The sequence below is a fragment of the Aegilops tauschii genome, chromosome 2 (assembly GCF_002575655.3).
Source record: "Aegilops tauschii subsp. strangulata cultivar AL8/78 chromosome 2, Aet v6.0, whole genome shotgun sequence".
NCBI classification, from domain to species: domain Eukaryota; kingdom Viridiplantae; phylum Streptophyta; class Magnoliopsida; order Poales; family Poaceae; genus Aegilops; species Aegilops tauschii.
The window spans coordinates 613887878-613959966 of record NC_053036.3 but is presented as its reverse complement, the minus strand read 5'-3'; the positions used below and the strand labels follow the sequence as shown (position 1 = coordinate 613959966).

General features: G+C 45.2%; 1 pseudogene; it reads right to left on the bottom strand.

Moving 5' to 3' along the window:
* Window positions 1–40313: 40313 nt before the first annotated feature.
* LOC109764313 (uncharacterized) lies at window positions 40314–51495 on the bottom strand (annotated as a pseudogene).
* Window positions 51496–72089: the final 20594 nt, after the last annotated feature.

Here is a 72089-nt window from a genome sequence, read left to right as displayed (position 1 = left end):
TTGTTCAAGCGAATTTATTCTTATATTGACCCTTACAAGTTTGATTTTATTTTTAGGTTGTACTTATATTATTATTTTTTATTTTGAAAAAGAAATGAAAGAAAAAAATAAGTTACCACAAAACTTAAAGAAAGTGTTAGTGCATTTCTAAATGTTTAACATGTTTTTGGAAAATGTTTGATTGGTACTAAAAAATTCTAAACACTGGAAAATGTTTCAAAACATGTTCTACATGTATTTCAGAAAATGTTTGACATGTATTAAAAATATTGTTTAAAATAATTATTATATTTCACGTTTAACATGTTTTATTACATTTTTAGAATTTATCAAGACACAATAATTTTAAATACATGTTGAATATTTGAAACACAATAATTATTCCAATAATTGTGTATTGTAAGAATACAATGAAAATACAGAATAACTGCGTGTGCTTGTGGTCCTAAATGAAGATAAATAATTTTTGATATAGTGAATCATTTCAAAAGCGCGTTTTCTATTTTTTTAATACACGTGAAACATTTTGAAAAATATGTGTGTCGGATTCAGGGCTCCGGGACCCTATGGTTCGAACTCTGGGGTGCACTTGCTCTTGATGCCCTACGCTTTCCTACAACAAGCCACGACGGAACTACGACGGGAGCGAGCTAGCGGGAGCGGCTGGAGACACGGCAGTTACCCGGGTTTGGGTCACCTTGTGGTGTAAAACCCTACTCCTGCTTGGTTTGCGGATTGCTATGGTGGTGGAGACAAGAGTACAAGTGCTGGAGAGTGAGAATGGTCGACCCCCTCTAGCGCAGCTCGCTGCCCATCTTTTATACAAGCGTTGGTCCTCTTCCCCCGAAAACATTGGCAGGAAGGATTGCCACACAACAACAATTTGAAGGGGGGTAGGGGCGCAGTCTATCCTGACAAAAGATGGTCTTCGCCTGCAAAGCCTTCGTCCATGACGCGCCGGTGGGCTCAGTGCTGACCTCCGTCCCGCGCGCCCGTCGTCTTGGTCTTCCTGCACCGATCAGGCAACCTTTGGGGATTGGTTTGGGAACCGGCACGCTGGCCTTGCTCCCATAGCACCAAAGAGGAAAACGTTTTCATCCGCGCCTGCTGGCACGACCTCTGGCGCGGCCATGCGACCAGCCGATCAACTTTTGACTTGTTTGCCCCTGCAAGGGGGCCTCGGGAGGCTGCCTCGGGAGACCGCGTCGCGAGGGGGCCTTGCGAGGCTTCAGTGGGGTCGGCTAGTCTCCTGAGGACGCCTGCTGTTGGGGGCTTCGCAAGGCAAGGACCTCACGAGGGGTCTTGCTTGTGACGTCTGTTGGGGGATGTCGGTGTCAAAACCGGCGGATCTCGGGTAGGGGGTCCCGAACTGTGCGTCTAAGGCGGATGGTAACAGGAAGCGAGGGACACAATGTTTACCCAGGTTCGGGCCCTCTCGATGGAGGTAATACCCTACTTCCTGCTTGATTGATCTTGATGATATGAGTATTACAAGAGTTGATCTACCACGAGATCGTAGAGGCTAAACCTTAGCTAGAAGCTACCCTATGGTATGATTGTTGTTGTCCTACGGACTAACCCCTCCAGTTTATATAGACACCGGAGGGGGCTAGGATTACACAGAGTCAGTTAGAAGGGAGGAGATCTACAAATCCGTATTGCCAAGCTTGCCATCCACGCCAAGGAGAGTCCCATCCGGACACGGGACGAAGTCTTCAATCTTGTATCTTCATAGTCCAACAATCCGGCCAAAGGATATAGTCTGGCTATCCGAGGACCCCCTACGCCAGGACTCCCTCAGTAGCCCCTGAACCAGGCTTCAATGACGATGAGTCCGGCGCGCAGATTGTCTTCGGCATTGCAAGGCGGGTTCCTCCTCCGAATACTCCATTGAAGATTTTGAACAAGGATAGTGTCCGGCTCTGCAAACCAAATTCCACATACCACCGTAGAGAGAATAATATTCCCACAAACCTAATCTGCTAACGCATTTTGCCGCATGAAATCACACCACGGCCCGGTCATTATTCGAACCGTTTTTCACAACCAGCCGCTGCACATATCGCGAGGCGGTTTCCTTGGCACGTCTTGTCGAAGCAGAGATCGTGTCCCCTTATCACGGGATTCTCATCAATGCGGGTGTGGGTAACCCAACCACGCCATCAATTACAGCGCTTGGGGAATAAGCGATTTTACCAGGTGAGTGGGGAGGCGCATCGCCTCTTCCGCCCTTATAAAGGGACAAGGATTCACTCTTTTCACCCACGCCTTCTTCCTCCTTGCTCATCCACTCTTGCGCACTCGAGCTCCACCGCCCAAGTTCGCGTTTTCCTCCTCAAACCACTCCAAGCATGTCCGGAGCGGGAGGCAAGTGGATGGTCTCCTCCGTCACGGAGGAGAACATCACAAAGCTACGCGGAGCCGGATATCTAGCCGCAGATATCGCACACCGGCTTGCAGATGCGGGGCAGATCATCCCTATGCTAGAGCCCCATGAGAGGGTAGTTTTCCTTACCCACTTCGTCCGCGGACTGGGATTTCCCCTCCACCCGTTTGTCCGCGGGCTCATGTTCTACTACGGGCTGTATTTCCACGATCTGGCCCCCAATTTCATCCTCAACATCTCGGCGTTTATCGTCGTGTGCGAGGCCTTCCTCCGCATCAGGCCCCACTTCGGCCTATGGCTAAAGACGTTCAATGTTAAACCGAAGGTGGTGGTCGGTCAGCAAGCAGGGTGCGGAGGCGCCATGGTGGGCAAAATGCCTAACGTCACCTGGCTCGAAGGCTCCTATATGGAGACCATAAAAGGGTGGCAATCGGGGTGGTTCTACCACCGAGCCGTGCGACACCAACTGGGCGGCGGTCCCCGAATTCCGATCCGGAATCCCCACGTGGCTCACCTCCTGGAAAGAGAAGGGCCTGTCCTGGGGTTCCCCGGTAGAGCTGACCGGACTCCAGAAATGCATCAGAAACATGATGAGCAAGAAAATCAAGCTCGTCAACGTGTTCCAGGTCATGCTCTTCCGCCGGATCCTCCCGTGTCAACGACGGGCATTCAATTTGTGGGAGTTCGACCCGGCCGAGAACCAGACGCTGCGAGAGCTCTTCGACACGACGCACAAGGACGTCTGGAAGGTGCTGTTCAAGGGCGCCGAGGTACCTCCTCCCCTTACTGAGGACCACGGACTCAGCGCAAAGCGTCCTGCCAATCCGGTGAGTTTTTCATATCTCATAGGATGTTTATTTTCCCCAGTTTAATCATGTGCGGGATCTAAGTCTCCATGCTATTTAACAGGACTGGGTAGAGACAGCGGAGCAGATCGATTGCCCAGCCCCCTGCCTGAAGATCCTGCAGATGCTCTCCTAACGGAGATGCTGGTTCCGGCGCCTTACGAGGTGCCGGTAAAGAAGGCCAAGAAGAAGGCCACGGGGACCCGAAAGGGTCTCCGGCGCAGGGTTATATCGGACTCATCGTCCGAAAACTCCAAGGCGCACTCCTCCCACAAAAACGAGGAGGAGGAAGAGGAAAGTTCTCCCCCCCAGCCGGGGGGGGGGGGGGACAAGAAAAGGAAGGACGCCCTAACCGGGGAGGCCGAAGGGTCCAAGAAGGGAAGGACCCTCCTCCCGGACTGCTCCACGACGGCCGCCTACAGCGACGGCGAGTGGTTGCCCAGGGAAAAGCCCCTGGCGAAGTCGTAAGTATCCGGATTCCATAGTAATTCATGGTATGTTTTATTGCACTGCTTCTCATCACGCCAAACATCATTATGCAGTCCATCCCGAGCCCATATCGACGTATCTTCGTCGGATGGTTCTTTGGACCCGTCGGATATGAATAGTGATTCACTTCCGACCGCCTCCACCCCTCGCCCTACGAACAACGTCGAGGTGTTGTCTCAAAGGACACCGAGCTGAGGGGAGGTAGTCCTGGAGGCGCCTCAAGGCGACGTTCCGGACCCTGGGCGCAAGGGGAGCAAGACTCCCATGGGCTCCGAATTCGGCCCCCAGCCGAACACTTCGCCGGAACCTCCAGTGGTTCCGGACTCTGTCAGGCGACCCCCCGTTAAGAGGGGCAAGCCGCCTGTGCCGGTGGCCTCTGTCCATCTAGAGGCATCGGACAACTTTGCTGGAAGCGCTTCCATTGACGAAGAACACCGCACTATCAAGAGTGTGGTGGTCAAGAAGGTTCAGTCTGCCAAGAGCGGACTGACTGAAGCCTGTGCCAGCCTCCTAACAGGCTTTGAGGTAAGTGACCAGATTATAAGAGAATGTTACCTCATAGAAACTTGCCCCTGATGCTCTGTTCGGTGTTTGTGAAGAAAGGCCGAATAGAGGATCAAATAATAACCGCAGGAGTCTAATCGAAATATGTCTATGTGCATATGCAGGCTTCACTGCTAGCCGCTGCCACACGTACTGCGGAGGTCGCCGCACTGAAGCGGGACGTTGAGCGGTCCAAGGAAGAGCTCGGCCTTGCCAAAAGGCAGCTCGAAGAGAACAAAGGTAAGTTATACCCCGTCTGTATGTTGATAAGAAAAAACAAGGGTGATTGCTTAGATCATAGGATCGTCATGAATTTTGCCAGGGGCCACGACCGAAGTGGCGACCCTGAAGAAGGCGCTGACCGAGGCTGAGCACAAGGCGGCCAAGGAGCGCATTGAGCGGGGAAAACAAGAGGCCCGGGTGGGCGAGGTGCAGCAAGAGCTCCAGGCTCTCGTCAAGAAACACGAGTCCTTGGAGCTTGACTCTAAGACGCGAGAGTCCGAGCTTGTGAAGGCCCTCGAAAGTGCACAACATGCCAAGGCCGAAGCCCAAAAGGCCCTCCAGGAAATTGAGGCAGTTAAGAAGATAGCGGCGGGTAAGGCATTCATTATGCAAAGCAAGCATGTGAAAGAAAATTTCCTTTTACTTACCCGAGTTCGGAGCTCTCCAGGAGCGTTCGCAGATCTGCCCCGCAGTGTGTCAGATGCCGCGGAGTTCTACCGGGCCGAGGAGGGGAGCTTGACGAAGAAGTTATTCTGGTCTTAGTATACTGGGACCGAACATCCCATGCCATTGAGCGACCAGCTGAAGCAACTGGTCGAGCTCCACAAGGCAGCCGAACAGGCCATGAAGGGTCTTATAGTCCGGATGTGGCCTGGCGATCCCCTGCCCGATAGCTACTTTGTCCTGGTGAGGCGGCTTGTGAATGCCTGCCCACGGCTTGAAGTCATAAAGCGGTCCGTCTGCATCGAGGGCGCGCGCAGGGCTTTTGCCCGAGCAAAGGTGCACTGGGCGAAGCTGGACGCCGAGAAGCTGGTGAAGGAGGGGCCGCCAGAAGGCAAGGAGCATTGCCACCCCAAGATGTATTATAACAGTGTCATGAAGGGTTCTCGCCTTGTGGCGGAGGAATGTACTAAGGATGTAATATTCGGATGAATGTACTCATGCGATCCTCTAATATGAAACGAGTTCATTTGTGCTATGCAACGCTTGTGAATTTAAAATATTACCTTCTGTGCGGCCATTTATAAAATCTGAGAGTTGGCCAGTCGTCGGCTTCTGCCCCCATGTAACTAATACTGAGGTGTTCGGGATAAACCTGAGCACTCTTTATCCCAATTTTGGGTCCTTCGAGGGAGGTGTTCAGCACAATGAACCAGGCAATCGGACTATAAGGCTTTATCACTCTCACTTAGCCATAAAAGTCTACAATTTTAAATTTTGGCGAAGCCCCTAGTATTCGGAAGGCTGAATTTGGGGCGCTATATACGCCTAAGTCGGGCAAGGCCGACTCCTCGCCCAAAGCGAAAAAAGTCTTTAAGGACTTGAGACCTCTCGAACAGCGACCAGCTCTCGCCTTATCATGACAGTCAGTTTTCGGCTTTCTCTACTGAGGTGCTCGTCCGGAAGAACCGGGACACAATTGCAGTAGTTCTCCCAGCGCTACCTTAGCCGATATTGCGGAATGTAAGGTACCAAAACATGGGAGCCGGGCAAACCCAACTATTGACCCATGACATGATTCGGAGCTGATGCATATAATGCTATAAGTTCGGGGTGCCGCACTGTCGAAAGTGTTCGGACTTCTCACGCCGTATTATGGGGTATACTGAAGCCCCTGGCGTACTGGTCATACCAGAATGTATGGGTGCAAGTTGTCGTAAATAAACATACAAGAAAAAAGAAGGGTAATGTAATAATAGACTAATGCTATGCATTGTTATTTAAATAATACGTCGAAGTGTACTGATACAAGTAGTGCAATAAGCAAAAAATATGACTATTTGACTTGTCCTATCCAAGGATAAGCTGTGTATGGGTATTAAAAAATGGGTACTTCGATTGTTATCAGAGACCACCTGGGGATTCCCTTGTACGTCTTAGCTTCTTGCCTCCTTGGTTGTTCCTTCCCGTAATGTGTCCAGCAATCAGACTGCCGGAAAGGGCTTCCAGAGAGTAAGGTCCTGAAAGAGAGGAAATGATAAAGGTATACAGCCCCTGGGGCGGTTGAGCCGCATTGTGGGACGTGCCCTGGTCGTGTCCCCGCCTATGCCCATGGTATTTTTAGTGCGTAATTATGTACGCGCGGCATAGATTTCGTTGCTTGATTGGGCCTAGGACGGGGGCCGAATTGCTAGGCAAGCTCTGAACGTGCCAGGCGATCCTGTTGCAGGTTACTCCGGACTCGCTTGAAGGTGTCCGGGGGCTTTATCGCTGAATTGGCGGATTGCCTTGAAAGGCTGCTTTGTGCCTCAGCTGCGAGGGCCGCAGTGTGCTCCTCCGTGCGGAGCGAGCGTTCTGTGTTTCCATTGACTGTTATAACCCCACGAGGTCTTGGCATTTTGAGCTTGAGGTATGCATAATTCGGTACCGCATTAAATCTCGCAAATGCGGTTCGCCCGAGCTGTGCGTGATAGCAACTGCAGAACGGGACGATATCGAAGATTAACTCCTCGCTTCGGAAGTTGTCCAGAGATCCGAAGACCACTTCCAGTGTGATTAAGCCCGTGCAATGGGCCTCCACACCTGGGATGACACCTTTAAAGGTGGTTTTAGTGGGTTTGATCCTCGAGGGGTCTATACCCATTTTGCGCACTGTATCCTGATAGAGCAGGTTCAGGCTGCTGCCGTCGTCCATTAGGACTCGAGTGAGGTGAAATCCGTCGATGATGGGGTCAAGGACCAGTGCGGCAGATCCGCCATGACGGATACTAGTGGGGTGGTCCCTGCGATCGAAGGTGATCGGACAAGAGGACCATGGGTTGAACTTTGGGGCGACTGGCTCCATCGCATACACGTCCCTTAGTGCATGTTTCCGTTCCCTCTTGGGAATGTGGGTTGCGTATATCATGTTCACCGTTTTCACTTGTGGAGGGAACCTCTTCTGTCCTCCTGTGTTCGGCGGTCGGGGCTCCTCCTCGTCGTTGCTATGCAGCCCCTTGTCCCTGTTTTCGGCATTCAACTTGCCGGCCTGCTTGAACACCCAGCATTCTCTGTTGGTGTGATTGGATGGCTTATCGGGGGTGCCGTGAATTTGACACGAGCGATCGAGTATGCGGTCCAAACTGGACGGGCCCGGATTGCTTCTTTTGAACGGTTTCTTCCGCTGACCGGATTTAGAGCCGCTGAATCTGGCATTGACTGCCGTGTCCTCGGCGTTGTCGCCGTTGTTGCGGCGCTTGTGTCTGTTATGACGCGGTCTGCCGTTAGTATCCTTTGTATCTGAAGTGCCATGACTTCTTGATGTGTTGTTGCTGCGAGCCAGCCAGCTGTCTTCGCCCGCGCAAAAGCGGGTCATGAGTGTCGTGAGGGCTGGCATAGACTTCGGCTTCTCCTGGCCGAGGTGCCGGGCGAGCCACTCGTCACGGATGTTATGCTTAAATGCCACTAAGGCCTCTGCATCCGGACAGTCGACAATTTGGTTTTTCTTAGTTAGGAACCGGGTCCAGAATTGCCTGGCCGATTCCCCTGGCTGCTGAGTTATATGGCTCAAGTCATCAGCATCCGGTGGTCGCACATAAGTGCCCTGGAAGTTGTCAAGGAATGCATCTTCCAAATCCTCCCAACTGCCAACGGAGTCTGCTGGCAAGCTATTCAGCCAATGCCGAGCTGGTCCTTTGAGTTTTAGTGGGAGGTACTTGGTGGCATGTAAATCATCACCACGAGCCATGTGGATGTGGAGGAGGAAATCCTCGATCCATACCGCGGGGTCTGTTGTACCATCATATGATTCAATATTTACGGGTTTAAAACCCTCTGGGAATTCGTGATCCATTACTTCATCAGTGAAGCATAGGGGGTGTGCGGTGCCTCTGTGCCGGGCTATATCATGACGCAGTTCATATGAGTCTTGTCTGCTATATTCGGCCCGGCTGGATTTGCTTTTAGTGTATGCGGCGCGACGGTCATTGTCCCGCGTTGGTGCGCGCCCCCGTGATCCGTAGATCGATCTTGCATGTTTTTCCTTGTTTTCCAATACGTCCCGCAGGTCCTGCGTGTTGCCCCGGGCCTTGGTATTTTTGTTTGAGTGGCGGCAGGGTGCGGGCTGGACTTCGGGCTGATATGCCTCTCTGTCTCAGCCACGAGGTAGCCGATCTGCCGCATCATACGCTGGTGGTGTATGTTTTAATGCTTCCTCCTCGAGTCGAGGTAGCAACCTGCGCTTTGAGTAACTCTTGGTTGGGCGCTCGAGTTCGTATTCCTCGGCTGCTAGGACTTCAGTCCATCTATCCGCTAGCAGATCTTGATCAGCTCGAAGCTGTTGTTGCTTTTTTTCAGGCTGTTTCCTGTGGCTATAAGCCGGCGCTTGAAGCGTTCCTGCTCGACGGGATCCTTAGGCACGACAAATTCTTCGTTGCCGAGGCTCACTTCGTCTTCGGAGAGAGGCATGTAATTGTCATACTCTGATTCTCTGTTTGTTGCCTGTTCCGGAGGGCTAGCTTGTTCATACTCCCGCTCGAGGTTTGGCTGGAGGGGATTATCATCGTCTTCGGCACTATCCGGAGCCTTATTGTCTCTTGTGCCGGTATCGCTGCTTTTACTGTGGTGAGACTTAGAGCGGCGCCGCTGACGTCGGTGCTTGGGTTGCTTCTTGGAGGGATTATCCTCCGTTGTTTTGTCGCCATCCCCTTCTTTGGGGGTGTCCATCATGTATATGTCATACGATGAGGTGGCCGTCCAGCGCCCTATGGGCGGTGGTTCTTGTTCGTCTCCTGCATCATCGTCCATACCGTCGATGTCTTCGAAGCCGAAGTCGAGCATGTCGGTTAAATCGTCGACAGTGGCTACTAAGTGGGTGGTGGGCGGGGCGCGAATTTCTTCGTCGTCCGCATCCCATTCTAGCCGGACATAGTTCGGCCAAGGGTCTCCCGACAGAGAGAGAGACTTCAAAGAGTTTAGTACGTCGCCAAAAGGCGAGTGCTGAAAGATATCCGCGGAGGTTAACTCCATGGTCGGTGCCCAATCGGATTTGATGGGCACAGACACAAGCGGCTCGGAGTCCGTGGCCGAGGACGAATCCAACGGTTCGGCAACACGGGTCTCGTAGGAGGTAAGGTCAGTATTCGGCGCTATCGCCACTGAGTGTGCGGCCTCCGTGGCGGTGTCCATCCACCCGTCCACAAAGGGCGCAATTTGTTCCGGATTGAGGGCCGGAGTAGTTGCAGGTGTGATCTCCCGAACACAGTCCGACGGCAGAGCTAAATCATGCTCGTCGTGATTGTGCGGCGCACCTGACATGGGCTCGAATCCGTCGAAGATCAAGTCTCCGCGGATGTCGGCAGTATAGTTCAAGTTTCCAAACCTGACCTGATGGCCAGGGGCGTAGCTATCGATCTGCTCCAGATGGCCAAGCGAGTTAGCCCGCAGTACGAAGCCGCCGAATACGAAGATCTGTCCGGCGAGGAAAACCTCACCCTGGATCGCATCGTTGCCGATGATCGAAGGAGCCATCGAGCCTTACGGTGACGACATAGTGGAACTCTCAATGAAAGCACCAATGTCGGTGTCAAAACCGGCGGATCTCGGGTAGGGGGTCCCGAACTGTGCGTCTAAGGCGGATGGTAACAGGAGGCGAGGGACACAATGTTTACCCAGGTTCAGGCCCTCTCGATGGAGGTAATACCCTACTTCCCGCTTGATTGATCTTGATGATATGAGTATTACAAGAGTTGATCTACCACGAGATCGTAGAGGTTAAACCCTAGAATCTAGCCTATGGTATGATTGTCGTTGTCCTACGGACTAACCCCTCCGGTTTATATAGACACCGGAGGGCGCTAGGGTTACACAGATTCGGTTACAAGGGAGGAGATCTACATATCCGTATTGCCAAGCTTGCCTTCCACGCCAAGGAGAGTCCCATCCGGACACGGGACGAAGTCTTCAATCTTGTATCTTCATAGTCCAACAGTCCGACCAAAGGATATAGTCCGGCTATCCGAGGACCCCCTAATCCAGGACTCCCTCAGGGGACAGCTGTTGGATCCTTGGAGGTGCGCCGCGCCCTGGCCTGAAGGCAGACGGGCCTGGGTACCCCCGGTCCCATCGGCCAGACAGTAGCCCTCGGGCCCGCGGCGCGCACGCCTCCACCCTTTATGGGGGGGGCGAAACGACGCGGGCCCTAACCGCCTGCGGGCCAGTCGTGATGCATGGCGCACGATGGAGCGGGGCACACCCCCACTTCTCCCACGATGCCTCGACAACCGCCCAGGCTGACATAAATCCTGCCTGCACACGACGTGAGGCCATCATTGCCTTTCTTGTCCCGCATGTGCCTCCTTTCGCCTTCCTTCTCGCGCGCGACTCCTCGCGAGCCAACCCCAGCTGCAGCGTCTCTCTCGATACCCGCTTGCAATCCCGCGACACGCGCCCGCCGGCAAGAAAGGGACGGTGACGGCTTCGGCCTTCAGCTCGCCCATCGTGGGGGGGGGGGGGCACTCCTGCGTTCCTCCATCGTCGACGCGGAGGACTTGGATCCGGTGCTCCCGCTGGTGGCCGGCGACCGGAATGAATTGCAGGTGACCAGTATCTGGCCGGGCTCGCAAGCACGGAGCGGCTTGGTGGCGTCCGTCTACCCCTTCTTCCTCCACATCGTTTATGTCGGGTTGGTCCCGCCGTTCTCGGAATTATTCTACGCTATCCTTTCCCATTATCGGATCCACGCCCTTCATCTCCAACCCAACTCCATCCTCCTTCTAGCCGTGTTTGCCTTCTACTGTGAGGCCTTCGTGGACATGAGACCCTCGGTAGCACTCTTCCACCACTTTTTTAGCCTGCGGTTCACAGCCGCAGATCAACGCTCCACATGCGTCTCCTTCCTGGCCGTCAAGGCGATTGAGGATGGCATCATTCACTTGAAGGCCGGGAAGAAGGTGGAAGGATACCGGCAGCACTGGGTCTTCATGTACGCATGCCAGACCAACCCACTCCTGATGATCCCGACGGACCCAGCCGAACAAAACCCCGGGTGGGGGCACGAGAAGCTCACTGACCCCAGGATGGAGCCGGTCTAAGCGGATTGCCGCGCACCGGACCGCGAAGTTGTCGGGGCCGATGGTCCTCAAGGAGTACCTTCAGAGGTGCATTGCACCACTCCAGCATCACTCATGGCCCATGTGGGAGCCAGCACGAAGGACACGATGAGGCTGTGTGCCGGCGCCCTGAAGCTTGAGGAGTTGGACGGGGCCCTGGCAGCCCTGCTTGCTAGTTCCGCCGAGGACCCCCTGAGGAGGCGCTCCCCCTATACTCTATCAGGAGAGGGCGGAGCTGGTTGCGGTGATGCCTCTTTTTCACCGGTGAGGGCTCGTGCCTACAGGCCATGTTGGGCCTCACGAGAACCCCCTCTCGATGGTGCTGGACTCCCGCGGCAGCGATAGCATGGAGGACTCGGAGAGGGCTACGGAGGACGCCCTCGACCAGGCGCCCCCGCGCTCCTGCGCTCGCTCATTTGTGACCTTGGGGATGATGACGTCGATAGTGAGCCCACGGCAGGGCCCCCTCAGTCTTTCAGGGCAATTGACGGGGCCGGGTCAAGGACCTCGGCGCCAGGGCAGCCGAGTCCCCAGTAGCCGGGACCCTCCGGAGGGCGGGTGCCCCTAGACCTCTAAGGATGGTGACAGGATGGCTGAGCTCACCGGTGAACTTCCCGAGGGCCTGGATGACAGGGTCGGGGAGAAGCTCGAGGATGGCGGCGGCGCGCTACGGGCCGCAGAGAGGAAGAGTAAATGGGCTGCCAGAGACGAGTAAGTTCACGTGGTCGCTTCCGCCTTCTGTTTGTACCCCCTTAGCGAGTCCGAACAGATCCCCATTTGCGCAGACGGGACAAGAACAACTCGAAGAAGAAGAGGAAGAAAGCGGGGGTGAAAGCAGCCCTAGTCCGAAGAGGGGGTCGACGCCCGCCGGGAACCCCGAGGGGCGTGTGGAGGCCACCCGCCGCCCCATCACCGAGGCGGGGCGGCGGCGCGTTGAAGAGAGGTCGCCGCGAGCGGGCATGATCTCTGAGGCCACGGCGAGCCAGCCCCTGGTGCCCCCTACCGGAGCGAGGGTGTGCCGCCCGCTGGGTCCGCTTCTGAAGGAGAGGCGACGGCAGGGGAAGCCGTAAGTTATAAGTTAATATTATTTTAAATTGACCTAAGTTAGAAGTTTGTCACTTCGTTAGACTCATTTATTTATGTCGACATGCCTCTGCCTCTGTATTCCAACCAACATTGCAAATTAACTGCAAACCGCATAAAAGGAAATATTTGCAGTTACATATCTCAAATTCAGTTCAGATCAATATTATTACTAGCGGGACAAATGTGCTTCCGCATGCAAACACCATGTACTATCACAAGCTGTTCCATTTTTCATGTGAATTATTGAATTTGTGCAGTTTGAGCCGTCTGAATACTAATTCACTGTCATGTTTGCACAGATTGGACGGTGCCGTAGCCAGAGCAGCGTTCCCATCCTATCCTTGGGGCTCCATGTTTTGTGTGTGATTCCGGCAGCAGGCAGCGTGGACTTGGGCGCTGATGCCATCTTCTTGTCTTGCCTACAGGACGAGACAGTATAACTAATCCATGGTTGACGAACTCACTTGTTGATCGATGCTCGTGACTTGTGTCCGCAGGTGTTGTTCCTTTGATGAGCTCTAGCCGTATCTAGATTTAGAACCTGGTCAGTGTAGTGTGCGGTCGTGTTCTGTCTTTAGTTTTTTCCTGTCTTTAGTTAGGTGGGATTGTATTGATCGATGCATGGGGCAGGAAGAAAGGTATAGGTTCATATAGACTAGGTGTTCGGGCGCGCCTATGGCGCGCCTCTTGAGGGGGAGCTGGGCGGTGCCTGGTAGTAGTCGACCCTTTAACACTCTTTTCTGTTCTAATTAGCGTGTGGGGTGATTGCTTTAGTTAAGAAATTGAGAATAGCAGCAGAAATATATATGCAGAGAAGCCCCATTATGGATCTGAACATGAACCATGTGACTGAGAGCGGTGTAGTTTACATAAGCAATGACATAGGTTTAGCATCTTCAAAAGCATGCGATAAGAGGGCCCAAAAGCAAACCACCGGATCATCACGGGATAGAGCATAATTAGGAGTACTTAGTGCTAGATTATATTGACACAGGGGTTGCAGTGTCTTCGATGGTGCATTAGGGGCGGTGCACGGTGAGAACCAAGCAGCGCTTTGAAGTGATCCTGAAACGAAAAGCGCAGACGTCTCCTTCGCGAATGTTGGCACGACGACAAAACTCAGAACAGTCGTCACCCGAGCCCGTCCGCCTCCCCCCCCCCCACTCTCTCCGGCATCACCATGGTTCCGCGGAAGATCACGACGTACGCTATGCTGACGCCAGAGCGCCGAAGGCAGATCCCGGAGGAGCGAGGAGCGCCGCCTGCATCGCTGCTGAGCTGCCTCCAGACTCGCCGGAGCCGAAGGAGGAGGAGGAGCAGCAGCCGGACGAGGAGGAGGAGGAGGAGCTACCGGAGCCGATGGAGGTGGCAGATCCGGAGGAGGAGGCGGAGCAGCCTGCCAAACACATTAACCTACACAGAAGGATCGTCCGCTCGGCCTGTCCACGTAAGAAGGCGCTCGGCCTGTCCGCGTAATCACCCTGGCACTGTCCGTCCTGGCAGTGGCGAGTTACACTGACATAGACAACAGCGATCGAGCTCTGATTGGTTCGTTGTTGTGAGTTTCCATTGGTCATGCGATCTGACTCTCCGTCGCTGCAGGTGGGCCGTGAGGTTTGGCTGGGCCATATGTTAGGGATCAAGAAAAGAGGAGAAAAACACGCAACCACCCTCTTCTTCCTCGCTCTTGCGGCACCGCTCCACCGCTCCGCTTCCCCCCTTTTGTGTGAAACCCTAGCAATGGCGGCGGCTGATTGATGGAGGTACTGACGGCGGCCTCAAGCAATGACACGAGGAGCTTTAGCCACCAAATAAAATATGCAAGAAAATTAGATCGACACATTTTATGATTAACAGGAAAGCAACATTGGTTGGGACAAAATGAAATACGCACAACTCCAATTATGTACCATAAGTTTAAGGGAAACAATAGAATTTAGGAAATCCTAAATGGTCTAAAAATCAGTACCAATTTTTTGGATACCAAGAAAAAGAATAGTTACGAATGTACTAATCCTTCCGTTTTTCTGAATGTAGGTTATTCAGCAATCAACATCCATTCCTAATCTAGTGTTTGCTCAAAGAAAGTAGGGAAGCAACCTACCTTCAAGTAGGTGCACCAGATCTGTTGTGCCCATAGAACAAAAAGAATCTCATCGGCTAGACGGCATACGGAAAATTTGCGCATGCTACCATAGCCTGATTGCAACATCAGATGACATGTGATCTCATGGTCAGGCTGATTACTTTTCAGAGCGACATGCATAAAACAAAAACAAAAACAGGAACACATAATTTGTGACCTAAAAAATCATATAGTCTTAAGAAATTTTTGACGATTTACTCCACAATCAAACACCAATATGGCATGTCATCACAACTCCTATCCCAAAGTTTTAATACACTTGACAGATCAATATAGTAGAAAACAAAATTCGCACTATATTGATCATCCAAGGCGGAGAATGAAAAAAATACATGGACACTAAAAACTGAAGCGCTGTTAGTTTCCTCCAGCAAGAGTGAGAAAGCTTTTGGTGCGCCACCTGAGTCGGTTCTTCTGCGGTGGCAGGTAGGTGAGCGCTATTGTCTATTGCTTTTGTTGTCGATGCCAGCATGTAGATGTCACACTTGCACACCCAGATGATACAGGTTGACATTGAATTAGCTCACACCAAATTCAGGTCTGAATCTTGTATGTGAAGAACATAACCTACTGCCAGAACATAAGCAATCGATAATCTAATTATATAACTTAGTCTAAGATTATAAGAGTGATGGAGCTGTGATGTTATTGTTGGCATAATTTCAGTGTACATGAACATTTTGTACATGCTTTCGTAGCTAAATCTGCAGTCGAAGGACTTGGTTGAAGACCAATATCCTACAGTACTGCAAACTTCATAATTTCAAAAATGCAAGTGCATGCAAATAGAAAACATGGCATGACAACAAAGTTCTTTGTCCAACCCTTGTTCTGGCTTATTATGATCCTCCTGGAAGTCAAGGAACTCTAAATAGCAGACATGAGCACACAAAGCAAAGGCCATACACTTGAAGATTCTCGTTGAAAGATATGATCCAATTTGGGAACCACACATGTAGCATTTAAACGGCATGCATAACATCAACCCCTGAAATAAGATGACAGGCTGAGCAATGAAAATCTCTTGCATTAGTAAATAGGATAATCTGCACACTCACAAATGATATATGACATCACAATTTATGTACACAATATGTTCATCTGGAGCAAGTAAATTAGGCACATAAATGCTACTCCCTCCGTTCCGTAATATAAGATCGTTTTGTAAGCTGTTTTAGCTTGTAAAATGATCTTAGATTATCAGACATAGGGTGTACATCAGAATTCGTAATTTACAGATGGCCATGCAAACATAGTTATAGCAAGCATAAATTAGCCACAAAGTAAACTACTACCATGTTTAAAAGCTTGAACTCATCATTGGGCTTCACAAGAATAGAGGCAATTTCAATCACCCATGAATCAGTCAAAACTGCCTTCCGTAGAGAAAAAAACATATTGTTTTCTTGGGTTCAAGAACTTCTGTACCATTAAAACTTAGCACTTGACTTACCTACAAGATACATTTGATTTAACAACAAACTACATTTGATCAAATGTAAACACAAGCTGACCTGATGTCTGCTTTGTTTTCTGGAGAAAGTACAAAAATGCAAGCTGTCAAAAATATGAACCTCGACACTGGAACGATTACTAATTAATCATGGATACAATGTTCATTTATATATCGAATCTCAAAACAATTAATTCCTGAAATCTAAACATATTTCAATTAAATTTATATTTAAATAGTCCACGCCCACGCACCACCCCTTCCTCCCAAATGATACAAAATATGCGACCAAGATATAAGCACTGAGGGAGTGGGAGGGGTATGTACCTGAAGTGGCAGGTGCGGGAGGCGGTGGTTGTTCACAGCGGCAAGGCTCAGCGATAAGGGAGAAGACGACGATGATCAGGAGCGTGCACATGACACCGTGCACCGCTAGTCGACAAGACCGTTGTCTTCGATATCTCATGGACATCACTGTGCTGTCACTGCCCTATGCTGACTGTCACTTCCCTAAGGTTGTCGATGGACCTCCTCCCAGAGGTCGTTCTCCAGGAATCTGAAGATCCGCCTGAATGGTGGCCGCTTTGTGATGTTGGTGCTAGTGAAAGTGTCATGTCTGTCAAGATTTGTAAAGAATGCACGCAAGAAATCAAGGTCAGGTACAACTAATAGGACCAGCAAACACAAATGAGGGCAGCAAAGCAGTAGATGTGGCGGTGTACACGAAAAACATTACACATGTGACCAAAGAAATCGATAGCCATATGCTTGCATGAATAACTGAAGGAGCACAAAGATTACATTTCAGCCAAATAAAGGATTAAGGCACTCGTGCAGAAATCAACCACATATTTCAGCGCGGTCGTACCAAGAAACCAAAATTGAATACAACTCTATGGAAAAAACATCTATCACCGGACAAAACTCTAATATCTACATATGCACCTCACCTAAAAGTGGAAATAACATTTCTTTCATAGCGTTAAGAATGTCTTGTGAAATCAACTTTGCAAGTTAAATATAGCCAATAGATTGTCATAATATATTTCAAGTATGTATAATATAAGTTGAGTCATCTATTTTGGAACGGAGGGAGTGCAAAACAAGCTCCAGGCATATATAATATAAGTTGAGAAAACGAAAAAAAAGAAACAATCAAAGATATATTTGTATTAACCATGAGTAATATCCAAAAGATGCTTAAGATCCCTATGCAGCTGCATTATGAAACAAACATGCATCAGTACTTACCTAATGTCATAAGTTGTCAACAAATACAAACTCAGACTCAAATGGAATGTCTTTGGCAATGAGGCGCATACAGTAGCTGAACCATGGCCATATTTTTTGGTGTGGACCCATTCCAGAGCATGTACATGCACAACTCTGAGCTAAACCACATATATGATCCAGCATAGATACATGATGACTCTCCAAGAATATCAACTTCAGAGAAAATATAAAGCATGGGAGAGTTGAAGGTGTACAGTTGAGACCAGACCAGTCCATCTTCCTTTAATTTCTGTGAGGGTTCCATATTTTAAGGCAATGGCACATGTTTTATTAGGTAAAAAATGGGTAGCCAGGACCAGTATAATCAAGAAAAATAACAATCAATACATTAGCAATTTGCTGGTACTTAAAGGCCGAACATGAGTATGGCATATGACATACATATAGGGGAATAACATGGTGTCATAAGGAAAGGAGGTAGGGAGGCCATACCATGTCAGAAAAATGGTTGGAAGAGATATAATCTGCACACTCACAAATGATATATGACATCACAATTTATGTACACAATATGTTCATCTGGAGCAAGTAAATTGGGCACATAAATGCTACTCCCTCCGTTCCATAATATAAGATCGTTTTGTAAGAAGTTTTAGCTTGTAAAATGATCTTAGATTATCAGACAGAGGGGGTACATCAGAATTCGTAATTTACAAATGGCCATGCAAACATAGTTATAGCAAGCATAAATTAGCCACAAAGTAAACTACTACCATGTTTAAAAGCTTGAACTCATCATTGGGCCTCACAAGAATAGAGGCAATTTCAATCACCCATGAATCAGTCAAAAGTGCCTTCCGTAGAGAAAAAAACATATTGTTTTCTTGGGGTCAAGAACTTCTGTACCATTAAAACTTAGCACTTGACTTAGCTACAAGATACATTTGATTTAACAACAAACTACATTTGATCAAATGTAAACACAAGCTGACCTGATGTCTGCATTGTTTTCTGGAGAAAGTACAAAAATGCAAGCTGTCAAAAATATGAACCTCGACACTGGAACGATTACTAATTAATCATGGATACAATGTTCATTTATATATCGAATCTCAAAACAATTAATTCCTGAAATCTAAACATATTTCAATTAAATTTATATTTAAATAGTCCACGCCCACGCACCACCCCTTCCTCCCAAATGATACAAAATATGCGACCAAGATATAAGCACTGAGGGAGTGGGAGGGGTATGTACCTGAAGTGGCAGGTGCGGGAGGCGGTGGTTGTTCACAGCGGCAAGGCTCAGCGATAAGGGAGAAGACGACGATGATCAGGAGCGTGCACATGACACCGTGCACCGCTAGTCGACAGGACCGTTGTCTTCCATATCTCATGGACATCACTGTGCTGTCACTGCCCTATGCTGACTGTCACTTCCCTAAGGTTGTCGATGGACCTCCTCCCAGAGGTCGTTCTCCAGGAATCTGAAGATCGGCCTGAATGGTGGCCGCTTGGTGATGTTGGTGCTAGTGAAAGTGTCATGTCTGTCAAGATTTGTAAAGAATGCACGCAAGAAATCTAGGTCAGGTACAACTAATAGGACCAGCAAACACAAATGAGGGCAGCAAAGCAGTAGATGTGGCGGTGTACACGAAAAACATTACACATGTGACCAAAGAAATCGATAGCCATATGCTTGCATGAATAACTGAAGGAGCACAGAGATTACATTTCAGCCAAATAAAGGATTAAGGCACTCGTGCAGAAATCAACCACATATTTCAGCGCGGTCGTACCAAGAAACCAAAATTGAATACAACTCTATGGAAAAAACATCTATCACCGGACAAAACTCTAACATCTACATATGCACCTCACCTAAAAGTGAAAATAACATTTCTTTCATAGCGTTAAGAATGTCTTGTGAAATCAACTTTGCAAGTTAAATATAGCCAATAGATTGTCATAATATATTTCAAGTATGTATAATATAAGTTGAGTCATCTATTTTGGAACGGAGGGAGTACAAAACAAGCTCCAGGCATATATAATATAAGTTGAGAAAACGAAAAAAAAGAAACAATCAAAGATATATTTGTATTAACCATGAGTAATATCCAAAAGATGCTTAAGATCCCTATGCAGCTGCATTATGAAACAAACATGCATCAGTACTTACCTAATGTCATAACTTGTCAACAAATACAAACTCAGACTCAAATGGAATGTCTTTGGCAATGAGGCGCATACAGTAGCTGAACCATGGCCATATTTTTTGGTGTGGACCCATTCCAGAGCATGTACATGCACAAGTCTGAGCTAAACCACATATATGATCCAGCATAGATACATGATGACTCTCCAAGAATATCAACTTCAGAGAAAATATAAAGCATGGGAGAGTTGAAGGTGTACAGTTGAGACCAGACCAGTCCATCTTCCTTTAATTTCTGTGAGGGTTCCATATTTTAAGGCAATGGCACATGTTTTATTAGGTAAAAAATGGGTAGCCAGGACCAGTATAATCAAGAAAAATAACAATCAATACATTAGCAATTTGCTGGTACTTAAAGGCCGAACATGAGTATGGCATATGACATACATATAGGGGAAATAACATGGTGTCATAAGGAAAGGAGGTAGGGAGGCCATACCATGTCAGAAAAATGGTTGGAAGAGATATAATCTGCACACTCACAAATGATATATGACATCACAATTTATGTACACAATATGTTCATCTGGAGCAAGTAAATTAGGCACATAAATGCTACTCCCTCCGTTCCATAATATAAGATCGTTTTGTAAGAAGTTTTAGCTTGTAAAATGATCTTAGATTATCAGACAGAGGGGGTACATCAGAATTCGTAATTTACAAATGGCCATGCAAACATAGTTATAGCAAGCATAAATTAGCCACAAAGTAAACTACTACCATGTTTAAAAGCTTGAACTCATCATTTGGCCTCACAAGAATAGAGGCAATTTCAATGACGCATGAATCAGTCAAAAGTGCCTTCCGTAGAGAAAAAAACATATTGTTTTCTTGGGGTCAAGAACTTCTGTACCATTAAAACTTAGCACTTGACTTAGCTACAAGATACATTTGATTTAACAACAAACTACATTTGATCAAATGTAAACACAAGCTGACCTGATGTCTGCTTTGTTTTCTGGAGAAAGTACAAAAATGCAAGCTGTCAAAAATATGAACCTCGACACTGGAACGATTACTAATTAATCATGGATACAATGTTCATTTATATATCGAATCTCAAAACAATTAATTCCTGAAATCTAAACATATTTCAATTAAATTTATGTTTAAATAGTCCACGCCCACGCACCACCCCTTCCTCCCAAATGATACAAAATATGCGACCAAGATATAAGCACTGAGGGAGTGGGAGGGGTATGTACCTGAAGTGGCAGGTGCGGGAGGCGGTGGTTGTTCACAGCGGCAAGGCTCAGCGATAAGGGAGAAGACGACGATGATCAGGAGCGTGCACATGACACCGTGCACCGCTAGTCGACAAGACCGTTGTCTTCGATATCTCATGGACATCACTGTGCTGTCACTGCCCTATGCTGACTGTCACTTCCCTAAGGTTGTCGATGGACCTCCTCCCAGAGGTCGTTCTCCAAGAATCTGAAGATCCGCCTGAATGGTGGTCGCTTGGTGATGTTGGTGCTAGTGAAAGTGTCATGTCTGTCAAGATTTGTAAAGAATGCACGCAAGAAATCAAGGTCAGGTACAACTAATAGGACCAGCAAACACAAATGAGGGCAGCAAAGCAGTAGATGTGGCGGTGTACACGAAAAACATTACACATGTGACCAAAGAAATCGATAGCCATATGCTTGCATGAATAACTGAAGGAGCACAGAGATTACATTTCACCCAAATAAAGGATTAAGGCACTCGTGCAGAAATCAACCACATATTTCAGCGCGGTCGTACCAAGAAACAAAAATTGAATACAACTCTATGGAAAAAACATCTATCACCGGACAAAACTCTAACATCTACACTCGAATGATTACTAATTAATCATGGATACAATGTTCATTTATATATCGAATCTCAAAACAATTAATTCATGAAATCTAAACATATTTCAATTAAATTGATATTTAAATAGTCCACGCCCACGCACCACCCCTTCTTCCCAAATGATACAAAATATGCGACCAAGATATAAGCACTGAGGGGGTGGGAGGGGTATGTACCTGAAGTGGCAGGTGCGGGAGGCGGTGGTTGTTCACAGCGGCAAGGCTCAGCGATAAGGGAGAAGACGACGATGATCAGGAGCGTGCACATGACACCATGCACCGCTAGTCGACAAGACCGTTGTCTTCGATATCTCATGGACATCACAGTGTTGTCACTGCTCAATGCTGACTGTCACTTCCCTAAGGTTGTCGATGGACCTCCTCCCAGAGGTCGTTCTCTAGGAATCTGAAGATCCGCCTGAATGGTGGCCGCTTGGTGATGTTGGTGCTAGTGAAAGTGTCATGTCTGTCAAGATTTGTAAATAATGCATGGAAGAAATCAAGGTCAGGTACAACTAATAGGACCAGTAAACACAAATGAGGGCCGCTAAGCCGTAGATGTGGCGGTGTACACAAAAAACATTACACATGTGACCAAAGAAATCGATAGCCATATGCTTGCATGAGTAACTGAAGGAGCACAGGGATTACATTTCAGCCAAATAAAGGATTGAGGCACTAGTGCAGAAATCAACCACATATTTCAGCGCGGTCGTACCAAGAAACCAAAATTGAAAACAACTCTATGGAAAAAACATCTATCACCGGACAAAACTCTAACATCTACATATGCACCTCACCTAAAAGTGGAAATAACATTTCTTTCATAGCGTTAAGAATGTCTTGTGAACACAACTTTGCAAGTTTAATATAGCCAAGGTCGTCATAATATATTTCAAGTATGTATAATATAAGTTGAGTCATCTATTTTGGAACGGAGGGAGTACAAAACAAGCTCCAGGCATATAGAATATAAGTTTAGAAAACAAAAAAAGAAACAATCAAAGATATATCTGTATTAACCATGAGTAATATCCAAAAGATGCTTAAGATCCCTATGCAGCTGCATTATGAAACAAACATGCATCAGTACTTACCTAATGTCATAACTTGTCAACAGATACAAACTCAGACTCAAGTGGAATGTCTTTGGCAATGAGGCGCATACAGTAGCTGTACCATGGCCATATTTTTTGGTGTAGACCCATTCCAGAGCATGTACATGCACAAGTCTGAGCTAAACCACATATATGATCCAGCATAGATACATGATGACTCTCCAAGAATATCAACTTCAGAGAAAATATAAAGCATGGGAGAGTTGAAGGTGTACAGTTGAGACCAGACTAGTCCACCTTCCTTTAATTTCTGTGAGGGTTCCATATTTTAAGGCAATGGCACATGTTTTATTAGGTAAAAAATGGGTAGCCAGGACCAGTATAATCAAGAAAAATAACAATCAATACATTAGCAATTTGCTGGTACTTAAAGGCCAAACATGAGTATGGCATATGACATACATATAGGGAAATAACATGGTGTCATAAGGAAAGGAGGCAAGGAGGCCATACCATGTCTGAAAAATGGTTGGAAGAGATATAATCTGCACACTCACAAATGATATATGACATCACAATTTATGTACACAATATGTTCATCTGGAGCAAGTAAATTAGGCACATAAATGCTACTCCCTCCGTTCCGTAATATAAGATCCTTTTGTAAGCTGTTTTAGCTTGTAAAACGATCTTAGATTATCAGACATAGGGTGTACATGAGAATTCGTAATTTACAGATAGCCATGCAAACATAGTTATAGCAAGCATAAATTAGCCACAAAGTAAACTACTACCATGTTTAAAAGCTTGAACTCATCATTGGGCCTCACAAGAATAGAGGCAATTCCAATCACCCATGAATCAGTCAAAAGTCCCTTCCGTAGAGAAAAAAACATAATGTTTTCTTGGGGTCAAGAACTTCTGTACCATTAAAACTTAGCATTTGACTTAGCTACAAGATACATTTGATTTAACAACAAACTACATTTCATCAAATGTAAACACAAGCTGACCTGATGTCTGCTTTGTTTTCTGAAGAAAGTACAAAAATGCAAGCTGTCAAAAATATGAACCTCGACACTGGAACGATTACTAATTAATCATGGATACAATGTTCATTTATATATCGAATCTCAAAACAATTAATTCCTGAAATCTAAACATATTTCAATTAAATTGATATTTAAATAGTCCACGCCCACGCACCACCCCTTCCTCCCAAATGATACAAAATATGCGACCAAGATATAAGCACTGAGGGAGTGGGAGGGGTATGTACCTGAAGTGGCAGGTGAGGGAGGCGGTGGTTGTTCACAACGGCAAGGCTCAGCGATAAGGGAGAAGACGACGATGATCAGGCGCGTGCACATGACACCGTGCACCGCTAGTCGACAAGACCGTTGTCTTCGATATCTCATGGACATCACTGTGTTGTCACTGCCCAATGCTGACTGTCACTTCCCTAAGGTTGTCTATGGACCTCCTCCCAGAGGTCGTTCTCCAGGAATCTGAAGATCCGCCTGAATGGTGGCTGCTTGGTGATGTTGGTGCTAGTGAAAGTGTCATGTCTGTCAAGATTTGTAAAGAATGCACGCAAGAAATCAAGGTCGGGTACAACTAATAGGACCAGTAAACACAAATGAGGGCAGCAAAGCGGTAGATGTGGAGGGGTACACGAAAAACATTACACATGTGACCAAAGAAATCGATAGCCATATGCTTGCATGAATAACTGAAGGAGCACAGGGATTACATTTCAGCCAAATAAAGGATTAAGGCACTGGTGCAGAAATCAACCACATATTTCAGCGCGGTCGTACCAAGAAACCAAAATTGAATACAACTCTATGGAAAAAACATCTATCACCGGACAAAACTCTAACATCTACATATGCACCTCACCACAAAGTGGAAATATAATTTCTTTCATAGCGTTAAGAATGTCTTGTGAACACAACTTTGCAAGTTTAATATAGCCAATAGGTCGTCATAATATATTTCAAGTATGTATAATATAAGTTTAGTCATCTATTTTGGAACGCAGGGAGTACAAAACAAGCTCCAGGCATATATAATATAAGTTGAGAAAAAAAAGAAACAATCAAAGATATATGTGTATTAACCATGAGTAATATCCAAAAGATGCTTAAGATCCCTATGCAGCTGCATTATGAAACAAACATGCATCAGTACTTACCTAATGTCATAACTTGTCAACAAATACAAACTCAGACTCAACTGGAATGTCTTTGGCAATGAGGCGCATACAGTAGCTGAACCATGGCCATATTTTTTGGTGTGGACCCATGCCAGAGCATGTACATGCACAAGTCTGAGCTAAACCACATATATGATCCAGCATAGATACATGATGACTCTCCAAGAATATCAACTTCAGAGAAAATATAAAGCATGGGAGAGTTGAAGGTGTACAGTTGAGACCAGACCAGTCCATCTTCCTTTAATTTCTGTGAGGGTTCCATATTTTAAGGCAATGGCACATGTTTTATTAGGTAAAAAATGGGTAGCCAGGACCAGTATAATCAAGAAAAATAACAATCAATACATTAGCAATTTGCTGGTACTTAAAGGCCAAACATGAGTATGGCATATGACATACATATAGGGAAATAACATGGTGTCATAAGGAAAGGAGGCAGGGAGGCCATACCATGTCTGGAAAATGGTTGGAAGAGATATAATCTGCACACTCACAAATGATATATGACATCACAATTTATGTACACAATATGTTCATCTGGAGCAAGTAAATTAGGCACATAAATGATACTCCCTCCGTTCCGTAATATAAGATCGTTTTGTAAGCTGTTTTAGCTTGTAAAATGATCTTAGATTATCAGACATAGGGTGTACATCAGAATTCGTAAGTTACAGATGGCCATGCAAACATAGTTATAGCAAGCATAAATTAGCCACAAAGTAAACTACTACCATGTTTAAAAGCTTGAACTCATCATTGGGCTTCACAAGAATAGAGGCAATTTCAACCACCCATGAATCAGTCAAAAGTGCCTTCCGTAGAGAAAAAAACATATTGTTTTCTTGGGGTCAAGAACTTCTGTACCATTAAAACTTAGCATTTGAGTTAGCTACAAGATACATTTGATTTAACAACAAACTACATTTCATCAAATGTAAACACAAGCTGACCTGATGTCTGCTTTGTTTTCTGAAGAAAGTACAAAAATGCAAGCTGTCAAAAATATGAACCTCGACACTGGAACGATTACTAATTAATCATGGATACAATGTTCATTTATATATCGAATCTCAAAACAATTAATTCCTGAAATCTAAACATATTTCAATTAAATTGATATTTAAATAGTCCACGCCCACGCACCACCCCTTCCTCCCAAATGATACAAAATATGCGACCAAGATATAAGCACTGAGGGAGTGGGAGGGGTATGTACCTGAAGTGGCAGGTGCGGGAGGCGGTGGTTGTTCACAGCGGCAAGGCTCAGCGATAAGGGAGAAGACGACGATGATCAGGCGCGTGCACATGACACCGTGCACCGCTAGTCGACAAGACCGTTGTCTTCGATATCTCAGGACATCACTGTGTTGTCACTGCCCAATGCTGACTGTCACTTCCCTAAGGTTGTCGATGGACCTCCTCCCAGAGGTCGTTCTCCAGGAATCTGAAGATCCGCCTGAATGGTGGCTGCTTGGTGATGTTGGTGCTAGTGAAAGTGTCATGTCTGTCAAGATTTGTAAAGAATGCACGCAAGAAATCAAGGTCGGGTACAACTAATAGGACCAGTAAACACAAATGAGGGCAGCAAAGCGGTAGATGTGGCGGGGTACACGAAAAACATTACACATGTGACCAAAGAAATCGATAGCCATATGCTTGCATGAATAACTGAAGGAGCACAGGGATTACATTTCAGCCAAATAAAGGATTAAGGCACTGGTGCAGAAATCAACCACATATTTCAGCGCGGTCGTACCAAGAAACCAAAATTGAATACAACTCTATGGAAAAAACATCTATCACCGGACAAAACTCTAACATCTACATATGCACCTCACCAAAAAGTGGAAATATAATTTCTTTCATAGCGTTAAGAATGTCTTGTGAACACAACTTTGCAAGTTTAATATAGCCAATAGGTCGTCATAATATATTTCAAGTATGTATAATATAAGTTTAGTCATCTATTTTGGAACGCAGGGAGTACAAAACAAGCTCCAGGCATATATAATATAAGTTGTGAAAAAAAGAAACAATCAAAGATATATGTGTATTAACCATGAGTAATATCCAAAAGATGCTTAAGATCCCTATGCAGCTCCATTATGAAACAAACATGCATCAGTACTTACCTAATGTCATAACTTGTCAACAAATACAAACTCAGACTCAACTGGAATGTCTTTGGCAATGAGGCGCATACAGTAGCTGAACCATGGCCATATTTTTTGGTGTGGACCCATGCCAGAGCATGTACATGCACAAGTCTGAGCTAAACCACATATATGATCCAGCATAGATACATGATGACTCTCCAAGAATATCAACTTCAGAGAAAATATAAAGCATGGGAGAGTTGAAGGTGTACAGTTGAGACCAGACCAGTCCATCTTCCTTTAATTTCTGTGAGGGTTCCATATTTTAAGGCAATGGCACATGTTTTATTAGGTAAAAAATGGGTAGCCAGGACCAGTATAATCAAGAAAAATAACAATCAATACATTAGCAATTTGCTGGTACTTAAAGGCCAAACATGAGTATGGCATATGACATACATATAGGGAAATAACATGGTGTCATAAGGAAAGGAGGCAGGGAGGCCATACCATGTCTGAAAAATGGTTGGAAGAGATATAATCTGCAGACTCACAAATGATATATGACATCACAATTTATGTACACAATATGTTCATCTGGAGCAAGTAAATTAGGCACATAAATGAAACTCCCTCCGTTCAGTAATATAAGATCGTTTTGTAAGCTGTTTTAGCTTGTAAAATGATCTTAGATTATCAGACATAGGGTGTACATCAGAATTCGTAAGTTACAGATGGCCATGCAAACATAGTTATAGCAAGCATAAATTAGCCACAAAGTAAACTCCTACCATGTTTAAAAGCTTGAACTCATCATTGGGCTTCACAAGAATAGAGGCAATTTCAACCACCCATGAATCAGTCAAAAGTGCCTTCCGTAGAGAAAAAAACATATTGTTTTCTTGGGGTCAAGAACTTCTGTACCATTAAAACTTAGCATTTGAGTTAGCTACAAGATACATTTGATTTAACAACAAACTACATTTCATCAAATGTAAACACAAGCTGACCTGATGTCTGCTTTGTTTTCTGAAGAAAGTACAAAAATGCAAGCTGTCAAAAATATGAACCTCGACACTGGAACGATTACTAATTAATCATGGATACAATGTTCATTTATATATCGAATCTCAAAACAATTAATTCCTGAAATCTAAACATATTTCAATTAAATTGATATTTAAATAGTCCACGCCCACGCACCACCCCTTCCTCCCAAATGATACAAAATATGCGACCAAGATATAAGCACTGAGGGAGTGGGAGGGGTATGTACCTGAAGTGGCAGGTGCGGGAGGCGGTGGTTGTTCACAGCGGCAAGGCTCAGCGATAAGGGAGAAGACGACGATGATCAGGCGCGTGCACATGACACCGTGCACCGCTAGTCGACAAGACCGTTGTCTTCGATATCTCATGGACATCACTGTGTTGTCACTGCCCAATGCTGACTGTCACTTCCCTAAGGTTGTCGATGGACATCCTCCCAGAGGTCGTTCTCCAGGAATCTGATCCGCCTGAATGGTGGCTGCTTGGTGATGTTGGTGCTAGTGAAAGTGTCATGTCTGTCAAGATTTGTAAAGAATGCACGCAAGAAATCAAGGTCGGGTACAACTAATAGGACCAGTAAACACAAATGAGGGCAGCAAAGCGGTAGATGTGGCGGGGTACACGAAAAACATTACACATGTGACCAAAGAAATCGATAGCCATATGCTTGCATGAATAACTGAAGGAGCACAGGGATTACATTTCAGCCAAATAAAGGATTAAGGCACTGGTGCAGAAATCAACCACATATTTCAGCGCGGTCGTACCAAGAAACCAAAATTGAATACAACTCTATGGAAAAAACATCTATCACCGGACAAAACTCTAACATCTACATATGCACCTCACCAAAAAGTGGAAATATAATTTCTTTCATAGCGTTAAGAATGTCTTGTGAACACAACTTTGCAAGTTTAATATAGCCAATAGGTCGTCATAATATATTTCAAGTATGTATAATATAAGTTTAGTCATCTATTTTGGAACGCAGGGAGTACAAAACAAGCTCCAGGCATATATAATATAAGTTGAGAAAAAAAAGAAACAATCAAAGATATATGTGTATTAACCATGAGTAATATCCAAAAGATGCTTAAGATCCCTATGCAGCTCCATTATGAAACAAACATGCATCAGTACTTACCTAATGTCATAACTTGTCAACAAATACAAACTCAGACTCAACTGGAATGTCTTTGGCAATGAGGCGCATACAGTAGCTGAACCATGGCCATATTTTTTGGTGTGGACCCATGCCAGAGCATGTACATGCACAAGTCTGAGCTAAACCACATATATGATCCAGCATAGATACATGATGACTCTCCAAGAATATCAACTTCAGAGAAAATATAAAGCATGGGAGAGTTGAAGGTGTACAGTTGAGACCAGACCAGTCCATCTTCCTTTAATTTCTGTGAGGGTTCCATATTTTAAGGCAATGGCACATGTTTTATTAGGTAAAAAATGGGTAGCCAGGACCAGTATAATCAAGAAAAATAACAATCAATACATTAGCAATTTGCTGGTACTTAAAGGCCAAACATGAGTATGGCATATGACATACATATAGGGAAATAACACGGTGTCATAAGGAAAGGAGGCAGGGAGGCCATACCATGTCTGAAAAATGGTTGGAAGAGATATAATCTGCACACTCACAAATGATATATGACATCACAATTTATGTACACAATATGTTCATCTGGAGCAAGTAAATTAGGCACATAAATGAAACTCCCTCCGTTCAGTAATATAAGATCGTTTTGTAAGCTGTTTTAGCTTGTAAAATGATCTTAGATTATCATACATAGGGTGTACATCAGAATTCGTAAGTTACAGATGGCCATGCAAACATAGTTATAGCAAGCATAAATTAGCCACAAAGTAAACTACTACCATGTTTAAAAGCTTGACCTCATCATTGGGCTTCACAAGAATAGAGGCAATTTCAACCACCCATGAATCAGTCAAAAGTGCCTTCCGTAGAGAAAACAACATATTGTTTTCTTGGGGTCAAGAACTTCTGTACCATTAAAACTTAGCATTTGAGTTAGCTACAAGATACATTTGATTTAACAACAAACTACATTTCATCAAATGTAAACACAAGCTGACCTGATGTCTGCTTTGTTTTCTGAAGAAAGTACAAAAATGCAAGCTGTCAAAAATATGAACCTCGACACTGGAACGATTACTAATTAATCATGGATACAATGTTCATTTATATATCGAATCTCAAAACAATTAATTCCTGAAATCTAAACATATTTCAATTAAATTGATATTTAAATAGTCCACGCCCACGCACCACCCCTTCCTCCCAAATGATACAAAATATGCGACCAAGATATAAGCACTGAGGGAGTGGGATGGGTATGTACCTGAAGTGGTAGGTGCGGGAGGCGGTGGTTGTTCACAGCGGCAAGGCTCAGCGATAAGGGAGAAGACGACGATGATCAGGAGCGTGCACATGACACCGTGCACCGCTAGTCGACAAGACCGTTGTCTTCGATATCTCATGGACATCACTGTGTTGTCACTGCCCAATGCTGAATGTCACTTCCCTAAGGTTATCGATGGACCTCCTCCCAGAGGTCGTTCTCCAGGAATCTAAAGATCCGCCTGAATGGTGGCTGCTTGGTGATGTTGGTGCTAGTGAAAGTGTCATGTCTGTCAAGATTTGTAAAGAATGCACGCAAGAAATCAAGGTCGGGTACAACTAATAGGACCAGTAAACACAAATGAGGGCAGCAAAGCGGTAGATGTGGCGGGGTACACGAAAAACATTACACATGTGACCAAAGAAATCGATAGCCATATGCTTGCATGAATAACTGAAGGAGCACCGGGATTACATTTCAGCCAAATAAAGGATTAAGGCACTGGTGCAGAAATCAACCACATATTTCAGCGCGGTCGTACCAAGAAACCAAAATTGAATACAACTCTATGGAAAAAACATCTATCACCGGACAAAACTCTAACATCTACATATGCACCTCACCAAAAAGTGGAAATATAATTTCTTTCATAGCGTTAAGAATGTCTTGTGAACACAACTTTGCAAGTTTAATATAGCCAATAGGTCGTCATAATATATTTCAAGTATGTATAATATAAGTTTAGTCATCTATTTTGGAACGCAGGGAGTACAAAACAAGCTCCAGGCATATATAATATAAGTTGAGAAAAAAAAGAAACAATCAAAGATATATGTGTATTAACCATGAGTAATATCCAAAAGATGCTTAAGATCCCTATGCAGCTCCATTATGAAACAAACATGCATCAGTACTTACCTAATGTCATAACTTGTCAACAAATACAAACTCAGACTCAACTGGAATGTCTTTGGCAATGAGGCGCATACAGTAGCTGAACCATGGCCATATTTTTTGGTGTGGACCCATGCCAGAGCATGTACATGCACAAGTCTGAGCTAAACCACATATATGATCCAGCATAGATACATGATGACTCTCCAAGAATATCAACTTCAGAGAAAATATAAAGCATGGGAGAGTTGAAGGTGTACAGTTGAGACCAGACCAGTCCATCTTCCTTTAATTTCTGTGAGGGTTCCATATTTAAGGCAATGGCACATGTTTTATTAGGTAAAAAATGGGTAGCCAGGACCAGTATAATCAAGAAAAATAACAATCAATACATTAGCAATTTGCTGGTACTTAAAGGCCAAACATGAGTATGGCATATGACATACATATAGGGAAATAACATGGTGTCATAAGGAAAGGAGGCAGGGAGGCCATACCATGTCTGAAAAATGGTTGGAAGAGATATAATCTGCACACTCACAAATGATATATGACATCACAATTTATGTACACAATATGTTCATCTGGAGCAAGTAAATTAGGCACATAAATGCTACTCCCTCCGTTCCGTAATATAAGATCGTTTTTAAGCTGTTTTAGCTTGTAAAATGATCTTAGATTATCAGACATAGGGTGTACATCAGAATTCGTAAGTTACAGATGGCCATGCAAACATAGTTATAGCAAGCATAAATTAGCCACAAAGTAAACTACTACCATGTTTAAAAGCTTGAACTCATCATTGGGCTTCACAAGAATAGAGGCAATTTCAATCACCCATGAATCAGTCAAAAGTGCCTTCCGTAGAGAAAAAAACATATTGTTTTCTTGGGGTCAAGAACTTCTGTACCATTAAAACTTAGCATTTGACTTAGCTACAAGATACATTTGATTTAACAACAAACTACATTTCATCAAATGTAAACACAAGCTGACCTGATGTCTGCTTTGTTTTCTGAAGAAAGTACAAAAATGCAAGCTGTCAAAAATATGAACCTCGACACTGGAACGATTACTAATTAATCATGGATACAATGTTCATTTATATATCAAATCTCAAAACAATTAATTCCTGAAATCTAAACATATTTCAATTAAATTGATATTTAAATAGTCCACGCCCACGCACCACCCCTTCCTCCCAAATGATACAAAATATGCGACCAAGATATAAGCACTGAGGGAGTGGGATGGCTATGTACCTGAAGTGGCAGGTGCGGGAGGCGGTGGTTGTTCACAGCGGCAAGGCTCAGCGATAAGGGAGAAGACGACGATGATCAGGACCGTGCACATGACACCGTGCACCGCTAGTCGACAAGACCGTTGTCTTCGATATCTCATGGACATCACTGTGTTGTCACTGCCCAATGCTGAATGTCACTTCCCTATGGTTATCGATGGACCTCCTCCCAGAGGTTGTTCTCCAGGAATCTGAAGATCCGCCTGAATGGTGGCTGCTTGGTGATGTTGGTGCTAGTGAAAGTGTCATGTCTGTCAAGATTTGTAAAGAATGCACGGAAGAAATCAAGGTCGGGTACAACTAATAGGACCAGTAAACACAAATGAGGGCAGCAAAGCGGTAGATGTGGCGGGGTACACGAAAAACATTACACATGTGACCAAAGAAATCGATAGCCATATGCTTGCATGAATAACTGAAGGAGCACAGGGATTACATTTCAGCCAAATAAAGGATTAAGGCACTGGTGCAGAAATCAATCACATATTTCAGCGCGGTCGTACCAAGAAACCAAAATTGAATACAACTCTATGGAAAAAACATCTATCACCGGACAAAACTCTAACATCTACATATGCACCTCACCAAAAATAGGAAATATCATTTCTTTCATAGCGTTAAGAATGTCTTGTGAACACAACTTTGCAAGTTTAATATAGCCAATAGGTCGTCATAATATATTTCAAGTATGTATAATATAAGTTTAGTCATCTATTTTGGAACGCAGGGAGTACAAAACAAGCTCCAGGCATATATAATATAAGTTGAGAAAAAAAAGAAACAATCAAAGATATATGTGTATTAACCATGAGTAATATCCAAAAGATGCTTAAGATCCCTATGCAGCTGCATTATGAAACAAAGATGCATCAGTACTTACCTAATGTCATAACTTGTCAACAAATACAAACTCAGACTCAACTGGAATGTCTTTGGCAATGAGGCGCATACAGTAGCTGAACCATGGCCATATTTTTTGGTGTAGACCCATTCCAGATCATGTACATGCACAAGTCTGAGCTAAACCACATATATGATCCAGCATAGATACATGATGACTCTCCAAGAATATCAACTTCAGAGAAAATATAAAGCATGGGAGAGTTGAAGGTGTACAGTTGAGACCAGACCAGTCCATCTTCCTTTAATTTCTGTGAGGGTTCCATATTTTAAGGCAATGGCACATGTTTTATTAGGTAAAAAATGGGTAGCCAGGACCAGTATAATCAAGAAAAATAACAATCAATACATTAGCAATTTGCTGGTACTTAAAGGCCAAACATGAGTATGGCATATGACATACATATAGGGAAATAACATGGTGTCATAAGGAAAGGAGGCGGGGAGGCCAAACCATGTCAGAAAAATGGTTGGAAGAGATATAATTTGCACACTCACAAATGATATATGACATCACAATTTATGTACACAATATGTTCATCTGGAGCAAGTAAATTAGGCACATAAATGCTACTCCCTCCGTTCCATAATATAAGATCGTTTTGTAAGCTGTTTTAGCTCGTAAAACGATCTTAGATTATCAGACATAGGGGGTATATCAGAATTCGTAATTTACAAATGGCCATGCAAACATAGTTATAGCAAGCTTAAATTAGCCACAAAGTAAACTGCTACCATGTTTAAAAGCTTGAACTCATCATTGGGCTTCACAAGAATAGAGGCAATTTCAATCACCCATGAATCAGCCAAAAGTGCCTTCCGTAGAGAAAAAACATATTGCTTTCTTGGGGTCAAGAACTTCTGTACCATTAAAACTTAGCATTTGACTTAGCTACAAGATACATTTGATTTAACAACAAACTACATTTCATCAAATGTAAACACAAGCTGACCTGATGTCTGCTTTGTTTTCTGAAGAAAGTACAAAAATGCAAGCTGTAAAGAATATGAACCTCGACACTGGAACGATTACTAATTAATCATGGTTACAATGTTCATTTATATATCGAATCTCAAAACAATTAATTCCTGAAATCTAAACATATTTCAATTAAATTTATATTTAAATAGTCCACGCCCACGCACCACCCCTTCCTCCCAAATGATACAAAATATGCGACCAAGATATAAGCACTGAGGGAGTGGGAGGGGTATGTACCTGAAGTGGCAGGTGCGGGAGGCGGAGGTTGCTCACAGCGGCAAGGCTCAGCGATAAGGGAGAAGACGACGATGATCAGGCGCGTGCACATGACACCGTGCACCGCTAGTCGACAAGACCGTTGTCTTCGATATCTCATGGACATCACTGTGTTGTCACTGCCCAATGCTGACTGTCACTTCCCTAAGGTTGTCGATGGACCTCCTCCCAGAGGTCGTTCTCCAGGAATCTGAAGATCCGCCTGAATGGTGGCTGCTTGGTGATGTTGGTGCTAGTGAAAGTGTCATGTCTGTCAAGATTTGTAAAGAATGCACGCAAGAAATCAAGGTCGGGTACAACTAATAGGACCAGTAAACACAAATGAGGGCAGCAAAGCGGTACATGTGGAGGGTTACACGAAAAACATTACACATGTGACCAAAGAAATCGATAGCCATATGCTTGCATGAATAACTGAAGGAGCACAGGGATTACATTTCAGCCAAATAAAGGATTAAGGCACTGGTGCAGAAATCAACCACATATTTCAGCGCGGTCGTACCAAGAAACCAAAATTGAATACAACTCTATGGAAAAAACATCTATCACCGGACAAAACTCTAACATCTACATATGCACCTCACCAAAAAGTGGAAATATCATTTCTTTCATAGCGTTAAGACTGTCTTGTGAACACAACTTTGCAAGTTTAATATAGCCAATAGGTCGTCATAATATATTTCAAGTATGTATAATATAAGTTTAGTCATCTATTTTGGAATGCAGGGAGTACAAAACAAGCTCCAGGCATATATAATATAAGTTGAAAAAAAAAAGAAACAATCAAAGATATATGTGTATTAACCATGAGTAATATCCAAAAGATGCTTAAGATCCCTATGCAGCTGCATTATGAAACAAACATGCATCAGTACTTACCTAATGTCATAACTTGTCAACAAATACAAACTCAGACTCAACTCGAATGTCTTTGGCAATGAGGCGCATACAGTAGCTGAACCATGGCCATATTTTTTGGTGTAGACCCATTCCAGAGCATGTACATGCACAAGTCTGAGCTAAACCACATATATGATCCAGCATAGATACATGATGACTCTCCAAGAATATCAACTTCAGAGAAAATATAAAGCATGGGAGAGTTGAAGGTGTACAGTTGAGACTAGACTAGTCCATCTTCCTTTAATTTCTGTGAGGGTTCCATATTTTAAGGCAATGGCACATGTTTTATTAGGTAAAAAATGGGTAGCCAGGACCAGTATAATCAAGAAAAATAACAATCAATACATTAGCAATTTGCTGGTACTTAAAGGCCAAACATGAGTATGGCATATGACATACATATAGGGAAATAACATGGTGTCATAAGGAAAGCAGGCAGGGAGGCCATATCATGTCAGAAAAATGGTTGGAAGAGATATAATCTGCATACTCACAAATGATATATGACATCACAATTTATGTACACAATATGTTCATCTGGAGCCAGTAAATTAGGCACATAAATGCTACTCCCTCCGTTCCATAATATAAGATCGTTTTGTAAGCTGTTTTAGCTTGTAAAATGATCTTAGATTATCAGACATAGGGGGTACATCAGAATTCGTAATTTACAAATGGCCATGCAAACATAGTTATAGCAAGCATAAATTAGCCACAAAGTAAACTACTACCATGTTAAAAAGCTTGAACTTATCATTGGGCTTCACAAGAATAGAGGCAATTTCAATCACCCATGAATCAGTCAAAAGTGCCTTCCGTAGAGAAAAAAACATATTGTTTTCTTGGGGTCAAGAACCTCTGTACCATTAAAACTTAGCATTTGAGTTAGCTACAGGATACATTTGATTTAACAACAAACTACATTTGATCAAATGTAAACACAAGCTGACCTGATGTCTGCTTTGTTTTCTGGAGAAAGTACAAAAATGCAAGCTGTAAAAAATATGAACCTCGACACTGGAACGATTACTAATTAATCATGGATACAATGTTCATTTATATATCGAATCTCAAAACAATTAATTCCTGAAATCTAAACATATTTCAATTAAATTGATATTTAAATTGTCCACGCCCTCGCACCACCCCTTCCTCCCAAATGATACAAAATATGCGACCAAGATATAAGCACTGAGGGAGTGGGAGGGGTATGTACCTGAAGTGGCAGGTGCGGGAGGCGGTGGTTGTTCACAGCAGCAAGGCTCAGCGATAAGGGAGAAGACGACGATGATCAGGAGCGTGCACATGACACCGTGCACCGCTAGTCGACAAGACCGTTGTCTTCGATATCTCATGGACATCATTATGTTTTCACTGCCCAATGCTGACTGTCGCTTCCCTAAGGTTGTCGATGGACCTCCTCCCAGAGGTCGTTCTCCAGGAATCTGAAGATCCGCCTGAATGGTGGCCGCTTGGTGATGTTGGTGCTAGTGAAAGTGTCATGTCTGTCAAGATTTGTAAATAATGCACGCAAGAAATCTAGGTCAGGTACAACTAATAGGACCAGTAAACACAAATGAGGGCAGCAAAGGTGGTAGATGTGGCGGTGTACACGAAAAGCATTACACATGTGACCAAAGAAATCGATAGCCATATGCTTGCATGAATAACTGAAGGAGCACAGGGATTACATTTCAGCCAAATAAAGGATTAAGGCACTGGTGCAGAAATCAACCACATATTTCAGCGCGGTCGTACCAAGAAACCAAAATTGAATACAACTCTATGGAAAAAACATCTATCACCGGACAAAACTCTAACATCTACATATGCACCTCACCAAAAAGTGGAAATATCATTTCTTTCATAGCGTTAAGACTGTCTTGTGAACACAACTTTGCAAGTTTAATATAGCCAATAGGTCGTCATAATATATTTCAAGTATGTATAATATAAGTTGAGTCATCTATTTTGGAACGCAGGGAGTACAAAACAAGCTCCAGGCATATATAATATAAGTTGAGAAAACGAAAAAAAGAAACAATCAAAGATATATGTGTATTAACCATGAGTAATATCCAAAAGATGCTTAAGATCCCTATGCAGCTGCATTATGAAACAAACATGCATCAGTACTTACCTAATGTCATAACTTGTCAACAAATACAAACTCAGACTCAACTGGAATGTCTTTGGCAATGAGGCGCATACAGTAGCTGAACCATGGCCATATTTTTTGGTGTAGACCCATTCCAGAGCATGTACATGCACAAGTCTGAGCTAAACCACATATATGATCCAGCATAGATACATGATGACTCTCCAAGAATATCAACTTCAGATAAAATATAAAGCATGGGAGAGTTGAAGGTGTACAGTTGAGACCAGACCAATCCATCTTCCTTTAATTTCTGTGAGGGTTCCATATTTTAAGGCAATGGCACATGTTTTATTAGGTAAAAAATGGGTAGCCAGGACCAGTATAATCAAGAAAAATAACAATCAATACATTAGCAATTTGCTGGTACTTCAAGGCCAAACATGAGTATGGCATATGACATACATATAGGGAAATAACATGGTGTCATAAGGAAAGCAGGCAGGGAGGCCATACCATGTCAGAAAAATGGTTGGAAGAGATATAATCAAGAAGCCTCGTCCAAGCAACAATGATAGATAACCATCTTGTGCAGGAGGAGATCATGAAGCAGAAGACACCAAGATCTTCATCATATTTTTTTCACTCCAGGCTGCAAGTAGCATCAAGTAAGTCTGAAAGATAAGTTATCATAAAGAGCTTGCTGCCAGGTAGCATAGATAGCGACAATGAATCGCCTCACAGAAGACAATCGACTAAGGAATAAGTTTCATTTGCTTTGACAACGAGCACCAAAATTATCCAATGAAGTAAACTAAACATTGTAGTTCCAAATCAATTACCGTTTCATCTGAAAAGGAGCTCAGCCCCGACAAACTGTTGGTGATTGGAGATACTACATAGAAAAACATCACACCAGAGATAAACATACTAACTTACCTCGATAACACAGATTGTGTATTATAGTGAATTGAAGATGAAATGCCTAAGCAATTATCTAGTAGGGCTGACAATTACGTGGCGAAAAAATATGTGCTACTTCAGATAGAAGTAAACATGTGATGGTTCTGATAGAAGTGCAAAGGCCTGTTAGGCAACTGAGATTAAACATTTTCAATTATAATTTACATCAAATTCCGTCCGAAATTCTTTGAAAGCTTCTACTCCCTCCGTCGCGAAATGTAAGACGTTTTTTGATACAATGGTAGTGTCAAGAAACATCTTACATTTTGGGACGGAGGGAGTATCATATGGTAAACAAAATAAAATATAATCATATCTATGTTTACAGCAGGCTCATGACATCAGGATATAGGTAGCTGCATAGATCCATGAACCACTAAATCATAAGTTCAGGCATGGTATGCTACATAAGTATTCTTTAAGGTACACTTTATAGTTTGTACCATATAAAACATAAAATAAATATTCAGCAAGATATAGTTAAGTCACATATGAAATACTCCGGTACAAAGAGACTACATGGAGAAGGAAATTAACAAAGCTACAACTTGCATGGACATACTAACAAATTGATAAATGTAGTGAACCAGGATGTTTGATAATTAAAATCAAGCGGCCATGTTCTACTCAACAAGCTATACAGCAATATTGTCAGTTCTATCATCACACTGATTACACGATAGATGCATTGTTCTAAGAAAAAGGTATCCAGAAGTGAAAAACTAATTACATATTTTTTCAATTAAAATAACCAATATAGTACTAATGGCATAAGTTGCATTACCTGCCTCATTGTAGAGCTAGAAGAAATTTGTAGGCATTGATTATAGGAATTAAAATTGTCACCTTCAGGTGCCGTGCCGATTTTCTAAGAGAACCAGCTCATCAAAAAGAAGGCGAATTGATTTCAATATCTTATAAAATTGTGAAAGGATAACTCTGCAATTCATCAAGTTCTATATGAATCATACATTAATAACTGTGCAATGATATGTACTTCAAAAGCATAAATAGAGTGTACACACAAACTAAAATGGCAATTCCATTTCATTCTAATACCAACACATCAAAAGTGATAGGCTCGTAATGTCAAAAACACATCAAAAGTGACCAGTTGATAGCTGAAAGAAATAACAAATGATATTTTAGAAGATCAATAGTAGTTTAAATATTATGACTGAAAGCAACCAATTTGAGATATATAGGAAGAAGGATGTTCTCCGTGCTCTTCTTCTGCAGGACCATCAATCAAATTGGAAGTTTGAAACTCATCAAAGAATCGGCACATGGAGCTGAAAACAAAATAAAATAGAGCTGACCGGACGAACGTTTCATTCAGCAGATGGACATCACCACATCAGACAAATGATCAAATCTTCCTTGCACTCTCTACTCTAAGACTGCTATTTCGTAAGTGCAAGCTTTTTCCTATGGAAGTATGGATGCTTTCTTATAACTGTCTATAGAACCTTAGCAGCTGGTGTTTTCAACGGACCGACCACCATAATAAAGGAGAGAAACAGGGAGAACCAGAACAAAAAATAGAGACGCCAATTGAGATGGATAGGGCTCATAGAGAGGGTCTTCTCATTGCCGCATCATCGACATTCGCTGGAATCGCCCATGCATACTCTTCGACGGCCCCGACCTCCTCTTGTGGTTGCCGTCAGCCGTCGCCTCATTCACCCCTTCTATTTTGTGGCTTCAGCCCTGAACACAAACAGAAGATTCAGCTAGTGATACTCTAGATCTAACAATAGGTGCAACAAAAAAGTGAACTTGGCATACGTCCATGCTCAATAGATGAAACGCGACAGAAAGATAAACTGGAGTTGTGACTATTACCACCAACAAATGAAGTGCCATTACAATATTCTCCTATGAGCAATGTAGAAGGAAATGATGATGTGGAGTACAATAACAGACATGACATATTATTTTAGATTAGAGAAAAGAGGAAACATAAAAAAATTCAAAGATAACTGTAATGTTAATTCCTTGCTGCAGTTAAAATAACCTGAACTAATCAATCTTTTTAATGGCTGCAATCAACCACTATTGCCATAGTAAATCAAGACTAATTTTCTTACATACATTGAGATAAATGTAGACAGGAGAAAAATGATATGGGAGCCAAGCTCACAACTTACCAATCCTAAACCTCCAAAATTAGCACGAGAACCACACAAAACAAATCATCATGATCATGAAAATAGTGAGGAATTCATACATCATAGACGCGGTTAAAGCATAACTCAACCTGCCGATCAAAACAGAGGAAAGGAGAACAAAAAATCAGGAAGGTGCGAGATGGCTGGGATCGAAGACGGAGTAGTAGCACCAAACCTAGCAGAGAACATTCACCGATGTGGCTCGAGCTCCTCCTAGGGTCACTGCAAAACACATGGGGATGGAGGGCGGGGAGAAGACGGAGCTGCGCCAGCCACCGCAAACAAAGAATATGAGGCGAATTGGATAGGAACGAGGCGTGGAGCAGTGGTGGCGGCACTGACCTGAGCACAGGGAAGGCGGCGGAGGAAGGAGAGAGCGGCGGTTGCGCGCGGATCTGGAGCTGCCTCTTCATCCGCACTACCCCGCATCTCTACATCTCGCCGCCTCGACCTAGGGCCTCTATCGGCACCTCGATGCCATCCCTTCCTTAGTCTATAAAGCTGAATTGCATGAAAGTTGAATCTATGGATGTCCTAACCTCTATTTGGAAGTTAGATTGGTTGATTGATTGGTTAAGTATTATTCACAAAAAGAAGAAAAGTGTACCTGTGTTGCCAAACGAGTTCGAACAACATCCAACGGGTAAGTTACAGATGCAGCTGTCACTCCCGCTAGACCACCACCAAGTAAACGTACGACACTAACATAATTTGGGTCATCCAGGCCAGGCACCATTCCGAGAAGCTGCAACCGTTATTCAAAACTCATCAAACTATAACAAAAAGCATAAAGTCATGAACAATCTTACAAGTTAACATACTGAAACTTAGTACTGATCTTTTTGTATCGCTCATAAGAATAGAAGCTCATGGCGGAATAAGGTAATCGATGTACAATGGTGACAAGATTGCCTTTCCAAAACGCCCCAAACAATCCGCGAAGCCTCGTGCCATATACTACACTTCCTTAGAGCTGCAGCATCTGAATGCATACCTGCCACCTGTCGGATCAGTATGTCACAAGCTCGTATAACAAACTTCATCATCAACATATGGGTTACGTGACCCAAAAATAATGTTGTTGGGTTCATATTCAAGAACAATTTCAAGAGACTGCAATTTTGTAGCTATGAACAGCGTATAATACAGAAAATTCACAGCCAAGGCTGAACTTCGGATGATGATTGGACACTATATAAGCAGAGTGTTGTAAATGAACAACAATAAGTAGTTCATAACTGTCAACCAGGGATATACGGTTTGGAGCAATCAGTTAAAAAGCGAGGAAAGAATCTATATATCGCATTCAGGGAACTAAGTTAATAGTATCAGCATCAAATTTCTTTTGAAAAGCCTACGTGTGAAGCCAGAAGCACACCGGCAACCCGAGAAAGAAGGAAATTCTTCCTTCACGCTCAGATTGTTGGAAATATGCCCTAGAGGCAATAATAAATGGTTATTATTATATTTATTTGTTCATGATAATTGTCTATTGTTCATGCTATAATTGTGTTATCCGGAAATCGTAATACATGTGTGAATATATAGGCCACAACATGTCCCTAGTGAGCCTCTAGTTGACTAGCTTGTTGATCAACAGATAGCCATGGTTTCCTGACTATGGACATTGGATGTCGTTGATAACGGGATCACATCATTAGGAGAATGATGTGATGGACAAGACCCAATCCTAAGCATAGCACAAAAGATCGTGTAGTTCGTTTGCTAGAGCTTTTCCAATGTCAAGTATCATTTCCTTAGACCATGAGATCGTGCAACTCCCGGATACCGTAGGAGTGCTTTGGGTGTGCCAAACGTCACAACGTAACTAGGTGACTATAAAGGTACACTATGGGTATCTCTGAAAGTGTCTGTTGGGTTGGCTCGGATCGAGACTGGGATTTGTCACTCCATGTGACGGAGAGGTATCTCTGGGCCCACTCGGTAGTGCATCATCATAATGAGCTCAATGTGACTAAGGAGTTAGCCACGGGATCATGCATTACGGTACGAGTAAAGAGACTTGCCGGTAATGAGATTGAACAAGGTATTGGGATACCGACGATCGAATCTCGGGCAAGTAACATACCGATTGACAAAGGGAATTGTATACGAGATTGATTGAATCCTCGACATCGTGGTTCATCCGATGAGATCATCGTGGAACATGTGGGAGCCAACATGGGTATCCAGATCCCACTGTTGGTTATTGACCGGAGAAGCGTCCCGGTCATGTCTGCATGTCTCCTGAACCCGTAGGGTCTACACACTTAATGTTCGGTGACGCTAGGGTTGTAGAGATATTAGTATGCGGAAACCCGAAAGTTGTTCGGAGTCCCGGATGAGATCCCGAACGTCACGAGGAGTTCCGGAATGGTCCGGAGGTGAAGAATTATATATGGGAAGTCCAGTTTCGGCCACCGGGAAAGTTTCGGGGGTTATCGGTATTGTACCGGGACCACCGGAAGGGTCCCGGGGGTCCACCGGGTGGGGCCACCTATCCCGGAGGGCCCCATGGGCTGAAGTGGGAAGGGAACCAGCCCTTAGTGGGCTGGGGCGGCCCCCCTTGGGCCTCCCCCTGCGCCTAGGGTTGGAAACCCTAGGGGTGGGGGGCGCCCCACTTGGCTTGGGGGGGAAGCCACCCCCTTCCCCCTTGGCCGCCGCCCCCCATGTAGATGGGTTCTAGGCCGGTGCCCCCCCTCCTAGGGGGCCTATATATAGTGGGGGGGAGGGAGGGCAGCAATACAACAGCCCCTGGCGCCTCCCTCTCCCCCTGCAACACCTCTCCCTCTCGCAGAAGCTTGGCGAAGCCCTGCCGAGATCCCGCTACATCCACCACCACGCCGTCGTGCTGCTGGATCTCCATCAACCTCTCCTTCCCCCTTGCTGGATCAAGAAGGAGGAGACGTCGCTGCTCCATACATGTGTTGAATGCGGAGGTGCCGTCCGTTCGGCACTCGGTCATCGGTGATTTGGATCACGGCGAGTACGACTCCATCAACCCCGTTCATTGGAACGCTTCCGCTCGCGATCTACAAGGGTATGTAGATGCACTCCTTTCCCCTCGTTGCTAGTATACTCCATAGATGGATCTTGGTGATGCGTAGGAAATTTTAAAATTCTGCTACGATCCCCAACAGTGGCATCATGAGCCAGGCCTATGCGTAGTTACTGTGCACGAGTAGAACACAAAGCAGTTGTGGGCGTAGATGTTGTCAATTTTTCTTGCCACTACTAGTCCTATCTTGTTTCGGCGGTATTGTGGGATGAAGCGGCCCGGACCGACCTTACACGTACGCTTACGTGAGACAGGTTCCACCGACTGACATGCACTAGTTGCATAAGGTGGCTAGCGGGTGTCTGTCTCTCCCACTTTAGTCGGAACGGATTCGATGAAAAGGGTCCTTATGAAGGGTAAATAGAAATTGGCATATCACGTTGTGGTTTTACGTAGGTAAGAAACGTTCTTGCTAGAAACCTATACAAGCCACGTAAAAACTTGCAACAACAATTAGAGGACGTCTAACTTGTTTTTGCAGCATGTGCTATGTGATGTGATATGGCCAGAAGATGTGATGAATGATATATGTGATGTATGAGATTGATCATATTCTTGTAATAGGAATCACGACTTGCATGTCGATGAGTATGACAACCGGCAGGAGCCATAGGAGTTGTCTTTATTATTTTGCATGACCTGCGTGTCATTGAATAACGCCATGTAAATTACTTTACTTTATTGCTAAACGCGTTGGCCATAGAAATAGAAGTAATCGTTGGCGTGACAACTTCATGAAGACACAATGATGGAGATCATGATGATGGAGATCATGGTGTCATGCCGGTGGCGAAGATGATCATGGTTCCCCGAAGATGGAGATCAAAGGAGCAAAATGATATTGGCCATATCATGTCACTATTTGATTGCATGTGATGTTTATCATGTTTTGCATCTTATTTGCTTAGAACGACGGTAGTAAGTAAGATGATCCCTTATTATAATTTCAAGAAAGTGTTCCCCCTAACTGTGCACCGTTGCGAAGGTTCGTTGTTTTGAAGCACCACATGATGATCGGGTGTGATAGATTCTAACGTTCGCATACAACGGGTGTTGACGAGCCTAGCATGTACAGACATGGCCTCGGAACACACGCAATACACTTAGGTTGACTTGACGAGCCTAGCATGTACAGACATGGCCTCGGAACACGGAGGACCGAAAGGTCGAGCATGAGTCGTATAGAAGATACGATCAACATGGAGATGTTCACCGATCTTGACTAGTCCGTCTCACGTGATGATCGGACACGGCCTAGTTAAGTCGGATCATGTTTCACTTAGATGACTAGAGGGATGTCTATCTGAGTGGGAGTTCATTGAATAATTTGATTATATGAACTTAATTATCATGAACCTAGTATAAAATCTTTACAATATGTCTTGTAGATCAAATGGCCCACGTTGTCCTCAACTTCAACGCGTTCCTAGAGAAAACCAAGCTGAAAGATGATGGCAGCAACTATACGGACTGGGTCCGGAACCTGAGGATCATCCTCATAGCTGCCAAGAAAGATTATGTCTTAGAAGCACCGCTAGGTGAAGCACCCATCCCAGAGAACCAAGACGTTATGAACGCTTGGCAATCACGTGCTGATGATTACTCCCTCGTTCAGTGCGGCATGCTTTACAGCTTAGAACCGGGTCTCCAAAAGCGTTTTGAGAAACATGGAGCATAGAGATGTTCGAAGAGCTGAAAATAGTTTTCCAAGCTCATGCCCGGGTCAAGAGATATGAAGTCTCCGACAAGTTCTTCAGCTGTAAAATGGAGGAAAATAGTTCTGTTAGTGAGCACATACTCAGAATGTCTGGGTTACACAACCGCTTGTCTCAGCTGGGAGTTAATCTCCCAGATGACGCGGTCATTGACAGAATCCTTCAGTCGCTTCCACCGAGCTACAAGAGCTTTGTGATGAACTTCAATATGCAGGGGATGGAAAAGACCATTCCTGAGGTATATTCAATGCTGAAATCAGCGGAGGTGGAGATCAGAAAGGAACATCAAGTGTTGATGGTGAATAAAACCACTAAGTTCAAGAAGGGCAAGGGTAAGAAGAACTTCAAGAAGGACGGCAAGGGAGTTGCCGCGCCCGGTAAACCAGTTGCCGGGAAGAAGTCAAAGAATGGACCCAAGCCTGAGACTGAGTGCTTTTATTGCAAGGGAAGTGGTCACTGGAAGCGGAACTGCCCCAAATACTTAGCGGACAAGAAGGCCGGCAACACCAAAGGTATATGTGATATACATGTAATTGATGTGTACCTTACCAGTACTCGTAGTAGCTCCTGGGTATTTGATACCGGTGCGGTTGCTCATATTTGTAACTCAAAACAGGAGCTGCGGAATAAGCGGAGACTGGCGAAGGACGTGGTGACGATGCGCGTCGGGAATGGTTCCAAGGTCGATGTGATCGCCGTCGGCACGCTACCTCTGCATTTACCTACGGGATTAGTATTAAACCTCAATAATTGTTATTTAGTGCCAGCTTTGAGCATGAACATTGTATCTGGATCTCGTTTAATTCGAGATGTCTACTCATTTAAATCCGAGAATAATGGTTGTTCTATTTATATGAGAGATATGTTTTATGGTCATGCCCCGCTGGTCAATGGTTTATTCTTGATGAATCTCGAACGTGATGTTACACATATTCATAGTGTGAATACCAAAAAAAAATGTAAAGTTGATAACGATAGTCCCACATACTTGTGGCACTGCCGCCTTGGTCACATTGGTGTCAAACGCATAAAGAAGCTCCATGCAGATGGACTTTTGGAGTCTCTTGATTACGAATCATTTGACACGTGCGAACCATGCCTCATGGGTAAGATGACCAAGACTCCGTTCTCCGGAACAATGGAGCGAGCAACCAATTTATTGGAAATCATACATACCGATGTGTGCGGTCCAATGAGTGTTGAGGCTCGCGGAGGATATCGTTATGTTCTCACTCTCACTGATGACTTAAGTAGATATGGGTATGTCTACCTAATGAAACACAAGTCTGAAACCTTTGAAAAGTTCAAGGAATTTCAGAGTGAGGTTGAGAATCAACGTGACAGGAAAATAAAGTTCTTACGATCAGATCGTGGTGGAGAATATTTAAGTCACGAATTTGGTACGCACTGAAGGAAATGTGGAATCGTTTCACAACTCACGCCGCCTGAAACACCTCAGCGAAATGGTGTGTCCGAACGTCGTAATCGCACTCTATTGGATATGGTGCGATCTATGACGTCTCTTACCGATCTACTGCTCTCATTTTGGGGCTATGCTTTAGAGACTGCCGCATTCACTTTAAATAGGGCTCCGTCGAAATCCGTTGAGACGACACCGTATGAATTATGGTTTGGGAAGAAACCTAAGCTGTCGTTTCTAAAAGTTTGGGGATGCGATGCTTATGTCAAGAAACTTCAACCTGAAAAGCTCAAAACCAAGTCGGAAAAATGCGTCTTCATAGGATACCCTAAGGAAACCATTGGGTATACCTTCTACCTCAGATCCGAAGGCAAGATCTTTGTTGCCAAGAACGGGTCCTTTCTGGAGAAAGAGTTTCTCTCGAAAGAATTAAGTGGGAGGAAAGTGGAACTTGATGAGGTGATAGTCACCCCTTCCGAACCGGAAAGTAGCGCAACGCGGGAAGATGTTCCTGTGGTGCCTACACCGACTGGGGAGGAAGTTAATGATGATGATCATGAAGCTTCGGATCAAGTTAGTGCTGAACTTCGTAGGTCCACAAGGACACGTTCCGCACCAGAGTGGTACGGCAACCCTGTCCTGGAAATCATGTTGTTAGACAACGGTGAACCTTCGAACTATGAAGAAGCGATGGCGGGCCCGGATTCCGACAGATGGCTAGAAGCCATGAAATCCGAGATAGGATCCATGTATGAAAACGAAGTATGGACTTTGACTGACTTGCCCGATGATCGGTGAGCCATACAAAATAAATGGATCTTTAAGAAGAAGACAGACGCGGATGGTAATGTGGCCATCTATAAGGCTCGACTTGTCGCTAAGGGTTATCGACAAGTTTAAGGGGTTGACTACGATGAGACTTTCTCACCCGTAGCGAAGCTGAAGTCCGTCCGAATCATGTTAGCAATTGCCGCATACTATGATTATGAGATATGGCAGATGGACGTCAAAACGGCATTCCTTAACGGCTTTCTTAAGGAAGAATTGTATATGATGCAGCCGGAAGGTTTTGTCGATCCTAAGAATGCTAACAAAGTATGCAAGCTCCAGCGCTCAATCTATGGGCTGGTGCAAGCATCTCGGAGTTGGAACATTCGCTTTGATGAGATGATCAAAGCGTTTGGGTTTACACAGACTTATGGAGAAGTCTGTGTTTACAGGAAAGTGAGTGGGAGCTCTGTAGCTTTTCTCATATTATATGTGGATGACATACTATTGATGGGAAATGATATAGAATTCTTGGAAAGTATAAAGGCCTGCTTGAATAAGTGTTTTTCAATGAAGGACCTTGGAGAAGCTGCTTATATATTAGGCATCAAGATCTATAGAGATAGATCAAGACGCCTAATTGGTCTTTCACAGAGTACGTACCTTGACAAGATATTGAAGAAGTTCAATATGGATCAGTCCAAGAAGGGGTTCTTGCCTGTATTGCAGGGTGTACAATTGAGCACGGCTCAATGCCCGACCACGGCAGAAGATAGAGAAAAGATGAGTGTCATCCCCTATGCCTCGGCCATAGGGTCTATTATGTATGCCATGCTGTGTACCAGACCTGATGTAAACCTTGCCGTAAGTTTGGTAGGAAGGTACCAAAGTAATCCCGGCATGGAACACTGGACAACGGTCAAGAATATCCTGAAGTACCTGAAAAGGACTAAGGATATGTTTCTCGTTTATGGAGGTGACGAAGAGCTCATCGTAAAGGGTTACGTCGACGCTAGCTTCGACACAGATCTGGATGACTCGAAGTCACAAACCGGATACGTGTATATTTTGAATGGAGGGGCAGTAAGCTGGTGCAGTTGCAAGCAAAGCGTCGTGGCGGGATCTACATGTGAAGCGGAGTACATGGCGGCCTCAGAGGCAGCACAAGAAGCAATCTGGATGAAGGAGTTCACTACCGACCTAGGGGTGATTCCCAATGCGTCGGGCCCGATGACTCTCTTCTGTGACAACACTGGAGCTATTGCCCTTGCCAAGGAGCCCAGGTTGCACAGGAAGACCAGGCATATCAAGCGTCGCTTCAACTCCATTCGTGAAAGTGTTCAAAATGGAGACATAGATATTTGTAAAGTACATACGGACCTGAATGTAGCAGATCAGTTGACTGAACCTCTCCCTAGAGCAAAACATGATCAACACCAGGACGCTATGGGTGTTCGATTCATCACAATGTAACTAGATTATTGACTCTAGTGCAAGTGGGAGACTGTTGGAAATATGCCCTAGAGGCAATATGCCCATGGTTATTATTATATTTCTTTGTTCATGATAATTGTCTATTGTTCATGCTATAATTGTGTTATCCGGAAATCGTAATACATGTGTGAATATATAGGCCACAACATGTCCCTAGTGAGCCTCTAGTTGAGTAGCTTGTTGATCAACAGATAGTCATGGTTTCCTAACTATGGACATTGGATGTCGTTGATAACGGGATCACATCATTAGGAGAATGATGTGATGGACAAGACCCAATCCTAAGCATAGCACAAAAGATCGTGTAGTTCGTTTGCTAGAGCTTTTCCAATGTCAAGTATCATTTCCTTAGACCATGAGATCGTGCAACTCCCGGATACTGTAGGAGTGCTTTGGGTGTGCCAAACGTCACAACGTAACTGGGTGACTATAAAGGTACACTGCGGGTATCTCTGAAAGTGTCAGTTGGGTTGGCTCGGATCGAGACTGGGATTTGTCACTCCGTGTGACGGAGAGGTATCTCTGGGCCCACTCGGTAGTTCATCATCATAATGAGCTCAATGTGACTAAGGAGTTAGCCACGGGATCATGAATTACGGTACGACTAAAGAGACTTGCCGATAACGAGATTGAACAAGGTATTGGGATACCGACGATCGAATCTCGGGCAAGTAATATACCGATTGACAAAGGGAATTGTATACGGGATTCAATGAATCCTCGACATCGTGGTTCATCCGATGATATCATCGTTGAACATGTGGGAGCCAACATGGGTATCCAGATCCCGCTGTTGGTTACTGACCGGAGAAGCGTCTCGGTCATGTCTGCATGTCTCCCGAACCCGTAGGGTCTACACACTTAAGGTTCGGTGACGCTAGGGTTGTAGAGATATTAGTATGCGGAAACCCGAAAGTTGTTCGGAGTCCCGGATGAGATCCCCGACGTCACGAGGAGTTCCGGAATGGTCCGGAGGTGAAGAATTATATATGGGAAGTCCAGTTTCGGCCACCGGGAAAGTTTCGGGGGTTATCGGTATTGTACCGGGACCACCGGAAGGGTCCCGGGGGTCCACCGGGTGGGGCCACCTATCCCGGAGGGCCCCATGGGCTGAAGTGGGAAGGGAACCAGCCCTTAGTGGGCTGGGGCGCCCCCCCTTGGGCCTCCCCCTGCGCCTAGGGTTGGAAACCCTAGGGGTGGGGGGCGCCCCACTTGGCTTGGGGAGGGGGGGAAGCCACCCCCTTCCCCCTTGGCCGCCGCCCCCCCCCCCCATGTAGATGGGTTCTAGGCCGGCGCCCCCCCCTCCTAGGGGGCCTATATATAGTGGGGGGAGGGAGGGAAGCAATACAACAGCCCCTGGCGCCTCCCTCTCCCCCTGCAACACCTCTCCCTCTCGCAGAAGCTTGGCGAAGCCCTGCCGAGATCCCGCTACATCCACCACCACGCCGTCGTGCTGCTGGATCTCCATCAACCTCTCCTTCCCCCTTGCTGGATCAAGAAGGAGGAGACGTCGCTGCTCCGTACGTGTGTTGAACGCGGAGGTGCCGTCCGTTCGGCACTCGGTCATCGGTGATTTGGATCACGGCGAGTACGACTCCATCAACCCCGTTCATTGGAACGCTTCCGCTCGCGATCTACAAGGGTATGTAGATGCACTCCTTTCCCCTCGTTGCTAGTATACTCCATAGATGGATCTTGGTGATGCGTAGGAAATTTTAAAATTCTGCTACGATCCCCAACACAGATAACCCAATTAATTGCTACAATCCCGACGTTTTCCTCATGCTTTTCGCCCTAAATTCCTTGGATGTCAGGGCACGCGGAATCCCACACATTCAAAGGGGGGTTCCTTTCTCGTCAAATCATGTCCTGGACACAGAATCTCGCAAACTCGAAAGGACAGCTCTAATTAGTCCTCGCCGGAGATTCGTGTGGTCTGAAATCCCCCCTCGAGGCACAAATTCGCAGCTGCGGAAGCAAGATGCTACCCTCCCCTGTCCCCTCCGAGCTCCCAACCCGTCCATGCACACGAGAACGCGGGAGAAAGGAAGGGGTGTGGGGGAAGCCTTTTTTACCTGGAAGAGGATGGTGAGGCGGGCGAGGGGCGTGGTGCAGGTCTTGCTGACGACGCCCGCGAAGCCTCCGGCGGCGAGGTGCGCGGTGGTGCCGATGTGGCGCTGCTGCTGCTCCTGGCGGGGGAGGCCGAGACGGCGCCACAGCCGTCGAGGGCCACGCCGCCCACCCGCGCCTCGTTCTGCATCGGCGGGTTCGGCGGGGAGGGTGGGACGGGTGGGGATTGCGGCTAAGCTTGGGTCGCTCGCGGGGGTGGTGCGGTGTGGATGGCGGACGGACGCGTGCCAGGCAGAATAGCACGCCTTGACGAAAACACGAGAAGGTTTGAACAAGAGCAGGTTTCAGGAGCGCGCCTTCTCTGATGGCCATAGATGGCGGAGCAAGGATGGTAGTGGCGGCTGTGGCGGTGCCGGCGGGAACCCTAGCCGCCAGTCGGGGTGGAAACAAGAAGATGCAAGAGGAGGAGGAAAAAGAATGCTTTGTGTCTCTCTCTTTTGTCCCCGCTCACGGCACGTTTTCTTTTCTCCCTGCAATCTCTTTTTGTCTCTAGCGATCCCACGTAGCAGGCGCGAGCAACCCTCCTTAATGCACACCTTATTGTTTTGGATGGATGGGTACAGTTTCTGTCACTTACATATGACTTTTGTAATAGACCGTTGTTTAGTTTAGTTTATCCTAATACAAATGCCCCGTGCGTTTCAACGAAGTAACAAAATCATAAAATCTACTCTGTGTGACATTACGTGCTAAGCGCCATTGCTTATATCCGATTTTGATTAACATCGATAATAATTTTTAAGTTTTGTGAATAACTAGAAGTGTATTTTTTTAAATGGAACATTTTTGGGGAATTTTTTCTCATTTTGATAAAAGCATGAACATATTTAAAACACAAGCATTTGACGTACTCCCTCCGTCCTTAAAAAATGTACTTCCAATTTTGTTGGAGGGTTAAACTATCTCAAAGTTTGACTGAGTTTGTGCAAAATTATATCAATGTTTATAAAACTAAATAGGTATATGATGAAAATATATTTAATCATGAATCTAATGCTACTCATTTGATGGTACAAGTGTTGATGTATTATTGTATAAATACGGTCAAATAATAACTATTTTGACTCTTCAACAAACTTGGAAGTACACTCTTTAAAGAACGAAGGAAATAGATAGTAGGCTCTTTTTCTCTAAAAAAACACACATTGCGGAGACCAAAACCGCGCATATCACAGGGTGTTCGGCGACTTAAACAAATCGTCAAGTGGAGTGGCCGGAACGTACACCTATCTACACGCCTCCTAGGATCGAAATGCCCAGCATCCCATCTCTTTTCCCCTTCCCCTGGGCGCTTCGTTCTCATCCCATCTAGCTTAGCTAACCACTGCAACCATTGGACACTTGTGATTGATAATAGCTCTAACAGTATAAGAACATGCGCGGCCGCGCTATTTATTAATCACTCAGATTTTTATTTTTTTAGGAAAATCGTGATTTTGAAAAAGTTCATTGTTTTTAAGACAAAAGTTTATCATTTTGGAAGAAAAGTTCAAACACTTAAAAATAGTTCATCATTTTTTAAGGTAAGCTCACAAACTTAAGAAAGTTCCTCGATTTTGAAGGACATTTATGAAAAAGTGAAAAAAATGTTCCTTTAAAAAAACACAAATGTTTGGAAAGAAATCATCAATATTGAAAAAAGTTCATCGATTTTGACAAAAAGTTCAGCGAGTTTGAAAAATAGGTCATCAATTTTAAAAAAAGTTCACAAATTAGAATAGAAAAAGGATCAATTTTGAAGAAAAAAACGACAAATTTAAAAAATGTTCATCAAATTTGAAAAAAACTCAATTTTTAGAAAAGTTCATCAAATATGAAGAAAATGTTCACGAATTTGACAAGAAGTTCATCGAATTTGATAGAAAAGTTCATTGAATTTTTAAAAATTTCTACTATTTTGGTAAATACGACGAATTTGAAAAAGTTCATCGAACGAGGAAGAAGGAAAAAGAAAAATGAAAACAAAAAAGAAAAAAGAAAAACGAAATACAAGACTGGAAAAGACAAAAAAAGATGGAAGGAGGGCAGCAAGTTCGCTTGGCGAGGTGATTACTGGAATGTGGAATAACCTGGAAATACCCATATATTATGCACGCTCTTTTTTCTCTTTTAACAGAAAAAGAAGGAAAGCAAATGGGCGGAACCCAACTAGCAAGTCTGTAGGCGCCCGTTTGCAGAAACAATAAGAATGAGCGCCTACAACGCTAAATAGGAATCCTCTAGCTTCGTTGCCTCTTTGCGACTGCCGCCCTGCAAGCCCTCCGCCTCGGCTTTAGCCGCCATCAGCTCTCACACCTGGCCTCCTTCTAATTCCTCACAAGCTCGCCCGCAGCCACCATGACCTCGAGTGCTCTCTCGCTCGCGACGGAGCGGCAGCTAGCTATCTAGCTAGCTCGCGGTGGCGGCGGCACCAGCAGTAGCTAGCTGGCTAGCTAACTCGCGGCCACACCTCGCAGAGGGTAAGGTCCGATGGTCGCCGACGTCGAGGCGTTCCGGTGAGGTCGTGCTTGTGGAAGACCATGGTGGGAAGCTGAAACTACCCTCCCGCCGACCATTTTTTATATTTTAGGTCTTTGCAAAAAATGCCCTCAATCTTGTAGATACGAAGGAAATGGCCTCGTGGATTCGGTATCTCAAAAAAAAAAAAAATCAGGACGGCCAAATTTAGGAGATATATTCAGAACGGGTTTACATCCCGCAGACCAACGGTTACCGGATGGTCAAGTTTGCTGGATATGCCAGAGATGGTCTTACGAGACATAAACACCACCTGCAAATCTGCAATGCAGTTTTATGCAAAGAGCAGCTAGATTTGCTATCTATACAAAATCCAACGGCTCACAGCGTCCTAAAGAACCACACAATCCGTATGCTTGGACCTGATTGGTCGAGGCCAGGGGCCCATCCACCCACACACGCGCACGCAGTTGTGCAATCGCGACGCCCCTGCGTGACACGGTACTGCGTTCTCCGGCCTCTCTCGGTCCTTTCTCTTCTTAGGCCAACTCCACCGCTCGACTCCATTCCGTTCGCTCCCGTTTGTTTGAGGTAAAACGGACAATCGAAGCGGCCCAACGCACGACGACCCAGATTCATCTGGTCCGTTTTGTGTCTGGCCGACCCATTTCGAACGCAAACTTGCGCCGTGTTTGGGTTGCGGCGGACACCAAACGGACGCGCGCCTCGTCCGCGTCGGGGCCGCGTGGCAAGCAGCCACCTACCTCCCACCCGCTCACGTCAATGCGCACGAGCGGGGGCCCCACCTGTCATCCGCACATCGAAAGGTCGCCGTCCTTCTTTAAGTGGGAACCGTGGACCGGGCGTCGTCCACGCTGCCCCACGCCACCCTGCGGCCTCCTCGAAACCCGACAGTGCCAAGCCCTAGCCCTCCCTTGTTCTCGAGCTCGCCGGCCGGCCACCTCGAAGCCATGGGCTTCTCGAACCGCAAGGGGAAGCACGACCGTGAGGCCGGCTCCTCCTCGGGGTGCCGCCGCGGCTCCGTGAAGAAGGAGGAGCCCGCGTCACCGCCGTGCTCCTCCCGTCGAGCCCCCGCGCCGGCCCCCTTCACCATCAACCCTAGGCCCGCCGGCGAGCGCGACCGGCAGTACCTCGCGGCGGACGTGTGGCGGCGGTACTGGGATATGAGGACGCCGGTCCCGTGGAGCGACGTCCACCTCCCCAACGGATGGCACCTCAGCGCCGACCGTGTGCCGATCCCGCCGGTGCCAGCGAGCGGCCGTGCGCGCCGCGATGAGATCGAGCGTCGCTGCCGCCTCCTCCCCGACGACATGTACTACGACGATAGGTACGCCCCCGACTCCGTGCTTTGGGACACATGGCTCCAGGACGAGCACGACACGCGCCGCGCGTCCTACTTTGCCGGCACGGTGTCGGGGCCGCGGCGGCCACGTCGAGAGGTGCGCGGGGCGTACGCGGGTGCGCGGCCTCCCGCCCACGCCGTCGCCTTCCCCGTCTCCGTCCCCACCTCCACCTCCTCGCATGACAGCGGAGAAGGAGGCCCGGCTCATGCAGTGTGTCATGGAGGACTCCATGAACACACACGACGAGCGCCAGTGGGACGGCTTGGAGGAGGCGCTGGCATTCTCTGCCGCCGGCGACGTCCCCTTCCCCGAGATGGAGATGGCGGCCGTCAAGGAGGAGGAGAGGAGGGAGGAGGCGATGGAGGTGGAGCCGGTGGCCGCGTTCCACCCCGGCCTGGTGGGCCAGCAATGGAGCTGGTCGTGCACCGCGCCGGAGATGGCCGACGCCGTGGGGAGCGTGAACTGGTGCCCCATGCCACGGGAGGTGGTCGTGCAGGCACCTCCCGCCGTCCAGCCCGCCTCCGTCTACCACGCACCGCTGGCCCATCTCTGGACGTCGCCGGCCTACGTGGACCTCGTCAGCGACGACGACGACGCCGCCGCCGCCGACGACGACGACGCCGGCGGCCACTGAAGACGGCGACGGCGACGGCATCGACGGGCACGGGCAGGAGCGCGCTGGCGGCGGCCATTTTTTATTTTCTTTTTTATGTTTAATTATGTTAAGGTGGACGTGAAACTGGGCCGTTTTGTGGTCGTGGCGACCCTAATTATTAAACTGCGCTTATTTACTTTTTTTTAGTCATTTTATTTACTTTTTCTGTTTTTTAAATAATGTCCAACGCGGACATGATTTGGGGTGCGGCCACGCGGTGGGCACACGCACGATCCAACGGACAAAACCGGACACGGACGAACCCATCGACACTTCAAAAGGACAAAATCCGACCAAACCGGACGTCCGTTTGAGCGCGGTGGAGTTGGCCTAACGGCTCAATCGCCCATCGTCGGCTATGGCTGCGTACTTGACCTCCAGCGCCGGCCAGCACGTCGAGCGTGCCGCCGCCTCTTCACGCGCGTTTGAGCTCCGCTCCGCCGCTAAGCGCGCTCCTAGCGGTACTACGAGCACGACAGCCTCGGCTCCAGCACTGGAAGGTGCGACGCTACGCGACGGCAGCGCATCCCCGACCACGGTGCACAAGAGCGCGTGGGTCGTACAGTTATCCTCTGACGGGATAAAATAAAGAAATGAGACGATCCAAAGCAATGGGCAGAGGCTTTGTCATCATGCACATATATAGAATATCACCAAGTCCAAGAATAAATGAATTAGACATGAGGAATATAATTACTAGATCCAGATCCAAGCTTTGCTAGGGTGGTGATGTCGTTCCGTTCATCCTTAATCACGCCATTCTGCAGTATTTATTCCCGGATAGATGGCCATTAGTAGCTAATGAAGCGCGACACGAGGATTACTATGTCAGGTTACGTGGCGATTGATAGCCCACGTGATCAAGCATAGTAGCCAGCCACTGGTAGCCCACGTGATCAAGCATGGTAGCCAGCGTGATGTCTAATCGAGTCCAGCTAGGACCCCAAATGCCCACACCTATCTAGCTAGCTCTATAAAAGCCCCGGCAGACCTCTACACAAAAACAACCCACACCAGGCATAAGCGGTGAGTGAGTGCATCGACCTTCCATCAGCTATATCCTAGGTCGATCTGATCATGGCAGCAGCAATGCTCCCGAGGCTCGCTGCCATGGCGGCGCTGGTCGCCCTGATGTGCGCCGTCACTGTGGCCCAGAAGGTACCTGCCATCGGCGGTGCGCCGGTGTGCGACGGTGTCGATCAGAACGTCGTGAATGCGTGCTTCAAGAGCTTCGGAGAAGGTAACAAAGATGCCACTGCCGACAGGATTATTTCGGGTAAAGTCAGTCAGGTTCAAGTGGACTGCTGCGTCGCCTTTGGAGGCCACTCATGCCTCTGCAAGATGAAGAAGGTGTGGAAGGCTCCGGCTCAAAGCAAAAGTGCCCAGGTGCAATGCGTCAAGCAAAAGGCCTGCTAATGAGCGCGTGGGAGGTCTCTTCGTGCATGCAAGACCTCTAGTTCGTTGGATATGTGTGTTTCTTGCATGTTGGTTTCAAGCGGTGGATGTTCACCTGCTCCTTGCTTGCTTTTATTTGTTTGTGTGTGTGTGTCATGTGAGTGTGTTCTGTTTTTCTACGTATGAGAACGTTGATCGGTCGGTTGTGTCTTTTTTGTTTGTACCAATCAGAAATAAATGTGGGTAAGATTTCTTGTTTCATCCTGTTTTGTTCGTATATTATTTCATGCATCCAAAAATATATTATAACACTAGCAAACGTCAAATACGGAGTTAATTAGTACATGCACACTAGTCTCAAAAAAAATATTAGTACATGCACACTACATCTGCGCAGCAGAGCGCAAATCCTTAGAGGCTAGTTCTTACTTTCTCTTGAGCAATCGGCATGGCGGATAGATTATACGTGCCCCGTCTCTGTCGATGTGGATCAAGTGGCCAAAGTGAACTTCGATCTCCATGCTGTCTGCACCATCCGCTCAGGTCCAACTTGACGGGAATTAGACGCAACACTAGCTCACAATCCAAGCAGTCCTGGTCGGCTGGCGCGCCGCGAGCCGTGCCGTTCGTGCAACAAACCTCCGCTGCGCACGTGGGTGGCGGCCATGGCCCACGTGTGCGCCACCTTAGCTTGCAGATGCAATGCTGGGCAGCCTGTCTGCCCTACATAACGTCGGTCGCTGCGCAAACCAGCACGCCTATGTCGGTTGTCCGTGAGCCAAATTTTGACAGAAGGCTCAACAGTTGGCGCAGTCTTTTTTTAGTCTAAACACACTTCACTTTATTGAATAATGTTCGTAGGGATACAATTCAAATCTGGGGGGTTTCTGAGCCACACATGGCGCCCCGGGTCCAGACCAAAAGCATGCTTAGCGAGGCTATGCCCGTCCTTCAAAGATGACGGTACACTGTTGGAAAAGCTCCATCGTCTCTCTGATCTCTCTCACAATGGTTGCATACATCCCACCAATGCCAAGCTTGATATCCTGCACCACGCCCTTGCAGTCCGAGGCAATTATAACATGAGATAATGATAGATCTTGGGCAAGTGCAAGAGCCTCCCGACAAGCTAGTGCCTCGAGCGTAGCAGGATCGGTGAGGCCGGCGCATCTGATCACTGACGAGCCCAAGTGATTGCCGTCTCCGTCCCTACAAACTGCACTGAAGGAGCCTTCATCATTTGCTCTATTTACAGCCCCATCGACCCGGATTTTTGCAAAGTTCTCCGGTGGCCTTATCCACCTAGGCTTACTCACGCTGGATCGGGTAACTGGATTGTGCTTCACCTCAACTGGCTTACAGTCACTGAGTTCACGGATGTACTTCATGATGAATTGGTGGGTTGACATCGGACTCTGAAAGATGTGCTCATGTAAGGCTTGGCGTCGAGAGAACCAAATGGCCCAGAGAGTAACCAATACTTGAGTAAACTTCGCCAAGGGAAGCGAGTCCAGGAGGGAGAAGATCCACCATTTTGCATCTGGTTCGGTCGTTTCAGATAAAACATGAAAGATCTCCGGCGCTTGCAATGCCCAAACCGAACGAGCAGCATGGCAATGCAGAAGAGAGTGTTGCCAGGAATCTGTAGCTCCACATAGCCTGCAACTCTCGACAGTCGACATGTTTCGGTGGTGTAACACATCCGCCGTCGGGATCGACTGTTGAGCTAGTCTCCAGAGAAAATTTTTAACCTTCGAAGGCACATCTACCTTCCATAGCTTGGACCACGACTTCTGTTCACCTTCAGAGTTGGAGGAATCCGAACGCCCCTCTAACCAAGCTTCTCGGTTGTGTTTTGTGGTAACAAGCATGCGGTATGCCGATCGGACTGAGAAGACTCCGTTCTTCTCATGAGCCCAAGACCAGAAATCATTAATATGTTTTGTGCATAGGGGAATTGAGAAGATAGCCGCTGCATCAGTTGGCGCAGTCGATAACGTGCTATAGGACATATGACTACCACGGCCCATACAACCCACGGGATCGCCCTGGCGTCGTGCGGGGTCTGTCTGGAACACTAGTGAAAAAATGACTAGACACAATTTTAATAGGTGGCACCTCATTTTTAATCCACGCCGCAATTATTATTTTTTAAATTTTTAATCCACACCACAATTATTTTTTAAATAGTGGTGGCGTTGGCATATTCGATACGCCATTACTATTTCATTATTGGTGGCGTGTCGCATAAAATCCACGCCACTACTATTTGGGATCCAGCAGCCTACCTGGTCGCAACTTAGTGGTGGCGTGTAACTTTTTGTCACGACACCAGTATTGGACCTATTGGTGGCGTCGCACTTTTTTTCCACGCCACCATCATATGTATCAAATTATTCAAAAACAAAGAAAAAATGTACGAGTTACTGGTGGCGTCCATAGTTCAGCCCATGCCACCAGTAATTCTGTGCAGCCCACGCCACTAAGACTAACTACAAATTGGGTTTAGACAATTTTCAAATTGGGCTGAAGAAAACAGCCCACAACCCACCGTGTATCTCTCTCTCTCTCTCTCTCTCTCTCTCTCTCTCTCTCTCTCTCTCCTAATCTAAGCCGAAGCCAAAAATACAAGGATAGATCGAGCGAGTCCCTCTCGCAGCCGCCGACCACCCACCTCGCCTTCCCTTGCAGCTCGTCGCCGGCCGGTGGCTCTTCCCCTCGCCTCCCCACCTCAGATAAGTTAGATTACAAGAAAGGTTAAATAAAAAAATGGAAAGGAAAAATGTGTATACATGGGCATTAGCTGTATCTCCTTCCCAAGAGCAAGCAGAGCGGGATAATCATGATAGGACTACCAGCAGATCACCACTTCGGTAAAGGGGCGAGGAAATTCATGACTTTACCCATACCATCGAGTTTGGATAATTGATCAAGAAACATATAGCATGGCGCTTCCGATGTTCTCGTTGATGATCTGAGTACCACACACATGCTTCGGGATAGCATTGGCATGGTCGACAGGTAAAAGTCAGACCTTGGATACACAAAGGATCCATCAGGAACAACTAATAAAATAAGTCATACAATTTCCGCAAGGAAATGATGAGGATGTGGCCGACGGGCTCAGCAAGAATTCGTCGAGATTTCCATAAACATGGATTTTCACAATTAAATGAACAAGGTGATAGCATTGGACACACCAAAGTATATAATGAATTATGTTCGAGGAGAACATCCACTTGAATGTTAGAATGGTGACTCAATAACCAGCACACTATAATGGAATTATTGTCCGCTAACTCCAAAGCAATAGGGTTGATAGAAATACTGAAATCTCACAACAGAGTTCACTTGTTGGTATTCCAGTTAGAAACAACACAGGGACCAAGAAAGAATGGAGATGGCGAAAATATCGCTACATCAAGAATTTGTAAGAGGTGGTGAAATTCTCACAACATTCTTGACATAAAAGATGGTAATACTCCAATGTAGAACATAACATGAGTTGGATAGCAAGGAACTCAAGGCACAACACAAAACATGAACAAGTTTGTGTTGGAGGGAGGGCAATAATGTTGTCGATGATAACACAAATCATCGAGGGAAAATGACGATATTTCTAATCATGAATTCTATTCACAACTCGAAAGAAGTCAAAATGTTGACAATGATCACGACACATTTTTGTTGAGAGGTTTCATGAAGATGTAATCGATCGCCGATGACATCAAGCCAAAGAAATGGTGAAGCAAAAGGTTATTAGAACCACAGATAATATTGCAAGCTCAGAATCGAAATTGCCTTTCAAGACAACCAACATGATGTTGAAAGCCCGATGTAGCTTAGCGCACTGTCGGGATTGTGTTCCGGGGATGAAGGACATATGTAGCACGGTCAAGCTTTAGCATGACGATGATGATGTAGCCAATCAGCTGGGTACGTCATGATTGAGTACAAACTCATAAGCAAGGAAGATTACTAAGAGTTAATGAATCACAGTGTGGACCCGATTCACTTATCAGTGTTCTTGAGTGACAAACAACTAAGAACCCAGGGAAAAACTGAATTTGATGAGGAGTAATTACTTCATGAAGAACTCATAAGAGGTTATGTGTTCTGTGATATTCTCGAGATACCAGAGACTAATACTCGAAGGTAGAGCAGAATAGAGGCTGGACAGGTGAAATGATTTGCATAAGACAACTACTTTAACTTGTGTGAGAAACAGGATCAGAGAAGAACAATATGGTCGGAACCACGATTGTAAAAGACCGAAACCCAGATGCGAGATGAACTTACACCAATGGGATAATTATTTTTTCGAGAAGCTTCCATGATAAGATCTACATCGTGCCCGTGGGCATGAACACAAGGTTCAAGGTCGAGTCCCACTTATTCAATGCATATCCTTTCATTCACTTCTCGTTTTCGAAGAAGTTGTAGTGTTGAAATTTTATCTGGCGAATCGAGAGAAGAGTATGACTCGTGAAAACCTTCGGGTTCATACGGTTTTGGGAAGTCATAAGTTCAACCCATCGGGGCATCTTAGGAACATATACCACAAACTTCAGGATTAATAACTCAAGCTCGGAAGCAGAGCATGGTTGACAAGAGCAGGGGATACAATTTACCAAAGGCATTATGTACCAGGGGAAGAACTCGAGGTTTTGAGAATATACTGGAACGGTCGGATAATAATCCACCAAAGGATCTGGTGGTCTACAAAGGATCTGATGTGAGTATCGGTACTCAACCAGAAGAAGAGAGAATGCAAAGGCATCGGTTAATCGAAACATATGAATAATTCGATGCTTAAATACAAAGGAGTTAAGATTTTCAAATCGGGGGATCAGAAGCAGATGCTCCGGTTAAAAGATATGTAAGTTAAATAGAATTAATTATTCGAGTTCATGTCTCAAGTGAAGCATATGCTCTGGTCAAAAGGTTTGATTTGCTGGGAACCAGCTCATGTCTCGAGTAACGTCTGAGACGAAGGGATGAATTCTAGTTTCGACTGATGATTGCGACCATTCACAAACATATCGAATCAAAGGCTCAAAATGACGATGACAAAGGATACTAAAGAATATTGCCACTCATACGGAAAGTAACCATTATGCAAGCAGACAAGTAATTGCTGAGCAATATTTGGCAGAGGATTATCGAAAGATTAAATAGTATTTCAAAGTATCTTGTGAATCACATGAACAACTAGGGTTGAACAAATCCTCGGTAAGTGTGAGGAATTATTTGTAGGGGTATTCACGCGGCAAAGAACTGCAAGGCAGTAAGCTCAAAGGATTCCCGAGACAACGGATAGTATTTCAGGGCATCTTGTAATAACAAGAGTAACTGGGAATGAAAGTATGAACACCAGGTGCATGTAGTTATCCATAGGGGTTGGCGGTGGAAGGGAATTGCAAAAGCGATGAGCACATGTTCTCGGGAGAACATCGGAGAGTATCTTCGAAGTCTTCTGTTGAAGCAGGCGATCATCTGAAATGAAGGGGCTCTCCAGGAGGAAGTAGTTATGAGAACCTAAAGTTAGAGTTAGCAAAATCTTTAACCCTAATAGAAGAGAGATCATAATCCCAGAGTAAAGACGAGGAATAAAAGATCCTAATACCACCCATTTGTGATTTGGGCCCGTAAGACACACAACAATGTTAGTAAAAGGTTTTCAAAGACTAGACTCAAATTCGGCTAAGGAGTTGGAAAGGGGGATTCCTACATGAAGTAGGCTCTAATACCAACTTGTGATGCCCCCGATTCGACCGTACACTAATCATACACGCAAATGTGTATGATCAAGATCAGGGACTCATGGGAAGATATCACAACACAACTCTAGACACAAATTAAAGTCATACAAGCTCGAATACAAACGAGTCAGCGGAAGCAACAATATCTGAGTATAGTAAGTTAAACAAGTTTGCCTTAAGAAGGCTAGCACAAAAGCAACCACGATCAAAAAGGCAAGGCCTCCTGCCTGGGAGCCTCCTAACTACTCCTAGTTGTCGGCGGCCTCCACGTAGTAGTAGGCCCGGGGTAGTAGAAGTCATCGACGGTGGCATCTGGCTCTTGGGCTCCGACATCTGATCGCACCAATCAGGTATAGGGGAAAAAGAGGTAGCAAAGCAACCATGAGTACTCATCCAAAGTACTCGCAAGACATACATCAGATCTAAACTAAGTATGCATCAGCATCAAAGGGATGGGCTGTATCTGTGGACTGAACTGCAGAATGCCAGAAGAGAAGGGAAAGCCTAGCCTATCGAAGACTAGCATCTTCAAGCATCTTGCAACATCGGAAGAGGTAAGAGTAGCATATTATATTTAACAAGTATGTTATAACATTAACGCACAGAGATCCTTTCTCGACTCCCTGCGAGAAAGCAATCCTGGAGCCATCATATCCAAATCACATCTCAGTATCCAGTTCTAGTTGAATAGATCGGGATACAACTCCAAGTCGTCCTGTTACCGTGGACATGGCTATTCGAATAGATAAACTTCCCTATAAGGGTGCACCACATTACCCAACATGCTCAATCACTCTGGCCAGACACACTTTCTTGGGTCATGCCTGGCCTCGGAAGATCAACACGTCGTAGCCCTACCTAGGCTCAACAGAGAGGCCAGCACGCTGGTCTACATCCTAAGCGCGCATGGGTCTTGGGCCCGTCGCCCTTTGCACTCCTGCACGTTGCAAAAGCGACCGGTGAGCGGACCTAGCCCCCTTATACAAGCGTAGGCGTAACCTGTCAAACCCGGTGCGCTGCTCAGTCGCTAACGTCGTAAGAGCTTCGGCTGATACATACAACGCCGAGTGCCCATAACTGTTCCCGTGTGATGGTTAGTGCGTACAGGCCAGAGGCCAACTCAGATCAAATACCCAATCTCGTTAGTGTCTTGGGAGCACGTGGTGACGAGCAGAGACTCACGATCATGTGACCCCATGATACGTCTCCAATGTATCTATAATTTTTTATTGTTCCATGTTGTTATATTATCATTCTTGGATGTTTTACATGAAGGAAATATGCCCTAGAGGCAATAATAAAGTTATTATTTATTTCCTTATATCATGATAAATGTTTATTATTCATGCTAGAATTGTATTAACCGGAAACGTAATACTTGTGTGAATACATAGACAAATAGAGTGTCACTAGTATGCCTCTACTTGACTAGCTCGTTGATCAAAGATGGTTATGTTTCCTAGCCATAGACATGAGTTGTCATTTGATTAACGGGATCACATCATTAGGAGAATGATGTGATTGACTTGACCCATTCCGTTAGCTTAGCACTTGATCGTTTAGTATTCTGCTATTGCTTTCTTCATGACTTATACATGTTCCTATGACTATGAGATTATGCAACTCCCGTTTACCGGAGGAACACTTTGTGTGCTACCAAACGTCGCAACGTAACTGGGTGATTATAAAGGTGCTCTACAGGTGTCTCCAAAGGTACTTGTTGGGTTGGCGTATTTCGAGATTAGGATTTGTCACTCCGATTGTCGGAGAGCTATCTTTGGGCCCTCTCGGTAATGCACATCACTATAAGCCTTGCAAGCAATGTGACTAATGAGTTAGTTGCTGGATGATGTATTACAGAACGAGTAAAGAGACTTGCCGGTAACGAGATTGAACTAGGTATTGAGATACCGACGATCGAATCTCGGGCAAGTAACATACCGATGACAAAGGGAACAACGTATGTTTTTATGCGGTTTGACCGATAAAGATGTTTGTAGAATATGTGGGAGCCAATATGAGCATCCAGGTTCTGCTATTGGTTATTGGCCAGAGACATGTCTCGGTCATGTCTACATAGTTCTCGAACCCGTAGGGTCCGCACGCTTAAAGTTCGATGACGATTATATTATAAGTTTATGTGATTTGATGTACCAAAGATAGTTGGAGTCCCGGATGTGATCACGGACATGACGAGGAGTCTCGAAATGGTTGAGACATAAAGATTGATATATTGGAAGCCTATATTTGGATATCGGAAGTATTCCGGGTGAAATCGGGATTTTACCGGAGTACCGGGGGTTACCGGAACCCCCCGGGGGTTTAATGGGCCAAGATGGGCCTTAGTGGAGAAGAGGAGGGGCGGCCAGGGCAGGCCGCGCGCCCCCTCCCCCTCTAGTCCGAATTGGACAAGGAGGGGCGGGGGCGGCGCCCCCCTTTCCTTCCCCTCTCTCTCCTCCTTCCCCCTTCTCCTACTCCAACTAGGAAAGGAGGGAGTCCTACTCCCGATGGGAGTAGGACTCCTCCCTGGCGCGCCTCCTCCTGGCCGGCCGCCTCTCCCCCCTTGCTCCTTTATATACGGGGGCAGGGGGGCACCTCTAGACACAACAATTAATCTCTTGATCTCTTAGCCGTGTGCCCCCTCCACCATAATCCACCTCGATAATATCGTAGCGGTGCTTAGGCGAAGCCCTGCGTCGGTAGAACATCATCATCGTCACCACGCCGTCGTGCTGACGGAACTCTCCCTCAAAGCTTGACTGGATCGGAGTTCGAGGGACGTCATCGAGCTGAACGTGTGCTGAACTCGGAGGTGCCATACGTTCGGTAGTGAAGACGTACGACTACATCAACCGCGTTGTGCTAACGCTTCCGCTTTCGGTCTATGAGGGTACGCGGACACACTCTCCCCTCTCATTGCTATGCATCACCATGATCTTGCGTGTGCTTAGGATTTTTTTTGAAATTACTACGTTCCCCAATAGTGGCATCCGAGCCAGGTTTTATGCGTTGATGTTATATGCACGAGTAGAACACAAGTGAGTTGTGGGCGATACAAGTCATACTGCTTACCAGCATGTCACACTTTGGTTCGGCGGTATTGTTGGATGAAGTGGCCCGGACAGACATTACGCGTACGCTTACGCGAGACTGGTTCTACCGATGTGCTTTGCACACAGGTGGCTAGCGGGTGTCAGTTTCTCCAACTTTAGTTGAACCGAGTGTGGCTACGCCCGGTCCTTGAGAAGGTTAAAACAGCACTAACTTGACGAACTATCGTTGTGGTTTTGATGCGTAGGTAAGAACGGTTCTTGCTCAGCCCGTAGCAGCCACGTAAAACTTGCAACAACAAAGTAGAGGATGTCTAACTTGTTTTTGCAGGGCATGTTGTGATGTGATATGGTCAAGGCATGATGCTAAATTTTATTGTATGAGATGATCATGTTTTGTAACCGAGTTATCGGCAACTGGCAGGAGCCATATGGTTGTCGCTTTATTGTATGCAATGCAATCGCCCTGTAATGCTTTACTTTATCACTAAGCGGTAGCGATAGTCATAGAAGCATAAGTTGGCGAGACGACAACGATGCTGCGATGGAGATCACGGTGCTTCGAAGATGGAGATCACGGTGCTTCGAAGATGGAGATCACAAGCACAAGATGATGATGGCCATATCATATCACTTATATTGATTGCATGTGATGTTTATCTTTTTATGCATCTTATCTTGCTTTGATTGACGGTAGCATTATAAGTTGATCTCTCACTCAATTATCAAGGTATAAGTGTTCTCCCTGAGTATGCACCATTGCAAAAGTTCTTCGTGCTGAGACACCACGTGATGATCGGGTGTGATAGGCTGTACGTTCAAATACAACGGGTGCAAAACAGTTGCACACGCGGAATACTCAGGTTAAACTTGATGAGCCTAGGATATAATAGATATGGCCTCGGAACACTGAGACGGAAAGGTCGAGCGTGAATCATATAGTAGATATGATCAACATAGTGATGTTCACCATTGAAACTACTCCATCTCACGTGATCATCGGGCATGGTTTAGTTGATATGGATCACGTGATCACTTAGAGGATTAGAGGGATGTCTATCTAAGTGGGAGTTCTTAAGTAATATGATTAATTGAACTTAAATTTATCATGAACTTATTACCTGATAGTATTTTGCATGTCTATGTTGTTGTAGATAGATGGCCCGTGCTGTTGTTCCATTGAATTTTAATGCCTTCCTTGAGAAAGCAAAGTTGAAAGATGATGGTAGCAATTACACGAACTGGGTTCGTAACTTGAGGATTATCCTCATTGCTGCATAGAAGAATTACGTCCTGGAAGCACCGCTGGGTGCCAAACCTGCTGCAGGAGCAACACCAGATGTTATGAACGCCTGGCAGTGTGCCATGCTTTACGGCTTAGAACCGGGACTTCAACGACGTTTTGAACGTCATGGAGCATATGAGATGTTCCAGGAGTTGAAGTTAATATTTCAAGCAAATGCCCGGATTGAGAGATATGAAGTCTCCAATAAGTTCTACAACTGTAAGATGGAGGAGAAATAGTTCTGTCAGTGAGCATATACTCAGAATGTCTGGGTATAACAATCACTTGATTCAACTGGGAGTTAATCTTCCGGATGATAGCGTCATTGACAGAATTCTTCAATCACTGCCACCAAGCTACAAGAGCTTCGTGATGAACTATAACATACAAGGGATGGATAAGACGATTCTCAAGCTCTTCGCAATGCTAAAGGCTGCGGAGGTAGAAATCAAGAAGGAGCATCAAGTGTTGATGGTCAACAAGACCACCAGTTTCAAGAAAAAGGGCAAAGGGAAGAAGAAGGGGAACTTTAAGAAGAACATCAAACAAGTTGCTGCTCAGGAGAACAAACCCAAGTCTGGACCTAAGCTTGAGACTGAGTGCTTCTACTACAAACAGACTGGTCACTGGAAGCGGAACTGCCCCAAGTATTTGGCGGATAAGAAGGATGGCAAGGTGAACAAAGGTATATGTGATATACATGTTATTGATGTGTACCTTACTAATGCTCGCAGTAGCACCTGGGTATTTGATACTGGTTCTGTTGCTAGTATTTGCAACTCAAAACAGGGACTACAGATTAAGCGAAGATTGGCTAAGGACGAGGTGACGATGCGCGTGGGAAATTGTTCCAAAGTCGATGTGATCGCGGTCGGCACGCTACCTCTACATCTACCTTCGGGATTAGTTTTAGACCTGAATAATTCTTATTTGGTGCCAGCGTTGAGCATGAACATTATATCTGGATCTTTTTTGATGCGAGACAGTTATTTATTTAAATCAGAGAATAATGGTTGTTCTATTTATATGAGTAATATCTTTTATGGTCATGCACCCTTGAGGAGTGGTCTATTTATATTAAATCTGGATAGTAGTGATACACATATTCATAATATTGAGGCCAAAAGATGTAGAGTTGATAATGATAGTGCAACTTATTTGTGGCACTGCCGTTTAGGTCATATTGGTGTAAAGCGCATGAAGAAACTCCATACTGATGGACTTTTGGAACCACTTGATTATGAATCACTTGGTACTTGCGAACCGTGCCTCATGGGCAAGATGACTAAAACGTCGTTCTCCTGAACTATGGAGCGAGGAACAGATTTGTTGGAAATCATACATACAAATGTATGTGGTCTGATGAATGTTGAGGCTCGCGGCGGGTATCATTATTTTCTCACCTTCACAGATGATTTAAGCAGATATGGGTATATCTAGTTAATGAAACATAAGTGTGAAACATTTGAAAATTCAAAGAATTTCAGAGTGAAGTTGAAAATCATCGTAACAAGAAAATAAAGTTTCTACGATCTGATCGTGGAGGAGAATATTTGAGTTACGAGTTTGGTCTTCATTTGAAACAATGCGGAATAGTTTCGCAACTCACGCCACCCGGAACACCACAGCATAATGGTGTGTCCGAACGTCGTAATCGTACTTTACTAGATATGCTGCGATCTATGATGTCTCTTACTGATTTACCGCTATCATTTTGGGGTTATGCTTTAGAGACGGCTGCATTCACGTTAAATAGGGCACCATCAAAATCCGTTGAGAGGACGCCTTATGAACTGTGGTTTGGCAAGAAACCAAAGTTGTCGTTTCTAAAGTTTGGGGCTGCGATGCTTATGTGAAAAGCTTCAACCTGATAAGCTCGAACCCAAATCGGAGAAATGTGTCTTCATAGGATACCCAAAGGAAACTATTGGGTACGCCTTCTATCACAGATCTGAAGGCAAGACTTTTGTTGCTAAATTTGGATCCTTTCTAGAGAAGGAGTTTCTCTCGAAAGAAGTGAGTGGGAGGAAAGTAGAACTTGATGATGTAACTGTACCTGCTCCCTTATTGGAAAGTAGTTCATCACAGAAACCGGTTCCTGTGACACCTACACCAATTAGTGAGGAAGTTAACGATGATGATCATGAAACTTTAGATCAAGTTGTTATTGAACCTCGTAGGTCAACCAGAGTAAGATCCGCACCAGAGTGGTACGGTAATCCAGTTCTGTAGGTTATGTTACTAGACCATGACGAACCTACGAACTATGAAGAAGCGATGGTGAGCCCAGATTCCGCAAAATGGCTTGAGGCCATGAAATCTGAGATGGGATCCATGTATGAGAACAAAGTGTGGACTTCGGTTGACTTGCCCGATGATCGGCAAGCCATTGAGAATAAATGGATCTTCAAGAAGAAGACTAACGCTGACGGTAATGTTACTGTCTATAAAGCTCGACTTGTTGCAAAAGGTTTTCGACAAGTTCAAGGGATTGACTACGATAAGACTTTCTCACCCGTAGCGATGCTTAAGTCTGTCCGAATCATGTTAGCAATTGCCGCATTTTATGATTATGAAATTTGGCAAATGGATGTCAAAACTGCATTCCTGAATGGATTTCTGGAAGAAGAGTTGTATATGATGCAACCGGAAGGTTTTGTCGATCCAAAGGGAGCTAACAATGTGTGCAAGCTCCAGCGATCCATTTATGGACTGGTGCAAGCCTCTCGGAGTTGGAATAAACGCTTTGATAGTGTGATCAAAGCATATGGTTTTATACAGACTTTTGGAGAAGCCTGTATTTACAAGAAAGTGAGTGGGAGCTCTGTAGCATTTCTGATATTATATGTGGATGACATATTGTTGATTGGAAATGATATAGAATTTCTGGATAGCATAAAAGGATACTTGAATAAGAGTTTTTCAATGAAAGACCTCGGTGAAGCTGCTTATATATTGGGCACCAAGATCTATAGAGATAGATCAAGACGTTTAATTGGACTTTCACAAAGCACATACCTTGACAAAGTTTTGAAGAAGTTCAAAATGGATCAAGCAAAGAAAGGGTTCTTGCCTGTGTTACAAGGTGTGAAGTTGAGTAAGACTCAATGCCCGACCACTGCAAAAGATAGAGAGAAGATGAAAGATGTTCCCTATGCTTCAGCCATAGGCTCTATCATGTATGCAATGCTGTGTACCAGACCTGATGTGTGCCTTGCTATAAGTTTAGCAGGGAGGTACCAAAGTAATCCAGGAGTGGATCACTGCACAGCGGTCAAGAACATCCTGAAATACCTGAAAAGGACTAAGGATATGTTTCTCGTTTATGGAGGTGACAAAGAGCTAGTCGTAAATGGTTACGTCGATGCAAGCTTTGACACTGATCCGGGCGATGGAGTTCTAAATCGGATACATGTTTACATTGAACGGTGGAGCTGTCAGTTGGTGCAGTTCTAAACAAAGCGTTGTGGCGGGATCTACGTGTGAAGCGGAGTACATAGCTGCTTCGGAAGCAGCAAATGAAGTTGTCTGGATGAAGGAGTTCATATCCGATCTAGGTGTCATACCTAGTGCATCGGGTCCAATGAAAATCTTTTGTGACAATACTGGTGCAATTGCCTTGGCAAAGGAATCCAGATTTCACAAGAGAACCAAGCACATCAGGAGACGCTTCAACTCCATCCGTGATCAAGTCCAGGTGGGAGACATAGAAATTTGCAAGATACATACGGATCTAAATGTTGCAGACCCGTTGACTAAGCCTCTTCCACGATCAAAACATGATCAGCACCAAGGCTCCATGGGTGTTAGAATCATTACTGTGTAATCTAAATTATTGACTCTAGTGCAAGTGGGAGACTGAAGGAAATATGCCCTAGAGGCAATAATAAACTTATTATTTATTTCCTTATATCATGATAAATGTTTATTATTCATGCTAGAATTGTATTAACCGGAAACGTAATACTTGTGTGAATACATAGACAAACAGAGTGTCACTAGTATGCCTCTACTTGACTAGCTCGTTGATCAAAGATGGTTATGTTTCCTAGCCATAGACATGAGTTGTCATTTGATTAACGGGATCACATCATTAGGAGAATGATGTGATTGACTTGACCCATTCCGTTAGCTTAGCACTTGATCGTTTAGTATTCTGCTATTGCTTTCTTCATGACTTATACATGTTCCTATGACTATGAGATTATGCAACTCCCGTCTACCGGAGGAACACTTTGTGTGCTACCAAACATCACAACGTAACTGGGTGATTATAAAGGTGCTCTACAGGTGTCTCCAAAGGTACTTGTTGGGTTGGCGTATTTCGAGATTAGGATTTGTCACTCCGATTGTCGGAGAGGTAACTCTGGGCCCTCTCGGTAAAGCACATCACTGTAAGCCTTGCAAGCAATGTGACTAATGAGTTAGTTGCGGGATGATGTATTACGGAACGAGTAAAGAGACTTGCTGGTAACGAGATTGAACTAGGTATTGAGATACCGACGATCGAATCTCGGGCAAGTAACATACCGATGACAAAGGGAACAACGTATGTTGTTATGCGGTTTGACCGATAAAGATCTTCGTAGAATATGTGGGAGCCAATATGAGCATCCAGGTTCCGCTATTGGTCATTGGCCGGAGACATGTCTCGGTCATGTCTACATAGTTCTCGAACCCGTAGGGTCCGCACGCTTAAAGTTTGATGACGGTTATATTATGAGTTTATGTGTTTTGATGTACCGAAGGTGGTTCG